We start from the raw sequence: 72089 nt of genomic DNA, 5'->3' as shown, positions 1-72089 counted from the left end.
GTAAAATAAAAAATACGTAATAAAAAGGCATTCACGGCATTCAAAATAACGATAAAAGAAAATGCATCAACTAAAACTAAATTTATTCATGACATAATTCCGTAATTATGTTAAATTTATCCAAACCACCTTTTAACGATTAAAATTTATGTGATAAAACCGCTTCTATCAATTTAATTTTAATCTATTACAATCCGTTACTTTAAATACGCTTTAAAATAACTCAATGGTACGTGTGTGAACCGTTTCACAATCATAGCGAGTGTACAATATCCGTATAAAGTACATATTAAGGCCAAAAGAAAATTTAAAACAAAAGGAATAAATTTTCAAAGCTGCCAAAACAAAAATCCCTCGATCCAGGGACAAAAGTGCTCGATCGAGGAACAAAAGAACTCGATCGATGAATCGCTAGTCGATCGAGAGGTATGCTAATCGAGAAAGTACTCGATCGGCGATCTTGGAGGTCGATCGAGGTCTTTATCAAGCAAATCTGCTTTCGATCGAGTACGAGGACTTCTCGATCGAGCGTGGGGTTTTAAATGGTCGATCGAGTACAAAGCAAGGACTCGATCGAGCAAAATCAAGACAGAAAAAGCTCTCGATCGAGTAGAAATCCCCTCGATCGAGACCAAACAAGTTCTGAAAACTTAAAACCCTCGTGAAAACAGTTTGTCAACACAAAACCAATTTCAATTTGATCAAAAAACGCATAAAATCAAATTAATAATTGTCAAAATTTAACATATTGCTATAATTTCCGTATAAAATAACAATATGCAAAATAACAAAACGAAAACTAGATGAATCAACCGTGTAAAACATGTCACGGTTTCAAAAACGCAACAACCGTGTATACAAGGCACGGTTTTCGAGACAAAAACAATCGTTTCAAAATAGTTTTATGAAAAATCACAATGAAAATTTACGTGGCCTCGCTCTGATACCACTTGTAGGGTAATATCCGTATAAGACCCTTTAAATTTAGGACTATAACGTAAATTTAACATGCGATTATCGTCATAAAACATAAATACAATAAAGAAACGATAAGGAACAAGAATCAACCTCGGGTCCTTTGAAATGCGGCGTAAAGAACAGAAATCAAAGTAGATTTCCTCCTAATCGTTGCACCCAAGACCGTCTGAGACTATGCCCCTTGTGCTAGAAAGAATTCTCTAATTGCCTTGCAATATTGAGAGAATTGTGTGAGGGTTTTGATGTGAGATCTAGGTTTTAGAGGAATAATCTCCAAAACCCTAGTTTCTGTAAAAATGGGATGCGTCAGTCAAAAGGAGAGAGGCTCTCTCTTTTTGTCTTGTTCGGCCAAACCGAGAGCCCAAGGGGAGGGAGTGGGCTTTCACTTCCTCCTTATTCTAACTCGTAGTTCAGCTCGAAATTACTAAAATGTATATGACGGGTTTTCAATTATAAATCGTCATCGGTTATCGGTTATTAACGTATCAACTAGTGACATGACTCAGTCGATATATTAATACAGGTCCGACAAAGACAATATTGTATAATTAAATAAATTCAATATACATTAATTAAATATAAATCGTTTATATTTAATTTACGAATTAACTGCTTAATTCGCCTTAGCCATTATTATTTAATCCGTATTAAATAAAATATCTCAACATCACTGATGGGGCATATTCTGCACCGCTGACCAAGTCAACATATTGAGCAAGGTCAAGGATATCCACAGCAAAGTCAACGACTTAGACAGTCTAGCCGATGCAACCCATCGGCCTGTCACCTGGGGTCTCGGCACGGCAACCACCCGGTAGGGACACATATCCGCGTACTCATATCCAAGACCCTCGGCCGGCCTGCCATAGGTCCATCGGCCGAGGGTAGACGGTCTTTCCACCTGCTAGCCACTTGGCCACTTGGCCACTACGTGACAAAAGGTGAAAGCCTATAAATACTCCTCAACCTTCATTGAGGAAAGGATCCATAAATTAACCTAAGAATCACTATTCATCTGGTAATATCTTCTTTATCTCTCTACAATACATCCTTAGCCAAGTAGTAGCAACTTATCCCTCTAAGTTTACTGACTTGAGCGTCGGAGTGAGTACGCTTGGCACAAAGCCAAGCCCTCAGTTCGTTCATTGTTGCAGGAGAGGCCGAGAGGAACGACAGAGACGAGGGATCCAACTCAAGACATCATTCTACAAGCCACGGGTGGTAACAATACTTGTTCTGGAATTACACCCGGAACAATTGGCGCCGTCTGTGGGGAAAAGACACTAGAAGCTAGTCACATTAATTCCCAAACAAAAAATATACACACAAAAAACCCACCCCAAAAGCCAAGAAGATGTCGAAACAACAAGAGGCATTCGTGACTGACGAAACCGAAATCTACCAAGATCATACCGTCCACAAATCTGGAGTTGTGCAACCCTCCGCCGGTCAAGTGATTCAACCGGAGTACGGGATGCCAATAATACCGAGATACTCACGTCGTCCGACCAGGTCACCATCATAGGACATGTGGTTGACGTAGCAAAACTGAAGATGCTCCTGGACCTAATTGGGAGTATCGGCTCACACCGTCACCCCGACAAGAGCGGCGGAAACCGTCCCAGGGAGACGGGGGCCCAAAATGTGACCCCAAGAAACTTGAACGGAGCATTAGGAGAAAGCGACCCTGTCAAGACAGGAGGAGCCCAAAGTGGTCGTGGTAGACCTAAGTCCTTCTCGCATTCGTGAGAAGCGCATCGCCGCGGCACGAACGAGGCACACCCGGAGGAGCGAAAGAAGCCCAACTCGTCGAGTTGGAGAAGAAGCCCGACTCACCGAGTCGGAGGAGAAGTCCTTCTCGCTACGAGGAGAGAAGCTGGACTAGGAATGCGAGGAGCCGATCGCCGCGTGTCATTCGACATGTGGTCGACACCCCTCGGCGCCTACGTCCTAGATACCCGGTCGACTAAGGTGAAGTTACCACCTATAGCATACAAAGGAGAAGGTGACCCAACCGACCACGTCGAGGCTTACGAGTCTCACATGTCGGTATGGGAGCAACCCGATGAGGTTTGGTGCCGAATCTTCCCAACGACACTGCATGGGATGACACAGAGTTGGTACAAGGGGCTACCCGACGGGTCGGTATCTTTATTACGCCGACCTAAAGGACACGTTCCTAGCCCAGTATTCTACTGACAAGAGGAGGGCCGTGGAGACATCGGACCTCCCGACTATTAGACGGGGAGGGAGGCGAGTCCCTCAGAAGTTATGTGAAGAGGTTCGACGCCAAGGTTCAAGCAAATTCGTGAGTGAGCAGTGAATGGCGACCTTCGCGGCTGATGAAAGGCCTCCCAAGGGGAGACCTAAAAACGAGCTCATCAAATGCGGCGGCGACCTTGGACGCCGCGGATAATTGGTGATCAAGCCATTAAAGTGGAGGACTATCACAAAACCTGGGTAGGCCCTAGCGAGGCCAAACCCTCGAAAAGAAGAGCGCGGGAGGACAACCCGGATGAAGGACGCCGTGACAATAATCGGTCACGATCTGGTGAAAGACGTCGTGACAATAATAGGTCACGGTCTGATAAATCTGCCAGGAAACAGGACTCGACGGGCGCCGGGTGGAGTTCGGGGACGTACCACCAGAGGCGGTATAATGATAAAACCCTCATTGTCGTATCGGCCGCCGAGGTCTTCGCCCTGAGCAAAAACGAGGGCCAGAAGTGGGAAAGGCCCCCCAAACCGAAGGGAGACGGTGACACGAGCCGATCTTGTGAGTACCACGGCCACCGGTCACCTTATCGACAACCGCTAGGCATCCGAAGAATGCCATTGAAGAGCGATCCGGAAGGGGAGCCTCGGCAAGTACGTTGCCAAAAGCCAAAAGACTGACGCCGGCAGTTCAGATAAGAAATCCGTCTTCGAACGGATAGGAGTGATCCATGTTGTCATCGGGGGCAACGAGAACGGAGGGTCCGCTCATGGGCACAAACGGCACCTGAACGAGCTATATCAGGCCATCAACTTTGTGCCCAACACAGCGATCCCCGCTTCCAACGTCCCCGATATGACTATCGGAAGGAAAGACTACGCAGGAGTCATCGCTCCTCACAACGACCCACTTGTAGTCAATTTGGACATATCCAACCACCTGGTCAAGAGGTGCCTGATTGACACAGGCGCCTACACGAACATCATGTTCAGGGAGTGCTTCCTCGGCCTCGGCCTCAAAGTCAAGGACTTAAGCCCCCGCACCAATCCACTATACAGACTTCTCACGGGGCCGCTACTGGTACCACTGGGGTCGATCAGACTGCCTATGATGTTCGGCGAAGGGAATGCGGCTAAGAATGTCCTAGCCGAGTTCGTGGTCATTGACGGCTCGTCCGCCTACAACGTTCTCATAGGCCGAGTCACTCTGAGCGAGGCCGGCGCAGTGATGTCCATCCGGGCCCTAACACTGATGTATGTCTCGGACCGGGGGGAAGCGCATAAGCTCGTCTCCAAGGACGAGAAGGACGAGGTGGTCAACGTCCAGATAGCTGCCAGAGGATGCAACATGCAATCCGTCAAAGTGGCAAAAAAGTCAGAGAAAGGAAAAAGTCCATCCTTACAACAGGAGGGCGACCTCATGGATGCAACTAGCGGCTGACTGGGAAGGTGTGCCTTTGATGAGCCATTAGGACGCTGGTAATCTCGGGAAAACTTTGTATAGCGGCGGAGGTGTCCAAGATAGCTGTGGGCACCCCAACGCATGTTTATACCTAATGAAAAATCGTCCGAGTCTTCCATCAAAGTGTCCATTTTTCCCCACCAGTCATTAATAGGAAGAAGACGCCGGCTCACACTGTCACACCGACAAGAGCGGTAGTCTCCATAAAGAAGCAGGCGCCGTCGCAGTCACCCCAAGTAGTAGACGCCACGGCAGTCACCCCAAGAGGTTTGACGCCGTCGCAGTCACTCCAAGTGGTAGACGCCACGGCCGTCATCAAGAAATAGACGCCGGCTCACACTGTCACACCGACAAGAGCGGTAGTCTCCATAAAGAAGCAGGCGCCGTCGCAGTCACCCCAAGTAGTAGACGCCACGGCAGTCACCCCAAGAGGTTTGACGCCGTCGCAGTCACTCCAAGTGGTAGACGCCACGGCCGTCATCAAGAAATAGACGCCGGCTCACACTGTCACACCGACAAGAGCGGTAGTCTCCATAAAGAAGCGAGTGCATGTCGCAGTCACCCCAAGTAGTAGACGCCACGGCTAGATCACCCCAAGAGGTTTGACGCCGTCATGATCACTCCAAGTGGTAGACGCCACGGCCGTCATCAAGAAATAGACGCCACTCACACTTGTCACATCGACAAGAGCGGCCGTCATTACCAATAAGCGGTGACGCTCGGCTCACACTTTGTCACACCGACAAGAGCGCAATCACCCTCGAAGCGACGCCGCATGGCGATTCACGGCCAGCGATTGATACTCGCAGAACGATCAAAACGCCTTAAAAGCGTTTAAACACGATTGGGATGCGACTCTAGATCGCCTCGGCCAGGCCGAGGCGGAAACAAAAAGGCAACTCGGCGAAGACGAAAAAAGACCTCGGCCAAGCCGAGAGGCAAAGTGAAGACGCTAGGAAAGTACGGTTGATACGCTCAACTATTAGCGCAAGGAAACTCAAAGTGAGGTAAAGACCTCGGCCAAGCCGAAGACAAAAGAAACGAACTCTTATTAAAAATGATAAGTTACAAGTGAGGAGAATACAGACGACGGCCGTCCCCATAAGGATAAGCCAAAACACAACCTACCAAAGTTGTACAAAATACAAGGAAAAGAAAAACAAAAGATTACAGGTATCATTTGAAGCGCAAAAAATGGCGGGGAGGAAGGCTTAATAATTGGCTCCCGAACAGTGGCTATCCGAGACACCGGGTGAGCCCGGTGACGACCGCCCGTCTCCCTATGCCATTGTTGCTTGCCATCAGCAGCGGTAGCAGCATCTTCTTCGATGGGAAACCCAGCGGCGTTCTTAGCAGCCTCAGCTTCAGCAGCCCCAGCTTTAGCCTCGGCAGCCTCAGCTGCCCTTGCCCTCTCGGCTTCCTCCTTGGCCGCCTTAGCCTTCTCGGCAAGAAGGGTCGCACTCTCCGCGGCCGCCTCTTTCTCTATCTTCACCCTCACCGCCTCCTTGGCCTTCTCCTCCACGGCTTTCTCCTTAGCTTCGAGCTTATCGTCAAACAGCTCGTCAAATTTGCCCCACGGAAAGGAACCAAAGAAGAGGAAGAGCTCCTCAATCACTTCCCTGGCAGCTTCTTCGGCCAGATCCCGGAATTCGGTGCACATGTTAGGGAGCATGACGGTTTGGAGCATCTCAATGTCCTCCTCCTTTTGTCTAATAATGGCCTCCTTGCTCCGAATCACCTTCCCCTGGATCTGAAATTTGCCCCTAAACTCATTCCTCTCTTTGGAAATAAAGGTCGGCGTGCCTCCGAACAAGGTCACACTTCTCCAGCGACTTTGCAACTTCGGCCGCAGCGGCCTCGGCCTTGGCTCTCTCAAAGAAGGACCTCCTTTTGGCGTCCTCCCGAGTTTTCTCTCACCAAGAGCGCTTTCTCAAAGCATCTCCCTAAGCCTCGCTCATTGAGGAGATCCGGCCTCGCCTTCGCGGCCACCTTCTTAGTGGCATTAAGCTCAAGAGAGGATTGAGCCACGGCCTTCTCCTGCTCTATAATACGAGCACCGGTCAGCTCGTTCCATCTCGCCGACTCCTCGATCAACCTCGCGCTTCCGCTACAAGGCGGGAGGGGAAGCCTTCTCGGGATGAAGGGTCGGTGGTGACGTTTCGATCACCGGCTGAAGCCGGGAGGGGAAGCCTTCGGGATGAAGAGTCGGTGGTGACGTTTCGATCACCACCGCAATCGGGATCGGGGGAAGCCTTCTGGGATGAAGAGTCAATGGTGACGTTATGATCACCAGCCTGCGCGGGTTTCTCCTCCACTTGCTGCTCATTAAGAGCGACGGCCGACAGCGGCTGATCTGCAAAATTTAACGAAAGCATCAGTATCAACATGCATAGACATGCCAGAGAGCCCGTCATCAGCAGCGCCTAATGAACCGGCTAAATCCGAGCCACGAGAATAGAGCGTACCATGCTTGGCCTTCTTGGCCGGAGGACGCGTTTCCTCGCCAGCAGCAGAAGCAACGACAGCGGTAGAGGCTGTCCCCTTTCTCTTACGGACAAGGGGAGACCCCTCCTCATCAGAGTCCTCCCCATTGGTGATATCAACGATCTCCACCGTTGCCTTCTGAACAGGGGGAATGGGAGGTGGAACTGATGTCGACGCCATCGCCGCCGAAGACTTTGTTTTTCGCGTGTGGCGCGGCATGTTACTAACAACCTTCGCCTGGGCCTCCACCACATTCAAGCTCTTCAGCTGCTGATCCATGAGATCATTCGGCGACGTCCTGCGGTCATGGGTTAGAGCCTTGGGATGCAAGTTAGCAACGGTTTTATCTTTGTGCAGCCCCATTCTCCGGAGGATATCCTCAGACAGGTCCGGTCCAAAGTGGTCTGCGAAGGAAACAAAGCAAGAGTTAAGTAGAAGAAATAAATCGAAGTTCGAGAAACAGGAACATTGAGAGCGGTGATGGGCCTCACACCGACCCCACTCACCCTGTGCTAGGGCCGGTATGAGGCCGACATGGCAGAGCGGCTCATCCTGGAGGATGATCTGCGTTGGGGGAATCCATCTTTTCGGCACCCCACTCTTGTCCGCCTCAAAGAGCCTCATCGCCAGCTTCTCATCCTCCTTAAGAGGGACCTTTGGCATCCATCTTGAGTTTTTCGGGTGACCCATCCGTCGTGCTCCGCCTTAGTCTCACACAGCAAATTAACTTGGTCTTTGAAAGGAGCGGGGCGGCGGATAGTCATCCAAGCACCTTAACGTACACCCACCGATCTTTCCAGTCCTTGCAAGAAGTAAGTTTGTCAACGAGAGACATAACCCCGCTCCGTTTGCACATCGTACCATCCGACGCGGCCGAGAGATTGATGGCCGGAGATGATGAAGCCGGCGGAATAAATTCACCGTTGGGGCCTCTCCCTTGAAGAGACAAAGCCAGACAAAGCCGACTATGGTCCTCATAGCCAACGGGTGCAGTTGGGCAACATCAACGTTCATGGCCCTAATGATGGCCATGACGTACTCATTCAGCGGGAACCGGAGCCCGTACTCCAAGTGCCGCATGTATACGCCGGTGTAGCCCGGTGGAGGGCAACAGACGGCCTGACCCTCCTCAGGGATAACAATTTTGTATCCCCTACCAAAGGAAAAATGGCCCTCGAAAAATTTCTCGCCGGAACAGCTGGCGAACTTATGGGTCCAAACACGGTCAAGGCGGACCTTACAGGCGTCGCCGTGATCCATAACGTACTGCCTCCCCTCATTAGGACGAGCCCTTTCAACATCATCACCAAAATCGTCTGCGTCATCATCGACATCATCGTCGTCCTCCCATTCCTCCAAAATTTGAGGATCAACTTCAGGAGAAGGAGACCTACGGCCCCCAGACCTTATCGGGATGGCGTCTGGCTTCTCCTCCTCATCAAGACGCGACGGGGAACCCCCCGGCGCAGAAGCGCTAGTCCCGGCGTCAGCAGAAGACATGATAGCAATGATTATTTAACAAAATAAGAAAGGAAATTTGTTTGTTTACCTTGAAGAAAAACACTCGCCGGAGTAACAACTCTGAAAATTAGAAGACAAAGAAGCCCTTGAAAGTTTAGAGAGAAGAAAATTTTGGAGAGTGAAATTGGTGGCCAATTTCACGGAATAACTGCCCTATTTATAGGGAAAAGCCCATGAAGAAGGACCAATCAGAGAACAGCCCATGAAGCGCCAGCCAATCAGCAAACAGACACGTGTCAGACATGCAACCATGGAAAGTCAATCGTCGCAACAGTCAAACGTCAATCAATGTAACAGTGATCAAGCGTCTTCAACACGCCCCTTCATATCTCTGCCTATTCATCTTCCTCAACAAATTCCTAGGTATCTGTTCTCCGCCGGCCACGTGATCAACCATGCTAGGGAGCACCGGCCTGGGGGCAATAAAAAAACAACCTAAGACTCTCAACCCTGGTCTCGGCCAGCGTCACTTTCTCTTCCACATCGGATGCCCTTTACACATCCATGCAGAGGGGGGATATATATGGTACGACCTAATAAGAACCAGGCCGAGATAGAAGAAGCCGATACAGAAAAATTTCAGAAATTACTTCCGCAGAATATACGCTCAGCATACATCGGAGCCCATACCACGGCATAGACTACGCTGGGGGCAAATTGATGGGGCATATTCTACACCGCTGACCAAGTCAACATATTGAGCAAGGTCAAGGATATCCACAGCAAAGTCAACGACTTAGACAGTCTAGCCGATGCAACCCATCGGCCTGTCACCTGGGGTCTCGGCCGGCAACCACCCCGGGACACATATCCGCGTACTCATATCCAAGACCCTCGGCCTACCGCCATAGGTCCATCGGCCGAGGGTAGGCTGTCTTTCCACCGCTAGCCACTTGGCCACTTGGCCACTACGTGACAAAAGGTGAAAGCCTATAAATACTCCTCAACCTTCATTGAGGAAAGGATCCATAAATTAACCTAAGAATCACTATTCATCTGGTAATATCTTCTTTATCTCTCTACAATACATCCTTAGCCAAGTAGTAGCAACTTATCCCTCTAAGTTTACTGACTTGAGCGTCGGAGTGAGTACGCTTGGCACAAAGCCAAGCCCTCAGTTCGTTTATTGTTGCAGGAGAGGCCGAGAGGAACGACAGAGACGAGGGATCCAACTCAAGACATCATTCTACAAGCCACGGGTGGTAACAATACTTGCTCTGGAATTACACCCGGAACAATCACATTTGACTAATTATTAGTCAAATAACTCGGACTAACTGCTTAGTCAATTATTGGCATCAACATGACTGTATTTTCATACCGTCACATCTCTCAAACGTATCCTATAGGTGTGACTTTTAGGGACCAGTTGATCACCGCCATCTGTATGACAATAACGTCAAACTTATCTAGCAAGCCAACCGTTATTGATAAACGTGGATCAACTGATAATAATACCAAAAGTATGCCCTTTGATCCTTTTAGAGATTTATAAGTCCTTGCACTAACTGTTAAGGACACCAGCCCCAACACACATGCTCGCTCAATTCATGCATACTCCACGCATGGACCATTGGCATGCAGCACTCCAAGTCGTACGGTACCTCAAGAGTAATCCCGGGCAAGGTATCCTTCTTCGCTCCGATAACGATCTAAGACTACACGCGTACTGTGATGCCGACTATGGCACTTGCCCAAACAGTAGACGGTCACTTTCGGCATACATTGTGTTCCTTGGAAGCTCCCCTATTTCTTGGAAAACGAAAAAGCAAAATACAGTCTCACGCTCTTCATCCGAAGCCGAATACCGCGCCATGGCCTATACCGTCTGTGAAATAAAATGGCTGAAAGGGTTGCTCAAATTCATGGGCATCACTCAAAATGGCCCCACCGAACTTTTATGTGACAACCAATCAGCACTTTATATCGCTCTCAACCCGGTTTTCCATGAGCGAACTAAGCATATTGAGATCGATTGCCACTTCATAAGGGACGAAATCATCAAACGCACAATCCAACCAAGTTACGTCCACACTAAAGCTCAATTAGCTGACATTCTAACCAAAGCTCTCGGACGCACCTCTTTCGCTGATTTACTATCCAAGTTGGGCGTTTCAAACTTACACGCACCAACTTGAGGGGGGTAATACGAGTCCAAAGCCCATCTGCTCTCCAACGGCTACATACCACAATCCGGGCAACAATCTTCTATATTATTATGTAATGATTCACTAGCCGTTAGCACATATTTACCTTCCGTAAATATCGTAGTCAAAGGATGTATATATAGTAGCATCTACATACATGTACAGGCAATTCATTCTATCATATCAATAAGAATACCAATATTTCCATATCTCTATTTATAATAGTCTCTATGGACAATTTATATTATTACGATATTGAACACTTAACATCTGTTGTTACGGCCCGTGCATTTTTTTGCACGGGTATAAAACTAGTTTAATTTTATTCCACATGTCATTTTTATAATGGCTAAAATATTATGTACTAAAATATTTTTTTTAGGAAGAAAAACATTTACTTAATTATTAATTATTACTTAATGAATTACTCAAAAACCAATCACGTCCTAAAAAAAAGCTAATCAATTATGGTATATGAAACGAAAAGGCTGGTAGCAAATTTTAATGTGAATATTTCTTTTTATATAGCCAAAACGCTTTGTACCGTTATTATAGTTGCCACACATTTCATATATGATAAATATATATATACCAAAGTTTAATACCAAGTGTTACTTAATCCTCAAGGGAGAGTAGAGGGGATCAAAACGGTCATCAAGGATTCAAGGGTTGTGAAAATAAAGTAAGCATCATGATTTTGAGTACAATTAGATCGAGTTGCCTTACTGTTCTACAAAATGTTACTCCTTCTGTCCCGATCATTTGTTGTTCTTTTCCATTTTGGGGTGTCTCAGTCATTTGTTGTCCTTTCTATTTTAAGAATGAAGTTGATGAGTAATTTGATCATTCTCATTCAATTTGTTCCACATGTCATTTAGTTAATGGCCTTTTCCTCTTTCCTTGGTCTTTGTGCCAAAATAAAAGGACAACAATTGACCGGAACGGAGGGAGTACATATTATACATTCATGTTTATTGTTACTCTGGAACCTCATGTGGCGGAAGTGGTAGTGTTTCTTGACGAGTTGGAGGAAGCGATACAAGCGGGACATGAAGTTGTTGTCGTGGAATCCGATTGTTCACGGGTTAATGAACCTCTCAAGATGCAGATGGTGGGACGTATCATATTTTCTCTCATCTTAGATGATATTTTTCGCATATGTAATTCGTTTCAGCCGGTTATTTGGTCTTTTGCAAATCGAGATAAGGGCATTAGCAATAGATGAACCTCTAAGAGGTTTATTCTCATGCCACATAAACTAATATACAAACTCATTTATCTACAAACAATATAATTCTAAAAAATGTGATATCGAACATTTATTCTGATCCATGCATGCTCTTTTATATTGGTAGTTATTAACCTTATTTATTTATGGCCATATTACTATATGGGTAATGATAAATACAACCCACTGGGTTGTATTTAAGAAACCAAAAGAGAAAATAAATTCTTGATATATGCATTAAATGTATTGGTTAATGTGTAATTTAATTCTTAATTCCTAAGTTAATACCTAAATTAGAAGGTATTTAATGCTTAAATACAACCCAGTGGGTTGTATTTAGCATTACCCTTACTATATACCACGTTACTATCATACGTATAGATTTACCGACACATGCCTTTTACATTTATTATTTTTATACTCGTGATCTTCCGGTACGATGAATAATAACTACTACAGTTGCGATATGTGTATAACACCATAAATTAGTTCACAAAAATCATATTCTTGTAATTCAATCATTTTGTACAAGAAAAATTCAAAGCTAAAAATAAGAGTAATTTACGTGAGATAATCTGACCAAAGAAAATGTTGACGAACATTGTGAACAAAGTTGTCTACTGGTTGCCATCAACAACATCCAACAAATTCCAGACCATCAAGAAAAAAGATGGTCATCTTTTGAAATTTGAATATTTAGTTCCAAAAACAGCCAAGGTTAGCTATTTAATTGTTTCCTTCTTTCTTTTCAGAAAGTCTGATTGTCTGACTTTGATCATTTGTAGAATTATATTGTAATAATAAAATGATTACTTTTATCATAACTAGTTTTGAACTCGTATAATAATTGCACGGTCATTTGAAAATTTGATACAATTAAATATTAATCTAACATATGGTATTGTATATTTTAAAATATACAATCACCCAAAAAGGCTAGTGGTATATACATTTATTATACGATGAAGTAAATTAGTTACTATGTTGAGCTCGATAAAGGAGGTATCTGATAGGTCTAGCTGTTAATTTCTAAAGTTTTATGTAATTTTTAATTCAAATAGATTTGACAACTAAACTATGTATTTTATTGATTGTACCAAAATCAATAATATACATAGTGAATTATGTAGTACTCCGTATATCATCAATATATATATTTAGTTATTTACAATAAATGGTTTAGCATAGTTGATGTACAGTGACAAATTAAGGGTAATATTATTTCCATCACAAATTCTTGTTTCAGACGGACACTTTTGGTCTTATTTGTCAGACGGATAAAATGTTGCCATTTTTTAAGAAAATGTAACCAATTAATTCTCAAAATGTTATGACTAGAGGTGTCATTTTTTACCCTGAAAATGATGTGAACAATAATGGTAACATGTTATCAAAAAATAACAACATTTTATTGTAAAATGATGACATATTACCCGTTTTATTTCAGACCAAAATCAATAGTCTTAAGAAAAACGGACCGTATTTCCACGGCCTGGAGAAAATGGCCCCCACATTTTAATGTAAGAGCAAATGTCCGTGTATCACCATTCACCACTCAAAATTAAATACCTGAAATTTGGGGGTCCAGCAAGGCTTTTTGCTCTCTGAAAATACAGAGAAAAAAAATTGAAAAAAAAAAATTCAGTTGTCCATCACTTATTATGTGAGAGATCTCTTAATAATGCTATTAAAAGACCGTTTTTTGGAATTTTGTAATAAAAATAAAGGCCAATAATAAACAGATGGTCACTTTTTTTCTTCATCTCACTGCTAGTGTAGATCCCACGCAATGCGTGATAAATATAGATCTTTTAATTTTTACTGTATTAATTATAGATTTTAGATTTATATCTCACGAATTTTTATAAAAAATAATTAATATTAAAATTAATCAAAAGAATTGAATAATTCTACGAATTGAGTTTTTTTATGAAAATATTTTAACTACCTCAAATTATTTTAATAAATTCTTTTTTCGTCACGAAATTAATGTTAGGAGATACAATTTCTATGTATAGATTATTTTAAATGGAAAATTAGTTTAATAAATGAAAATCTAATTTATTTTCATATATAAGGTTGAGCACTTTGAAGGGAAAACTTTAGAGAAGTTTTCTCTTAGTATATAAGAGGATTTATACTTTTTAAATTTGCACCTCGTTAATATTTATCAGTTCAGTCCATTGTATTTTTATATGACACAAAAAAGTTGAAAACGGAAAACTAATAAAAAAAATTATTTAAGTTGTGATTTTTTTAATGGATTTATTTTTTGTCACGAAGCTAATAGTAAGAATGTGTCAAGTTATATATTCTCTACAGTAATAATTATTGTATTACAGAAAAATTTAGCAATTTATAATTTATAATTTAATATCAATTTTATTTTGTTTTAATGAAAAAAAATCATAATTATGAATTTATTTCAAAAATTAGAGTTTATTTATAAGAATATATTCATTGAAAAGATAATAATGTAATGAAGAAAATTTTTACTTATTACCTTATTTAACTAGATGCTTTTTGGAGGGAAAATTAAGAGAATTTTTATTCTCGGGAGGATGGCTCGTTTATTTTCAAACATTAACCAATATTAATCATCACTCACAAAGTATATCTACCCATTACTAACTCGAATTATGTGCATATCTTGTATACAGAGAATAGTACTAAAGATTAAAGAGCCTTCGGACATGGATCTTGTTTTTGAAGATGCCTCTACTATTCCCGGTACGTTTTTTAAATGGAGCGTATGAATTCCACAATCTTGTAATAAAATTATTCTAAAATCAAATCATATCAAATCATATCATATACGGAGTATTATATTAAACCAACAACCAGTTATCTCTTTAATCGCCATGTGTCATTCCCTCTCCAATTGCCATGTGTCATTCCCACAAAATATATTATATATATATATATGGTATATTTTTTTAAAGAATTGTTAAATATTTTGGAAATATATTTAGTTCATTTATAAAATTTAAATATTTTTTTCACAAAATAATTTAAAATCTTCTCTAATTGATGTTAATTCATTTTAGATTATGATTTCATTTGTTAATTTTTTTTAATTTTAATTGTATATTTTATATCAAGTATAATCAATTTCACTTTTTATATATGATATATTGAATTTCCCATGAGATTTTAGGTAAGGGGTTTAATTTCACCTTTTATATAACTTATGGGGCCTGATCACTACAATCTAAACTTAATGGGTTTAATTTCACAATTAGGCAAAGTAATGGGGCTAAATATACAACTAACACGATTATGCTTGAATCATAATACATGTACGAAGATAATATTATGCATGTATCGATTATATCAAATTAAGGAGTTATAATAATTAATTTAGGGTTGTGCAAGGTTATGGGAAAGAGTGGCTAGGATGGAAAAAGGAAAGAGGACCTAGATTCATGTGGTGGCTGACATGCATGTAATCGAGGGAGCAATGGTTGTTGGGTACGTAGGGAGGCGAAAAAGGGACGGGAGGATGGCTAGAGACGGGCCTAGATGGGTGCATAAGCGGGTCTAAGAGGATATATGTGGCAGTTATGGGAGGTTGAAGTCTGTCTGGGTGGGTGGGGATAATGTGGTTCGGCTTCATCTAGTAGCCGATGAGCATGGGAGGGGCGGTGATGGTTGGTGCGTATTTTTGTAGGTAGCATAATAATTAGAGATGACAATGGATCGGGTTGGATCAGGTTTTGCGATATCCAAACCAGATCCACTTATTGGATCACTGATCCATTTCCAAATATTTCAAAATCCATACCCGATTCATTATACTTTTTTCAAATCCATATTCATTCCAAATCTATACTCGATCCACCTATAAAAAAATCTGATCCGAAACTCGATTAGACTATATAAAAAAATCATCATATGTGACAAAATCGAAATTTCAAGTTCAGTAAAGCCTAAATTTTCAAAATTATTTGATTGGATTGGGTTTGGTTACGAAAAGGGTTAAGGTTCACGCATGGGTTGGGCATGGGATAATGGAGGCAAAAGGAGGAAGGTTGTTGGAGGACGTGGGATATAGATTCCAAGGTGGTGATTAGTTGTTGGTGGCTGCTGAGATAGGGTTGAAAGGGATGTCGTGGTCTGAGATGTTGGCCACGGTCACCACTGCGGTGGAGGGTGTGCTGATGGGTCTCGAGGTGGTCGGTCAATGATAGTGAACGCTACTTCCAAACGTCCAGACGATGGTGGGGGGGGGGAGAAAAAAATGAGAGAGAAGGTAGAGATTTGAGAAAAAGCGTATAACAATGAGTAAAATTAAATGTATATTGTGTAGATAAACAGGTTATGAAATCCACAATAATTTTATATCCACTTCTCAAATTTCACCTCTCATAAGTTAAAAAGTCGAGGAAAAAAAAACATAATATTTCAAATAAAATTAAGCAAAATAAACTTTTCAAAAGTGTATTAATAGACAAAATGAAATTTTCTAAAATTTAGCAATTTACTAAATCCAATAAAATACGTAAGGTTTTACTTTTAGTAACACTTTTCGTTACCATCCGTGCAGTGCACGGGTTCAAAAACTAGTAATGTTTATTTTTCTTCCAAATTTTTGTCCCAAATTATGGTGACTTTCTAAATTTAATAATTAAAAAGTTTAATTGTACAATATTATCCCTACAGGAGTAATTAATTATTATGACCATCTCCATTATAATAACATTGATCTTAACTCTTTTTATTTTTTATTACTTTTTCACAAATCTTAAAAAAAAAAAAATAACAGAAATGGGATAAAAGGAGCATTTATTAATTTTGGACCTGAGCTAACTTTGTTTTATGATTCTAACTACATAGAAATTAACGGTGACAATTTTAGGATTTATGTATAAGGAGCAGCGTTTGTCATACAAAATTCACATTAAAAAAAATGTTGATATTGAAAATTTACTTTGAAATTGCTTAATACAATTATACAAACATTTATGATTTATGAAACGGTTTTCATCTCTTTTTTAGAGGTGGATTTTTCGTGTGACTGAATATTGTGGCAAACACTTTTAATTAGATTAAAAGCTTTAAATATAAAAACAAAAATAAAACAATAAAAATTGGATCTCTTTAGTCTAACAAGCCACCCTTATCAACTGATTTTATATGATACTGTATATTTTATTGGATTAACTTACTCTGATCTTTTTATCACGAATTAATTTCAGGATGAAACATTTTTCGACGTAAAGTAGAAATTATTTTTATAGGCATAACCAAAACAATTTTCAGAAATTTAACCAACCTTGAGTAAGTATACAGTAAAACTCTTTATAATAAAACATGGTAAAATCATATATCAAAGACTGATGTTCTTACGGTGAAAAAGTGGTGGTTAGTAGAATAAACTTTAGTATGATTATTTCGATGAAATACCACTTGATTTTATAATAACATTTGAGTACACGATTTCATACAGAAATTATTGTAATTTCACACACCCTTACAAAAGCCCGGGATAACAAGAGATGTTGTTTTGGCAGGACTATTTTGCATGCTAGCGAGGGGTGATGAACTCGAAATTATAGGAGACGTCGATTTTAATTCTCTTTGTTTCGGTGACAAAACGACGATCAAGTATTTGAAGGCACTCGATGATGAGTGAAAGAAGTAGAAAGTCCGAAAAATGCAATCGGACTATACAATGTAGTAAAGAATAATCCTATAGTCCTATCTTATTAACCTCTTCATTTTAATCAATTATTAAGTTTTAATAAATATATTCTTTATAAATAACAAAATATAAATAAATAAAACTTAGGAGGAACTATTGTAGTAAATGTACCATTTCGTACTTACGGGGTATTAGAGAGTGCTTTCAATTAATTTATGTGTTTAGATCGGCAATAATAAAAACACTTGTATCATAGATGACTATGCTAGTACAAATGTTATCAGAGTAATTTTTAATTTTGTTTCTGGTAATTGTTTGGCTCCTTTAATTATACTAGTTGTTGCTCCGCGCTCTATCGGGCGCGGTGCCCCAATTTGGTTAATCGGGTATACAACTCTATAGTCGGTACATTAGGGAAATTTGGTAGTGTGGGTAATATATGGTACGATTTTTGTAGTAAACAGAAAGCAATGTTCAATACGTCATGAAAACCCCGAAAGCATTGTAGAAGGTACACGATACTGTTGGAAATAGGGGCTTGTTATGCCTTTGTAGTTTTTCCAATTTGTCCCACATTGGTAGAATGAAGTTGTTGTCATGTGTTTATATATGACCACACTCCTTACCATATCACTAGTGGGTCATGGGAGGCTTTTCTGGAAGCTTTGCGGATGCTTAATTCAGCTCGCATGCGCGTGCCCGAGCCCGGCCCGGATTCGGGATTTGTCAACGCCTGCGGCGGGCTGTGCCAATCTTTTTGGGCCAGTGTCCAGGTGCATCTGTTAAATCGTCTGCAATTAAGAGCCATATCTTCTGCGTTAATGGCTCCTTAATCACGTTTGACTGATGTTAATGCGGAATCAATTTTTTGGCTCCTCACCTGCTGTTTTCTCCTATATAAAGGAACCTTCTTCATTCCAGAAATCACAATAACACACTCTCTTCCTCTCTTCTCATTATATATAATTTCTGGGTAAAGATAAATTCTGTCGTTCCAATGCTCTTAGTCTCGAGTGGGCGCGCCTAAGTGCAGTAGTGTAAATCCTTGGGGAACTTCCGGTCATTTGCTGATCGCCACCACGGTCGTACCGGAAATATAGTTTTCAAGGCAGTGGCTCTATTACCACGTCACTACGAATCGGTTATCTCTTTTCCTTTTACATTGTTACTGCAATTTTATTCCAACAGATACAACACAGAGTAGTAAAACACTTCATGAGTATCGTAGTACAAATAGGCACGGCTTAAAATACTTTTGTTGTCAGTAAATATTGACATACAAACGGCCTACCTTATACCAGGCAACTAACCTGTAGCCGAAGGAGACACAAGGAGCTACAAGGAGAATGAAACGATGCTAGAAAAGAAGAAGATACAATAATGCTAATGTGTGTACACCGAGAAACCGCTAACTTAAAAAAATTATGAACCTCTCTTCCTAGGACCCGGATTCGGGATTTGGGATTTGTCAATCGCCTGCGGCGGGCTGTGCCAATCTTTTTGGGCCAGAGCTGTGTTTTTGTTTTGGGAAGAAGTGACCAAGTTCGTTTATAGGAAAGTGTCCAGGTGCATCTGTTAAATCGTCTGCAATTAAGAGCCATATCTTCTGCGTTAATGGCTCCTTAATCACGTTTGACTGATGTTAATGCGGAATCAATTTTTTGGCTCCTCACCTGCTGTTTTCTTCTATATAAAGGAACCTTCTTCATTCCAGAAATCACAATAACACACTCTCTTCCTCTCTTCTCATTCTATATAATTTCTGGGTAAAGATAAATTCTGTCGTTCCAATGCTCTTAGTCTCGAGTGGGCGCGCCTAAGTGCAGTAGTGTAAATCCTTGGGGAACTTCCGGTCATTTGCTGATCGCCACCACGGTCGTACCGGAAATATAGTTTTCAAGGCAGTGGCTCTATTACCACGTCACTACGAATCGGTTACCTCTTTTCCTTTTACATTGTTACTGCAATTTTATTCCAACAGATACAACACAGAGTAGTAAAACACTTCATGAGTATCGTAGTACAAATAGGCACGGCTTAAAATACTTTTGCTGTCAGTAAATATTGACATACAAACGGCCTACCTTATACCAGGCAACTAACCTGTAGCCGAAGGAGACACAAGGAGCTACAAGGAGAATGAAACGATGCTAGAAAAGAAGAAGATACAATAATGCTAATGTGTGTACACCGAGAAACCGCTAACTTAAAAAAATTATGAACCTCTCTTCCTAGGACATTCCTAATAAATGAGAACCTGGTTAAAATCCAAAGCATCCAATAGGTCGTTAAACTTGCAATTCTGCTCGAACTCTGGTGTAATGTTGCAAACCAATAAAATACATATGAGATGATCAACAAAATAAATATGATTTTTTTAAAACAAAAAACAATAGTAAGTTTCTTCTTATTTATACTTGTCAAGAAGCGTCAACTTTGCTATTTGTTTGCTAAATGTTGATTTAACAACTAAAAATTTAGCTCCATTACGCTGAGGCACAAATGAAACTATGAAATAAGTTATAACGTAATAGCAGTCCACAAAAACAACAATCAGGTAAGACGTGATTCGTGCATATACAACTGAAACACAAGCTCTTTCTTTTTTAGTCAATATTTATAGCTCATATAAGCACAATGCTAAGTAGAATTCAAAGTGTTAGTTGAGTGTCATTGGTAATTTGGTTGAAACAGATGACCTTCCTGCCACAAAACATTGTTTAGTGTCTGATACTCCAGATCAAACAATCGAATTTACCACACATATAATAATAATAATAATAATAATAATAATAATAATAATAATAATAATAATATCTGCTGTGTCTTGTGCTGGTATTGTTGGCATCAAACATCGACATAACCTGGTTCGTGACACCCTTTTTGATATCTGCTTCCGCTCTGGTATCTCTACTGGTATGGAGGTCGATATTGGTCTGATTGATGCGCATGACCGGTCCTTGCGTCCTGCAGATTTGTTGCTTTACTCTTGGGACAGGGGCTGGGATGTGTGTGTGGACCTGACCGGGTCTTCCCCTTTGACTCAGTTTGGGATGTCTGATTTGGTACCCGGACGTGTGGTGGTTGATGCTGCTCGGCGCAAATGCGCCAAATACCAGGGCTTATGTTCGGCGATCGGTTATGGTTTCTTACCTTTTTCTTTCTCTTCTTTGGGGGAGTTGGAGGCGGATGCCATTGCACTGCTCAAGCGGATTCAGAAATATTCTCTGTCTCAGGATGCCGGAGCGCGCGCTGCTGCTTTTATTTTCACTAAACTTAGCTTTGCTATTGCTAGGGGAGTGGGCGCCCAGATTGTATCTCGGCTACCCACCAATTTCCTGTAAACTTTTGATTGATTAATAAAAGTTTGCGTTTATAATAAAAAAAATAAAATAATAATAATAATAATAACAACAACGATACAAATAATAATGATATTAACAACAATAATTATAACTATAACTTTAATTATCCTAAAATAATAGAAACAAAAACACAATAGTAGTACCAGCACTATTCGCACCAATAATAATAATGACAATAATAACAAAAGTACGCTGCCGGCGTCGACCACAGTACGGCAACGAAACTTCCATTCCAAAATCGTAAATAACAGTTCTTAATCTCCAGTAAAAATTACGGATCTAGAGCTCAAAGTGCAGTATCAGCGACATGTTAACCACTAAACAATAAGTTATTAAAGCGGGAGAGAAACCAGATTAGTCTTAAAAAATCAATAAATAAAAAGATTTAAGATTAGAAGTGAATACCTAGGTGTTGATTAGAGAACTGGATCGCAGCCGAGAAGCAAGCAAGAGACGGATGAAAATGAGGAGAATGGAACAAAAGAAAACAGAGGTAAACTATTGAAACAGGTGTTGAGGATCGAAAAAGATGAAGCTTTCGATTGACGCTTGACGGACTGAGATCGAGAAGAGGGTTGTTGATGGTGAAGCTGTGAAGTAGGTTGAGAGCAGCAAGATGAAAAGATGAAAAGGCGGAATAACAATGAATGAAAAAATAATAGGTTAAGTTAGAAGGGAAGGATGAGATTGAAAGTGAGAGATCGACGGTTGACAATGGGCAAGCAATATTCATCGCTACAGTATCAAATGTTCTCTCTTTTTAAAGAGTAAGGATTTAAACGTGGATATGTGTAGGCAGTAGTGGAGGGGCGTTGACAGTGTTGTTGTTGGTGGTGGTAGCAGGGCGCTCGTCTTATTGATATTTGAAAATTTTGAAATTTTTAGTTTTTGAATTTTTGACGTGGTCTCCTTATGCTATTACTCTTTCACCTCCGGTAATTTTAAATGCTGACTCTGTCATTATGTGATCATTGAAATACCTTGGTTATAGCCAGTTCTTGTGAAAATAAAGTCATTAATAACTAAATATACTTTCTAAAATTTACCAACATGCATGAATATAAGCAGGGGTATTAACGAGTCGAGCCAAGTCCGAGCTTGCTTGGTCTTGTTCCGCTTGTGCTTATGAACCAAAACTCGAGCTCGAGCCGATCTTAAGCTTTACGAGCTTGAAAAAAATGTGGTCATTATCAAACATGCGAGCTTTAACGAAAGCTCGAGGCAAACTCGAGCTTAAATCGAGCCTATGTATAATTATTAGTTTTTAAAATTTTTCAATTCCGATATTTTCATTAACAAGAATTAAAGATTATATGTAAAAACACAAATTCTTAAAAGAAACGGTCTCTCATTAATATTTGTGAGAGACATCTCTCAATCACAGGTAATTATTATTTTTATTTTCTTATAGTTAGTTTTTGGTGTATTTATTATTTGTCTCTCATTAATGTAGTGAGAAACGAACTCTCATGAGACTTTGATAAGTAGTAATTTAGCGTTATTTTACCCATGCTTTTATCTTATTTCCAAAATTCCAATCATCCTAGGGCGCCCATGCCTTGCTACCGGGGGTGCAATGATTGATGTTAAGAATGGGAAGTTTTCCCTTCAAGTTGGTGATGACAAGATGGAATTCTCGTTGGAAAAATCCATGAAATCTTCTTCTATAAGTGACTCTTGTTGTAGAGTGGATTTGTTGGAGGATTGCTTGAATGAGCATAATCTTGAGCCTTCATATTTGGACCCATTTGAAGTTTGTAAAACCAAGGAGGGGGATGGAGTTGATGATGTGTTGGGAGTTGATGTGAAGGAAGACTTGGGTAAAGATGACTCAAAAGAAGATGTATTTGAAGACCAAATTAATGATGAGATTGAATCATTCTTGAACTCCCCGGATTCATTTAATCTAAGCCCTTTAGAAGATGCACCTTGGTTGGATAACTCTTCAAGTGATTGGGAAGCTCAAATTGATGCCTTGGAGGCGGCCCTCAATGAAAATAGTTCGGTTCAAAAGGAGAGTCAAGAAAATGGGGATAAGAATGACATCATCATGAACCTCAATGTTGAGAAGTTGACTCCTCCACCTACTATTCCCAACCAATTTCCTTACCTTGGTGACCAAGAAGAGGGTTGTCCAACAAGTGAAACTTATGAGATTCCGTTCCTCCTACCACCTAACTACCATTCCAAGTTTAAGGGGTCTAACTATCAAAGAGACCCAAGAAAGGGAGCCAAGGAGGGTAAGAGGAACTATGAAAAGAAGTGTTGGAAAAGAAGTTGGTTGTGGTTTGCTATAGCTTGGCACTACTTGTGTCTAGTTGAGGGTTTTGCTAAAGCTTTTGATCGGTTACTCCGTGCCTTGAGTGACATGGATCATGCTATTTAAAGATTCAAGCAAGACAATTTTGCATGAGAGGTTTGGTGGAGTCCCTTAAGAACCACCACATTGTTAGTATTCTCTTCCCTTACTTTATTTATCTTTTGCTTGCATTTGCATTTAGTTTACTTAACCGAATAAGAGTTAATCTAAATTAGCTCTCTTTGCACTCATGTAGTGTAGTTTGCATTGTCCTTTTAATTTAGCATATAGAATAATTCATGCATTACATTCATTAACCAAAAACCACTAAAAATTTGAAAACAAAAAAAAAAACTTCAAAAAAACATGTATTTTATTTCGAAATTTCCTCCACACATTTATTTCCATTTGAAATATGTAAATAAATAAGTGTGGGGAGGAAATTTCATCATTCAAAATACCAAAAACATGTTATTTATCTTCAAATATTCAAAAAAATCAAAAACACGTTCTTTAATTTTGGAAAATTCAAAAACCAACAAAAATATGTTATTTATTCTTCCTATTCTCTCCCTATGCTTTGTTCCATTGAGGACAATGTAAATCTCAAGTGTGGGGAGGGAAATATCCACTTTGTGCATATTGTTTATATTTGTATATATTTGCTTGTTAATTTGAGAAAAATACAAAAATGCCTAAAAATTGAAAAATTTCAAAAATTTCAAAAATATTGCATTGTTTATATCATATTATATATATTGCATTTATCCTAACCTTTTTGATAGGCAACACATGAATCATCGGAGAAGACGCTTGGTAAAATTCTTCCAATTCTTTCTCCTTTATCCTTCCTTTTCTTTTTGTATATATAAGCATGGAGGAGGACGGGATATGTGATGTGGGTGTTCCCTTTGGGAACCGTTTTGGATATGTGTGTTGTTGGTGTGTTGTTAGGACTAGATATTGTTTGCATCTAGACTAGAAATGTGTATATGTGTTCACTCTTGCATTCACGTAGATTGTTCATATGTGTAGTTTGCATCCATACACTTTGCATCGTGTTTGTAAATATTTGCTTAGGGAGTCTAAATGTGGAGGGCATATGTTGCCAATGATGATAATTTGTTTTGCCCGTGTCATTTCCCTCTTGATAGCTCGTGCCTTTTGATGACACATGTTAGGGTTTTTGCTTGCAAAAACCCGGAAGTCTAGCTTAACAACCAAGTAACGACCACCTTGTGAGACCGTATTAGGCCCGAGACTTGACCTAAGTCCGACATAGCTACTAAAATGTGAGGATAGAGCCTCCATATGGCCGGTCCATCAAACCGGTCCCGTTTAGGTTATGAGAGTAGTTCTCCTTACGTGGTATGTCATGTCAAAACGCATAAGTATGGAGCTCATTCCTTGATTCCGTAGAAGTGTAGATGTGCATATTGAGACAACTTTGTTCAAATAAAGTAACCTCACAATAGCCAAATAAGCTTTTGTTATGCCCTTGAGTCAATTGTTTCCTTTTGTTAACCCATTTTGAGCCTAAGCCTTATCGTTTTTATTGCCAACAAAATAACTACATCCCATAAACAACTCACCTTGGTTGAGTAGTTCGTCATTGTGGTTCTTTTGTGGAGTATATTTGGGTTGAAATTTTGACTCTCCTTGAGGTGTATGATCTTAATGCCACATGAGTGAAATGCAACTTTGGCTACTTTTGTCTAATAAGAGGTGAACAAGTCGTGAAAAATGCAAGAAATAAAATCAAAGAAGAAAAGAAAAAGAAGAAGAAAAAAATGAAGGAGAAAAACAAATAGAAAAAGAGAAAAATGAAATGAAAAAGCAAAAAGAAAAGAATGTATATTTTTGAGTCAAATAAAGGGTTAGTAATATGCAAATTGAATTTATTTTGAAGATGATTGGACAATTTTTGAAATGACAATCTTGTCATATTTTGTGAAGAAATTCATTTGCATTGGTAGAGTTTAGTGAATTGGTTAGATGTGGCGACTACTCGATCTTTAGCCCCACATTTCCTAAAAAATGGTGCTTGCACCAATCCCTTTTTACTTAACCCAAGCCCCATTACAACCCGATTGTCTCTTGTATGTGCATCATTTGACATTTCTCTTGCGGATATTGGATGGAGTACCATATTAGATTGCGGGCATGCTTCGCAAGTCGAGTTAGGAGAGTGACTTTGGTTACTTTTTGTCACAAAAATCACCCCGTTCTTTCATTTGAGTGACTAGTGAAACCCGTGAGAGTCGGTCTTTGGTCTCCTTTTGGGCAACGGTTTGATATGGAGTCGAATCTTGCGTGTGTCGTGTCATTCTTGGAAGTATAGCGAAGTACTTCCCCTTTCCCGCCTAGAATTTGTTTCTTTGGCATCCCGTGTTGTCAATTTTGGTTACTTGAGCTAGAATTAGGGAGTCGGCACCTTGGTAAGACCCAGAGACGACATCCTCCACTAATGACTCTCTTTGTTCGGTTTTTGAAAACCAAAACGGCCGCTTAGATGAGGAAAGCGGTTTGATTTTTGTGATGCATCATATATGTTGACTTGTGCTTAATTGAATGATTGCATCAAAATTTTCCGCAAGCCCCCACTTGCCTTGCATCGGGATGCATACCTCATTGTGTTTCGTTGTGAGTTGAAAGGACGGAGAAGGCCCGTTAATTGCCTTTCATCGGATATTAGTAGTTTAGATAATACTTTTATATTAAGGGTCTTAGTTTAGTTTAATGAGCTTACTCGAGGACGAGTAAGGTTTAAGTGTGGGGAGATTTGATAAGTAGTAATTTAGCGTTATTTTACCCATGCTTTTATCTTATTTTCGACTCGATTTTTGTGTGCTTATATGTTCAATTAGCTCATTTAATTAACTAATTCATAATAATTAGTCGTCGTAGTCATATTTATTAATTAGTCGGATATTTATTTAATATTATTATTAATATTACTTTATTATAATAACTTGTAGGTAAGGCGAAATAATAAAGAGGAGATTCGATTTAGAATAAATCAAGACGGAAATTGAAGAGCAAAGCGGGTCAAGACGAGTCTTATTACAATAAGAGAATGACAAGTCAACAATTGACTTTGACAAAGACTGTGTCATCATCACCAACACACCATTTTTCTCATTTAACTCCACCATTTCCATGTTACCAACAAACACCAACATCACGACATTTCATCATCTTTACTAATCCATTTCCACATTAGACCACCATTTCATCACCTTCAACCTTCCTGCAATTCACCATTACCTTCATCATTCATCATCATCATTCTCCTCAGCCACCATTTTCGATCCCATCCCCTGCCATCTTCAATTAAGACAACAACAATCCTCCGTCTTCAATTCCGAGCTCGCAATTGAAACCCGAGTTCGCATCTCCATCCCCGTCAATGTCCATCTTTATAACAACCACCACTCTTCGCCATTAATCAACCCATCTCGCATACACCAGAATTCGATCACCATTGTTGAACCATCCGCCTTTCACAAACCCGTCTGCAAACACCTACTCCCTCACACTCATCGTCATCACCATTCATTTAAATCAAACCACCGTGACCCACGACAACCATCAGCAAAGCCCGACATCATCACCATTAATCAACAACAGCAACCCCACCGTCTCCAATGCATAATCAGATTCGAGCTCGGAATCGAAACGGAGCTTTTATGAAGCTTTGTGCTCCATGCCGGTGCCCCGGCAGCCGACTCCTCAACCGGCAAAACACACCAATTTGTTCTCCTTTTTGTGAAGGCCCTCAGCACGGTATAGGGGATTCCCGTGCCACCAAGCAAAACGCACCAAATCAACAATTTTGCATCGAGTCTTGTTGTTCTCTACCGGTGCCCCGGTCGTCGCCGACCGGCAAAACACACATCCCACTTGATTTCTGCTCTTTTCAATTGCCCTCGCTGCCGGCATCAAGCCCGGCCGCCGGTGGACCGGCAGAGCACCTCTGCTGCGTTTTAATCGTGTTTCCCCTTCCCCTTTTTCCTTTTTCTTTGTTTTTCAATTGTTTGGTTTGTGTAAAACTTTGTGTCGATGGTTTTTTGAGGGAATTAGAGAATTATTAGGATTATTATTATTATTATTATAATTATTATTAGTAATTAGTAGTATTATTAATTAATAAACTAGTATAAAGGACCACACATTAGAATTAGAAAAGGAGGACTCCTTACATTACTTTACCTTGGAAATTAGATGAGAAAATTAGACTAGTTTATCTTTCTCTCAAATATTTTAGAACCCTAGATTAATTTCCCTCTTACCCAAGTTGTAATCTTTACTCAAAAATTAATACAATTGTTCTCTTGTTTATCCAAGTTCTTCCCTTTTCATTAGTTTACAATTAGTAATTTTGGGTGTATTTGGGGAATTGAAGAATCCTTTCATTCTTTCAATCCAAAGTTTCCACCTTTTGCAATTAAGTGGTATAATTTCTCTTCCTTATTTCATTTGTTTACATTTTGCTTTTCTCTTAATTCTTGTTTAATTGTTCATGTTAGACTTCTTGTTGTTTAATTGATGTTATTCTCTTCCTTGTTCATCTTTTCTTTGTTTTCCATTGTTGTTGCTCTCAAAGATTGAGTCTTTAACTTTCTTGTGTCAAAGATTGAATCTTTGAGTTGTTTGTGTTAAAGGTTGTGTCTTTTAGTTTAATTCTCACCCATCTTTAGTTTAATTTGTCTTTCTTCATAATTTGTGTTGGATATTTGCATGATTAGTAATATAATTTGTTCTTCCACCATGTTTATGCTTGAAGATTCCATCTTTATTGTTTCTCTTGCCTTTAGAAACATGATTAGTGAGTAGTCTTCTACTAGGACTCGGTTTGACCCGACATGAGTAGTTTCACTAATTAAATCTCATAAAGGCTAATTATTTGGGGAAATTGGTGAGGGTAGTTTAGAGGAATGATATGGTTTATGGATTGATTTTGGGTAGTGTCGACTTGTGACCCTTGTCCACCAACGAGAGTTGGTTAGGTTGTGAGTTGGGTACCCGGAATTCGACCCTATTGCTAACCTTTGTTGAGACCGAAAGGGAGAACCGAGGGAGGGTGCCTCTAGACTAGCGTTTGAAATCGACCCTTGAGAGAGGGAGTGGGATGACCCGGATTACGATGAGTACTTAATGACCTTGACCAAGTTCTTGACCTCCTCGGAAATATGCATGTTTTTGGGGTTGTTGAGTGTTGAGTTAGGGATTCCGACCTTCGAACCCGAGAGGGGGGTTGGTGGGTAGTGCTAGTGTCCTATTTCGAACCCGAGAGGGGGGTCTTAGGCGAATTAGAGCCATCTCCTCCTTGCCCGTTTACCTAAACGGTTAGCCTAGGGAATTAGTATGTGGAATTACGAATTGTTGTGGGAGAACCGAGTCTTAGGCCTTTTAATTATTTGAATTACAACTTTAATCCTCTCTTACTCATTTATCATCTTTTGTTAATTTGCATTTTATTTTATTTAGTTTAGTTGTTTAGTTTTAAACCTCATCCAAATATTGCCGACTTAGCTAAACAAAGATTTAAAACGATTAATACTCTCCCTAGCTCCTCGTGGGATCGACCCTCAATTTTGCACAACGATAAATCGTGCACTTGCGAGGTATTATTTGATAACCATCAGACTTAAAGATGTAAAAATATTTAGTTAATCAGTGAGACATTTGATATGTTGATACAAAGATATATCATGATCAATTATTATTTTTATAAAATATGTGCAATATCTTATCTTATCGCATAAGTTCAAGTTGTTCGCGAGCTTTTTGAGCCGAGTCAGCGTTTGATCGGCTTGAATCGTTAAGCTCTCAAGCCCGAGCCGAGCTCCCAGGAGCCGAGTTTTGACCGAGACGATCTCAAGTTGTTCGCAAGCTGTCTCATCTCGTTACCACCCATATATATAAGGATATGCCTCTCTTATTTATTCCAGTAGTATTTCTCCAATCCATCAAGAATTTCAACAATAATATATAGGACCCGCTTTTTACTCGCATAAAACACTATTCATGGCAATTATGGGTCTTAAAGTGGTTCTCGAAAATCCAAAATTTATTCTGAGATTTTTTTTTCCATAATAACCTCGTTTTATTCATAGTACTAGGTATAAAATAGTAGAGGTTGAATGAATGTTGTGAGTGAATTACATTGAATGATTTTACAGCTTATATAGGAGAAGAGAAGAGGTTAATTATGGCTAAGAATAGGAGCCTAACAGTAGAGAATATACATAAAGAAATCTTCCTATAATTACAGTGTGTATGTATCTTCTAATTGCTTGATTGTAGGGCTAATTGATTGCCTTGTATATTTGTCAATATTTGTTGAGATATTGTATTGTTAACACGCCCCTCAAGTTGGACGTTCTTGTGATAAGTCCAAGCTTGTCTCGTTGTTCATGAAATTGTTGCTTGTACAGTGGCTTGATGAGAATATCGACGAGTTGATCTTTGCTTGCGATGTGGGAGAGCCGAGCTGCAGCTGTTGTTTGACATAGTGAAAGGAGATGGCCATGTGCTTCATTCTTGAGTGAAAGACCGGGTTCTCGGCATAGAGTGTAGCGGAGATGTTGTCACAGAAGATGGCGGGTGGTTTGGTAACAGTGACATGGAGTTCGGAGAGGAGGTTACGAAGCCAAAAGACTTCGGTTACAACGGAGGCAACGACGCGAAACTCAGCTTCTGTAGTGGAGAGAGCAATGCCTTTTTGTTTCTTTGATGACCAGGCAATGGGATTGCGGCCAAGATAAGCAATGTAGCCGGTTGTTGAGAGGTATGTGTCCTTGTCACCACCGAAGTCGGCATCACAATAGGCGTGGAGGCATAAGGGTGTATCTTTGTGTAGTTGTATTCCATGACATTGAGAGCCTTGTAGGTAACGAAGTAGGCGTTTGAGAGCTGTCCAATGTGCCACGGTGGGGTGGTGGAGGAATTGGGCAAGGCGGTTGACGGAGAATGCAATGTCTGGTCGAGTGAGCGATAAATATTTGAGGCTCCCAATGATTGCTCGATAGGTGGATTGGTCGTGTATAGAGTGGTTGTCTTCACGAGTTAGAGGTGGCGATGTAGCCATTGGTGTTGTATTTGGTTTGACGTCTGCCATGTTATATTTTGTTAGGCGATCGGATATATATTTGGATTGGCTAAGGTGAATTCCAAGTGTGTTAGGAGTGACCTCTATACCTAGGAAGTAGGATAAGGGTCCAAGGTCTTTTAGCGAGAAACGAGTAGATAGATTGGTGATGAAGGTTTATAATTGAGACGGGTTTGGTCCTGTAATTATTACGTCGTCGACATAAATAAGCATGTAAATTGTTAATTGAGAGGTTTGTAAAATAAATAACGAGGAGTCAGAGATTGATTGAGTGAAGCCAACGTTGGCGAGGTAGGTTTTTAACTCGGTGTACCAAGCTCGAGGAGCTTGTTTTAGTCCATATATTGCTTTGTTTAACTTGACAACATAATCAGGTTTTTCTTGATTGACGAAGCCGGGAGGTTGAGTCATGAAGACATTGTCGGTGAGAGTGTCTTGTAAAAAGGCATTGTTTACGTCAAGTTGGCGTAGGGGCCAATTTTTGGTCACAGCGATTGATAAAATTAAACGAACAGTTGTGGGTTTTATGACGGGACTGAAGGTTTCCGTATAGTCAATTCCAGGTCTTTGATGGAAACCTTTTGCAACTAGGCGAGCTGATAAGTAGCATTTTAGTCTTATTTTACCCCGCATTTATACCTTATTCCGACTCGATTTTGCGTGCTTAATGATTAAATAGCTCATTTTATTTACTAATTTATAATAATTAGTCGTCCTAGCTCGAATTAATAATTAGTCGGATTTTTGTTTAATATTAGATTACTCATTACTTTATTATAATAATGTGTAGGCAAGGAGGAATGATGAAGTGGAGGACGAGTAAAATGAGATGGAAATAAGATGGATTAAAAGCGAGTCGAGTAAATAAAGACGGAGTCATAAGGATAAAATTAAAGTGGATTGAATTACACCAAGTCAACTTTCAATTCCAGTTGACCAACATTTCCACTTACTCTTCGTCACTTTCAATTCCCTATACTTGTTTAATCTCCATCATCAATTCAATTAACCAAAATCATTTATCACCACCATGTCTTCTTCGTTGTCCTTTTCTTCTACTACCATCATCACCATTTCATCACCTTCATTAACCACCTCCATTTCGTTTCACCAATGCCACGCACGCCAGCAGCAACAGCCATCATCATCAACACGCCATTCACATCATCAACACGCCATGCACCATCCCTGCAAATCAGCCGCCCTTCACCTCCATTTTATCACCTTCAATCACTCACCATTACCACCATTAACAACTCCCTCCACCTTCCACCTGCAACCCGCCAAATTCGTCCAATCACCATTAACAGCAACAATCCGAGCTCCACCACCATTCCACCATTTTCATCACTTCACCTTTCACTCCACCATTAAAACAACGTCGTCACATTCAATCACCAAGGTTCCCCAATCATCTCATCTCCTTCATCTCCAACAACTCCTCGTGTCTCCGTTCTGCTCCGCCGTCAACAACCAGCGGGGAACTCGACAACCACCTGCTCGTGTTCACGCACCTGCATCAACGACCAGCATCAATTCGCACCATCTTAATCGCGCTTTTTTTTTCCGATTGGAAATCGAATTGAGGCAATTGAACCTTTGTGATCCATGCCGGTGCCCCGGCAGCCGACTCCCTCAACCGGCAAAACACACCAATTTTATTCTCTTTTAGTGAAGGCCTCGCTACCGGTCATGGCCCCGGCAGCCGGCCAGCCGGCACAACGCACCTCTTCAACATCTCGCATGAACTGCTGCTGCTCTATACCGGTCAACCGGCAGCCGTCGTACCGGCATAACGCACATCTCATTTATTTCTTCCCTTTGCTCCATGGCCTCGCTGCCGGTGAGCACCCCGGCCGCCGGTGGACCGGCAAGACACCCCCTCTGCTGCGTTTTGTCGTTTTAATCCCCTTCCCCTTTTTGGTTTTGGAGAGTCGTATATTTTGGTGTACTGTTAGTATCATTATTATTATTAATATTATTATTAATTATTATTATTAGATTTATTATTAGACCCCACTAGTATAAAAGACACCATACTACACATTAGTTAGGGGATTACACACTACCTTAGAATTAAATTAGACTAGTTCATCTTATTCTCTCTCAATATTGTAAAACCCTCATATTTCCTCTCTTATTTTCATTCAATAAAAAGTTGTTATCTTTCTTTAATTATTAGTTTAATTCTTCTTTTGTTCATTCAAGTTCTTCCCTTTTCATTAGTTTACAATTAGTAATTTTGGGTTGTATTTGGAGAATTGAAGAATCCTTCCATATTTCAATCCAAGTTCCTTTCTTTGCTATTGAGTGGGTATAATTTCTCTTCCTAATTTCATTTGTTTACATTTGTTTTTCTTTCAAGTTTAATCTTAATTGTTTATGTTAGATTGTTGTTATTCTCTCTCTTGTTCATCTTTTCTTTGTTTTCCATTGTTGTTGCTCTCAAAGATTGAATCTTTGAATTTCTCATGTTAAAGATTGAGTCTTTTGAGTTTATTGAGTTAAAGTTTGTGCCTTTAGTTAAATCTTCATTGTTTCTTGAATTAAATTGTCTTTCCTTATAATTTAAGTTGGATTGTTGCATGATTAGTAATAGAATTTGTACTTCCATCATGATTATGCATAAAGTTTCCATCTTTGTTGTTTCTCTTGCAATTAGGAACATGATTAGTGAGTAGTCTTCCACTAGGACTCGGTTTGACCCAATATGAGTAATTTCACTAATTGAATCTCATAAAGGCTAATTATTTGGGGAAATTGGTGAGGGTAGTTTAGAGGATTGATTTGGGTTTATGGATTGATTTTTGGGTAGTGTCGATTTATGACCCTTGTCCACCAACGAGAGTTGGTTAGGTTGTGATTTGGATACCCTAATTCGACCCTATTGCTAACCTTGGTTGAGACCAGAAAGGAGAACCAGGGTAGGGCACCTCTAAATTAGCGTTTGAAATCGACCCTTGAGAGAGGGAGTGGGATGACCCGGATTACGATGAGTACTTAATGACCTTGACCGATTTCTTGACCTCCTTGGAAAAGTGCACATTTTTGGGGTTGTTGGGTGTTGAGTTAAGGATTCCGACCTTCGAACCCGAGAGGGGGGTTGGTGGGTAGTGCTAGTGTCCTACTTCGAACCCGAGAGGGGGGGTCTTAGGCGAATTAGAGCCATCTCCTCCTTACTTGTCTACCCGAGTGATTAGCCTAGGGAATTAGTATGTGGAATTACGAATTGTTGTGGGAGAACCGAGTTCTAGGCCTTTTATCCATTTGATTCACAACTTTATTCCTCTCTTAGTCATTTATCATCTTTAGTTAATTTGCATTTTATTTCATTTATGTTAGATGTTTAGTTTAACAATCTCATCTTTTATTGGCGACTTAGCTAAACATAAGAATTTAAACAATTAGTAATCACCCATGCTCCCTGTGGATTCGACCTCGACTACCCTACTACATTAGTTGAGTTATTTGTTTGATCGGGGGAGTGCGACAAACCCCGCTATCACGAGCCTTGTGTTGTTTAAGGGTTCCATCGGGATTGAATTTATTTCGGTAGACCCATTTGCATCCAACAATATTTTGTGCGGTTGAGCGTGGGACTAAGGTCCATGTATGGTTGCGAGATAGAGCATCATACTCATCTTGCATTGCTTGTCGCCAGTGAGGGATAACTAGGGCCTGTTTGACGGTGTTAGGGAGAGTTGTGGTTAGTGTGGAGGAAAGAGCGAGGTTGGCATATTTTGGGTTTGGCCTGCGAATGTTATTATCGAGTCTTGTTGTGACGGTTTTGGGTGGCGGTGGTGGTTTTGTCTTTGGTTGAGGGGTGGCTGTAATGGGTGGATTTGAAGTGGTCTCGTGGGCTGAGGTAGTGGGGTCGATGGAGGTAGTAGGGGACGAGGTGTTGGTGGGTTCGATGGGGGTTGTAGTTGCGGCTGTCGAGGTGTTGGAGTGATAGACAGAGGGCATTGAGGAGGGGGGGGGGGAGGCGACGGGTATAGACAATATTTATGGGGTGTTTTGATCAATGAGGTGGTTGTGACTGTGATGAGTGTGGAGGTGGAGATGTAGGAAGGTGAGGTAGGATGGGGACAGAGAAAGTGGTCCATTCGTCCGAGGAGGAGGATGGTGGCGTGGTAGTGGAAGATGAGGCAAAGGGGTATATGTCGTCAAAGAATTTTACGTGACGAGAGGTATAAATGCGATGGGTTTTCGGGTCAAGACAATGAAAGGCGCTTTGTGTCGTGGAGTAACCCACAAAGACACATGGGATGGAGCGGTTTTCTAGTTTGTGTTTAGTATAGGGTCTTAGCCATGGGAAGCATAGACAACCAAAATTGTGTAGGTTGTTGTAATCCGGTTGTTTATTGTGAATTATAAAATATGGTGAATTATTTTGTAGAGAACGAGTAGGAAGGCGATTTATTAGATATGTTGCGGTGCTAAAGGCAAATGGCCAATATTTAGTGGGTAGGTTGGCGTGGTTTAGGAGAGCGAGACCCGTTTCTACTATATGACGGTGTCGTCTTTCCGCATATCCATTGTGTTCGGAAGTATGCGGAGGAGACGTTGAATGTGAAATGCCATTATTTAGTAGAGTGGTATTTAATTTAGTGTATTCGCCTCCATTGTCGGAAAAAAAATGCTTAATAGGTTTGTTAAAGTATTTTTCTACTAGGGCCTTAAATTGCATAAATAATGTTGTGTCGGATTTTCTTTTGAGCGGATACAACCAAATGTATTTGCTATAATGATCGACAAATACAATGTAGTATTTGTAGTGATCGAATGAGGTTACCGGGCTTGTCCAAAGGTCGGAAAATATAAGGTCTAATGGTTCGTTGGTTTTGAACGATGAAATAGAGAACGGTAATTTCTTGCTTTTAGCGACATTGCACGATTCACAATGATGGTAATCAGTAATTAAAACGGATAAATTTTTATTAATTGTCTTTATTACATCGTAATTAGGGTGACCTAGTCGATGATGCCAAGACAAAGAAGCGGGTCCTTTGATAGCGTTGTAAAGTCTCGGTTTTGAAGGACACCACTCGTATATCCCGTCTTTAACTCGGCCCAGGAGAAGAATGGTTCCCGTTGCCATCGCCTTAACATAAAAACAATCATGTGAGAAAATAACGTACGCATGATTATCTCGACATAGCTTAGAAATAGAAATAATATTTCGAGATATTTTAGGAACATGTAATACATTATTTAGTTTAAGGGACTGTAAATCGAGGCTACCTGTGTTGGAAATTTGGAGGCCGGAACCATCTCTAATAAGGAGGTCATCGAGGCCGGAATAAGGGGAATGAAGGGCGAGTGAGTCTAGGTCATGAGTCACGTGGTGACTCGCACCACTATCAAGGAGGTAGTTCGGGTTAGGGGTCATAGGGCTGGTGGTCACGGTGTTGGCCTAGGAGTATGATTGGTGGTGGCGGGTGGATGGGGCAGGGAAGGTAATGTTTGGAAATAGTTTGCGGAAAAACGGGCAGTTGGCAATGACATGGCCGGTTTCACGTCACCATTGGCACCTGCCTTTGAACGGTCGAGGGGTGGATTGGGTTTGTGGTTGAGCAGCGGGTGAGGAGTGGTTGTTATAGGTGGTAGAGGAGCGGTTGTTATAGCGATAGTTGTTATTGTTTTTGAACGCAGCATTGGCAGAGGGTTGGTAATTATTGGTGGGTGGGTTATGTTGAATTAATAGTTCTTGTTGCAGTAACTTTTCGTGGAGTACCTCGAATGGAATTGGTGTATCGCGGGCTCGCACGGTGTCGATAACGGGTTTGTAAAATTCATAATCGAGGCCATTAAGGACTCTCGAAATGACGTCTTCGGGATCAAGAACTTTGCCTATAAGAGCAAGCTGATCCACGCATGCCTTGATCGAGTGAATATACTTGGTTATGGTTTGATCCGTGGTTTTGGATATCGAATCGAATTTTGTTTTGATTTGTTGTATGTGGATACGTGACGGGTTGGCATAAGTATGGGCAAGAATGTCCCATGCTTCCTTAGCGGTTGTGGCCCGAACAATCAAGGATTGAAGGGCAGCGGTTATGATGCCCATAAGAGCACCGAGGATGAGCCCGTCTTGTTTTAACCAAGACAGGTGGTCGGGATTTGGTGATTCCTGCTTGTTTGCATCCACGACGGTGGCGGCAGGAATGGGGTTAGTACCATCGACAAAGCCGAGAAGGCTGAGGCCGAAGAGTATGTTGGTGAGTTGGAATCTCCAGGTTGTGTAGTTTAGCGGGTTTAGTTTTACAACATGGTTAAGGTTTGGAGAGGTGAGTGGTTTGTCGGCAGCATGAGGGTTGGGAATAAGGGAGTCAGATTGGGTGTTTGTCATGGTGAGAAGCGGGTGGGAGGGGTAGCTTTTCTGGCGTTTGAAAGAGTGTCGGGTGGGACGTAGTGGGTTGGATCGATTTAGACTCGTTGATACCATATAAAACAGTAGAGGTTGAATAAATGTTGTGAGTGAATTACATTGAATGATTTTACAACTTATATAGGAGAAGAGGAGAGGTTAATTATGGCTAAGAATAGGAGCCTATACAGTAGAGAATATACACAAAGAAATCTTCCTATAATTACAGTGTGTATGTATCTTCTAATTGCTTGATTGTAGGGCTAATTGATTGCCTTGTATATTTGTCAATATTTGTTGAGATATTGTATTGTTAACACTAGGTAGTATCCCGCGCTTCGCGGAGCTTGTTTTAATATTTTTTTATTATAATTGAAGAAAAATTTTATAATTCATATATGACCTTCAATATTTTCTCTTATAAATATTTTTTTTCTCAAATCTAATATTTTTAGGTTTAACTTCCATGTTTTAAAATAAAATACATAAGAGTTTTAATTAAAACTAATAACTGATAATTAATTATCCATGATCATCGTTTTATAAATAAATTTGTGACTGGTGAAATATCATATTACTCGAAATAAAATTTATTCGAATAATACAACAATCAACAATAAGTTCTCAAATTATATCATTTCACGATACTTTATGTCTCAAATCAATTAATATTTACTAGAATAGATCCCGCGCGAATACGCGATATTTTAAATAGAAACATTAAAGAAAATAATAATAAAACTGATATTTAACTCAATTTAAAATTTAATTGTAAATTTATTATTATTAGTATTTTGTATTAACGGTGGAAAAGGGAAGGTTCAGTATTATCCTGATGTAAATATAATATAATGAAAGCCCAGTAACATATGATATAATAAAAGCCCAGTTATAGCCAAATTCATTTTGGCGGGAAATTTTTGAAGAAGTCTTATTCTTTTAGTTTAAGGGGGATTCAAAATGGTGTGAATATAATTTTATGTAATTTAATTTTTTATGTATAACATGTGACATTTATCTATCAAACATATAGAGTTCAGATTCTATAAGTTGTTAAAAGTCCAGCTCATAGGCCCTGTTCTTTTTTGACGTAATTTTTTGAACTGAATTTATATTAGCTGAACTTTGCTAAACCAAATTTATAGGCCAGGAGTTGGCAATGCTGGTCGTGAACCTCTAAATTCACTATTTGTAATCGACTATTAACTCTACAAATAACAGGGTAAGTAGGAGTCGATAAGGATAAGGCAGGTCTATATTTGGCGTCTGTTTGCGAATAGTTCTGTTGTAACTAACTTGGGGATCTTTGTTGTTTGAGTCCCAATTGATAAAGTAAAAGAGAGAAAAAAATTGGAGTGAAATCAAATTAGAACTAGCAAATCTGATTGAAGATGCGGATATCCGTTACAAGCTGAAGACGAATAAGTAATACAGTTAAGTTGGTATATAAGACAAAAGCTAAACATTCTACTTTTGTCTTATCTATCCACTTAGGTATTACTTGACCCGTCTTCAACTTGTTGACGGATATATTCGTATTTAATGAGAATTTGTGAATTAGAAAAAGGTCTCAAATCTAGTCTTACAATTTCCTGAAATTTATTGTGTTTCCTGAAATTTATTGTGTTTTTACTTCTCCCTACTTTTAGTTGTTCAGTGTTAAAGCGTGCATTAACAACAATTTGGGAAAGTATTATTAAAATCTCAAACTAAGGGTCTTTGGATAGGAAAAGTGGACAGAAAATTAGGGGAGGGGGAAGGAGGGAAGGGACAGGGGGAGGAGATAAGGGGAGTAGGAATGGAGTGTGGTTGCAGGGCTGTCTCCGAGATTTCGGGGATCCCGTGCGAAGTTTTGAAAATGGGCCCCAATACCGCTATATTTACGTTACTAGTTGTTTATAAACAAACCGAAATGCTACTTTTACATATTTTTTTTTGAAAACGTGTCAAGTTTCTTTTATACGGAGTATTGCTTTAAAAATATAATGTAGATGTGTATTATTGATATGTATTTTTAGACAAACTTCGCATATCAAAATAATAAAATGAAGAAAATAAGCAAATAATTTAAAATCAAAATTACAAAAATAGGGAATCGGGAGGAAATAATCTAAAATAAATTATTACTTTAATCAAATAAGTTACTCGAAATATATACATCTTCAAACAAAGTGTAATTACGTGAGAGAATAATGCATGAATCAAAACAACTACTTTATCTTACCAAATAAGAAGAATCATGCACATGCAATCACAATGCTAAAAGTTGCTAATTGTTTCAATTTGTTTTGCTAAACACATACGCAATTTACAAATCCGGTTAACATAATAAACCTATATTTGTTAATAAGATAAGAATTAAAAAGCGTGTATGTTTTTTTCGTTTCACATTATTTAATTTTATGTATATTTTAATGAATAAATTATCAGTCGGTCCCCTCGACTCGTTGGCTGAGTACTTGAGTGTAAGTTTCCCTACGAGATTACGCGTTTAACTCTTCGACGAGCTTTCTTCTATTACTCTACTTACTATGTCAAGTGTTTTGTATGTGTGAATGCACAAAGAGGAATCTTCCTTAGCCAATTAGCCCCTCTCCCTAAATTACATTATATAAACTCTTCTAAAGTAGCTTGGGTTATACATTTATTAGTCTCATATATTCACACAATTATTACATTTTATTTATAATTTATAAATTAATTAATCTCCGTCTTCAAAAGGCTCGATCAACATGAATACTCTTCCATCATCGTCCTCTTTCAAGAATACGAAGGTACATGTATTCTAAACTCGATTAGTTAGTCTCGAATTCTCGATTAATTAGTAGTGGTTGCTATTATTATGTTTAGTCAACGAATTAATCTTGTATTAGACCGCGATATAAAAAAAAGCATACAAGTACTTTCTTTTGATTGTTATCATCAAATGAGTTTATAGGTTGTACAACCATTTTATTTAACTCGTTTTTGTGTAGTGATTAATAACATAATTTTATGGCAAGACATTATCACACAAGACACAATGTTAATAGTCTAGCATTTCCATGATAAAAATTATCACTCCTTGTTGTATACTTACATACTCACACTATTCATCTCACAAGTTTCATTAAAAACAAGTTTCATTAAAAACTTCGCCTTACTTTGGTGTTGATGTGTTGTATGCTTATTTAAAACACGAGTTTATTTCAATATTGGACCTTGGATATATAATAGTTCCGAATTTAATCTTTTTAGTACGTAAAGAAGATCTTTTGTCTCATAGTAGCCTGCTCCAGTCAGCTTACGAAACTTTCGTTATTGGGTTAACCATACACTTACCATGGTCTTTTTTCTGTGTAAGGTTAAAATGGTTTTTAAATTGGGTTTTAAGGACAAAAAAGAACTGCGAAAGGCACTCAATATAGTCTCTGACTATTATGGTATCATCTCATCTCATACTCTTAAATCTAAATTAGTTATTTTCAATTTTTTGTTTTTTTTTGGAATGTTACTATGAAATGATTAAATTCGCTATTGATCGAATGTAGGAAAAATAGACGGGTTTTTCTTGGATATGGCAGAGAAGAAACTAACTATCGTAGGCGGACCGGACTTGGATGGCCACGAAATGGAGAAGTGCCTCAGGAAGATATGTTCTGTAATTTTGCTAAACAAAGTTACGCATGATGACCCGAATAGTTGCACTATTTCATAATTTGGAGTAATTTTTAAGTAGGATTTTTCTAACTTGAGCCTAAATAGACACATGTTAAAAAAATCGTTTTTAAGTATTATAGAATGGATTAATACACATATATTACTTCATAACACTATTACAGATTAGTTTAAAAATTCTCCATCAATTTTCAAATGTATAGGATGGATTATTTGCCTATTGTTTCGGAATTAAAGTATAAGTTTCGTAAATTTCCATCAATTTTCAAATGTATAAGATGGATTTAATGTAGATTTTCGGGATTTAAGGCGTAGATTTGGAATATTCCATCGATTTTCACATGTATAGGATGGATATATATATATATTAGAAGCATGGTTGATTATAAATACGAGTATTCGTATTGATTGTACATATAATTAATTATTCTATAAGACTACTCATGATAAGACGGGCTCAATTAAGAGTTAGCCCAACTTTTACTTTTATCTACAAAATAGATCAACAATGCAATATTGAAGCTCCAAAGTTGATGCCCGTGACTAATTTCTGGAAACCATTGCTTTCACTTTATGTTTCCCATGGTTATGTATATGTTTTATGTCAATGTAGAAATATCACCAATCTCACTAAGCCAGAGGTGTGTATTTTCGTCATTATTCACAGTTTTGGGTTTATTTTTTTTTATTTTTTTAGTGAATAAATGGCTTTTTCTTCATTTTGTGTTCTAATTGACTATCATCGGAGGATACAAAATTTGATCAAAAGCATAAATGGTCACATCGGCATAAAAATTCGCCCTTTCAAGGTTTAATTGTGCATTTTGTTGTATAAATTGTTTGTGTAAAGTTTAGGGTTTTGATTGAATTTTATGGGCTTGTTTGATTTTGCTTCCCCAAATTTTGTTAGGAATTGTAATCTTTGGTTGATAAGATATCTAGGTGTCTAAGCTGAACATATCAAATAAACTAGGTATTTAGGATGTTCCATTGTTACTTTGTTAGCTATTTAGGATGTTTTATAGCAAGGTAATTATATTTCTCAATCGACAACGTTTGAGGCACTACTGTAAAATTGTTTTATATCATGGTCTGTGACAGCTTTTGGACTGTCTGCTCGGAAAAAGGCATTCTACTGTATTAAGGCGCTCAGAGCTGAAAGCGTTTATTTGTAGACCTACATGCCAATGAGGTGAGTGATGTTTGTAGGGGCGAGGCTAGGATTTATGTCTTTTGGTAGCACAAGTTTCCGATGATCATTTTTGTCTAACTAATTTAGTGATCTATTTAACTATAGTATAACGATGTGGGAGGGCGGTTTGAACTCGAGGCTTAGGGTCACTAAAGTACCTCAATAATCAGGATGAAAATCAATGTGATGTCTGATATAAGATTATCTCCAAGATCTTCAGACACGACACCAACACGAGTTTGTTATCAAAGTTTGAGGACCCCTGTTGCGTCACCTCTTTGCTCGTACCATAATTCCGCCTTAACTACCCCTTGACTCGTGGCTTATTAATTTTCTTCTAATGGCCTTCCTTGACTTCGTTCTTGAGTCGTGTTTGACTAGGGTTGACATGACTTTGACTTTTTTTTTACCACTTGATGTTGACTTTCGTTGACTTGGTAATTAGGCTTGACTTTCTCCAAAGTGGTTTTGATTTCTCAATTCTTCAAGCGAAGCATCCCTTGATCATCACCATTCATCAAGCTATTACAACAATTAAGTTGCCAAAATTAAAACCAAACGACATAATCCGACAGTAACACAATTAGGCACTAAATCACCGGAATTTAACTATTTTAATAAACACGAGACGGGTCTGGCCTTACCCGCGGTGGAGGAGAGAAGTCTAACTCACAAGCCCAAGAATGCTCTTATCTCCCAAAACCAATTGGCAATGGGAGAAACACCCCTAGGCCTTATAAGATAGACAATCTCTCTCTTTTTCACCGATGTGGGACTCACAAGTGGATTTATACTCCAACATATTTTTAGTTAATTAGACTTGATGGGCCCTCGACATAATTTGATGTTGTCAATTTCCTTTGAATAAAATACCCGTCATAATATATATAAAAGACTAACAAGTAATTGAGAGGGAAGAGTAATTTAATAGCCCAATTAACTACTCCGTATGTGTTTATTCGTGCTACTCAAATATTGGTAAATAGCCTCATTTCTTTATATGGGCATACGTATTAGTGTATTACAAACACATGCATGCCTCAATATGCATTTACTTTTCTACAGATTATCCATGCAACAAAACATACGCGTAATGAATAAGAGTAATTACTAGCATTGCACACTAAAAATTCATATCCATATATATCACTCATTTTAAAGAAGAACAATTCGAAGCTAAAATTAATTTAGGTGTGATAATTATCGCAACAAAATTATGAAAAACGTAGTCGATAATGTTAGACCATTTTTAGGGTCGTCAATATAATCCAATGACGAAATAGAGAAAAGGGTAAATAATTAAGTGAGACATAATAAGTAATTAAGTATGGATGATTAAATCATACATCGAAAAACAATTCTAATATAGAAAAAGCAAACAATTATTAAATGAGACATCCGAATTAGAAAAGATAAAAAATGACAGACTATTGGAGTCTTAGACGAAGAATGTAAATAAATGGTTATCATCTCTTGTATATAATACCATTAATATCATCATAACCTATTCGATGTATATCAATATCAATGTTCACACGTAACTGCATCACATGCAATGATATTGTGATAGAGTACGTAACTACTTATTTAGGAATAATCTTCTTGCCCAAGTAAGGTATCTCAAAAGAATCCAACCACTCCAAAGTCTTTGGGAATCTTGACTTGGAGAATGAATGATTGAATAAGTTGTGGTATTAATAAAAATGTTTTTATTAGTATATATTTTAGATAAATATTAACCTTTAGTTATAAATTATTAATCATCAATAATTTATAAATAAGTATTAATAAATATGTATTTTAATCTTTATTTTTATGTTTTTATATAAAAAAAACTATATTTAGTGAGATTCTTTCTTAATCATATACATTGGGGGCCCCTGAACTATTATCATGATAATAAATTTGTTAAGGAGGCCTTCCATATATACATTTGTTAAGAAGAGTTGGTCTGGTGATCATTTATTCACTAAAATGTACGGAGTATATAATTTTAAATGAAAGGAGAGTCTGGTTATCTTCTGACAAAATTAAAGTTCTCCATTACAATTTACAAGTGCATGATCATGTGAAGTTTTAACTTTTAAAATCGTGGATAGTTTAAACTAGCATGAGTTATTTGACAATTTGAGAGTTGTTTGCTAGCTTGCAATGTCCCAAAACTTGTTAATTCCTACTAAATAATGAAATGATCGACTTACCTAGTATAGTTTAGATAAATATTAGTTAATGGAAAATAAATTACCACATCGGTAAGTAAGGTGACTTTTTGCCAATGTCGATCAATTTATGTAAAATAATTTTTTAATTGATTTGTATGTATGATAACTTTTTGCTAATTCATACGAATTTTGTGAATTTAAGTACTTTTTTTGAGTATTTATTTACTGATATAATATTTGATTTTTTTTAATAAAAAAAATCTAAATACAATTATATAACTAATTTATTGAGAAATTTTATGATCCATTAAAAATGGAAGATCACAACAATGAGAAAACCCAACTAGCTATCATACCTTTGTTAAATCAAGCGTAAATTCGATTTACAACAACTCAACCTTCTATATATTGCTTTATTTGCTTGTGAGTGCTGTGACATGAAAGTCTAACATTATCAGATTATCTCATACATGTGATATAATACAATGATTCTACGCATAGATTGATATATATAGAAAAAGCTTCCCTTGTTCTCCAAGGTCTTCGTAAAAGAATCTTTCTCTTAATACTTGTTGGAGTATAAATCCACTTGTGAGTCCCACATCAGTGAAAAAGAGAGAGATTGTCTATCTTATAAGGCCTAGGGGTGTTTCTCCCATTGCCAATTGGTTTTGGGAGATAAGAGCATTCTTGGGCTTGTGAGTTAGACTTCTCTCCTCCACCGCGGGTAAGGCAGACCCATCTCGTGTTTATTATGGTATCAGAGCCCAAGGCAAAAAGGAAGTCCAGTCCAGTCCCTCGGGTCGAGTGAGCACTGTGACGGCTGTGAGGATGTACAATCCCTCCAGACCGATCTTTAAGTGGGCTCACAAGTGAGGGGGTGTGTTGGAATATAAAATCCACTTGAGTAAATTATAGAGAATAGAGACGATTAACTGAGTTATTGTTCGTGTACTATGAATTTTCGATTAAATCGTTTACAATCACCTTATAAGATCGATATGTTGTACTTATAATATACTCCCTCTGTTTCGGTCATTTGTTGTCATTCTTCATATTGGGATGTCTCAGTTAATTGTTGTCCTTTTTTTTATTTTAAGAATAAACTTGATGAACAATTTGATCATTCACACTCTATCATTTTGTAATTGGCCCCTTTTTTTTTTTGGTCTTTCTGTTAAAATCAAAAAAACAATAATTAACCGGAATGCAGGGAGTAATAATAAGGATTGTAACTTTGTCTACAACCCAATTTCAATCAATCAATAGGACGAATTTTTGTTATTCTCTAGGTTATAGCATGCATGTGTCATCAACTCCTCATTTCTTAAAGTAGTAATAACAATATTATATTCAATAAGGCGTAATTATAATAAAATGAATACTTTGTTTTAGACGATTTTTGTGAACCTTTTGTAATACCTTATACTCTCGGTCATTTGTTATCCTATTTTATTTTTGAGTGTCTCGATAAATTGTTGTTCTTTCTATTTTAAAAATGAACTTGATGAATAATTTGATCATTCATACTCAATTTGTTCAATTTGTTATTTAATAATCGACTCATTCCCTTTTCCTTGATCTTTGTGTCAAAACTAAAAGATAACAATTGATCGGAACGGAGAGTAACTACTTAATCACTTGGCTTATAGATAAAAGGGTCTTACGCAATTTCCTTCTATCTACTTATTTACTAAATGAAGAATGTTTATGTGTGAATGCACAAAAACTACGCGCTTTTCCTCTACTAATTTTCACTATATAAACAGATGTTAAATAGGTTTCATCTACAGAGAGAAAAATTGGTTTCATCTACAATAATTATAATTATTTCTTCTCCTTTCGATCTCGAAGATTCTCATTTCTCAACATGAGTAGTATCACTCATCATGCTTCTTCTTCCAATCCACCGAGTGAAAAAGAGGTAAGTCGCTTTTCTAATTAATAATATTTCGAAAGTCATATACTTTATTAATCGTTGTCATTTATTTAACTAATTAGTTTTTATCAAAATAATTTAACCTTAACGGTACACAAATAATTGTGACAGATTAGGGAGATCTCGGAGAATATGTTTTATTCAATTAATTGTTTCGTCTTTAATATTTTGTTTAAGGTTACCGTCATATTCCAGCTTGGGTTCAACAATGAAAAGGAATTTCACAATGCGATGAAGTTAATCTCTGAGCTCTACGGTATATATACACTTTTTTTTAAAAAAAAACTTCTAAATACATTTTGCAACCAAACTTTGGTTGCTAATTAGCATCTGTTCTTGTTAGTCGCTAATTAGAAACCAATTTAGATGGTTGCAGATTAGCGACTAATTTTGCGACTAATTGGAATCTTCGACTGGGTCTACAGCGACTACTGAAATTTGGTTGCTAATTGGCTTTAGCGACTAATTTATAAACATCAGTTGGTCGCTAACTAGCCTTTTCTTTGTAGTAATAACTTGTTTATTTCGGACTCCGTATATAACCTGATTAATTGATTTAGGAAAACTTCATTCGATGCATCTTGACATGCATGAGAAGAAGCTTATTCTAGTCGGTGACAACCTGAATGCCGCAGAAATCCAAATTAAGCTTAGACCATGCCCAAGCAAGGTCAATTGGTAGGTCATGACCTTGCTTGGTCATGCTAATGACATAATTAAGGAAGTATAATTGGTGGCCTTTGATGGTTAATTTGTGACCTTTTGCATCAAAAGGTCAATTTGTGACCATTGTTGAGCAAATTGACCACCTTGGTGACCTTCTAGGTGGACACTTTTTATTGGTTGGACAATAAAAAAATAATAAATAAAAGTATATAATATGATAGTGGGGTATGATTGAGAATGTTGTGAAGTGGAAAATGATTGGGTTAATGCCAGGTCGTCGCGACCTTCCTCGCTTGAGAGGGTGAAAATAGGTCAAGGTTAATAAGGTAGGATTAAGAGTAAAATCGGGTCGTGACCTAATTAGCGTGACCACTGCTTGGGGATGGTCTTAGGAAGGTCTGCCCGGCTGTGGTGGATAGTTTTACATATGGTAATGCGTGCCGTCACGTCCTGACAATGTCTGCGGCGTACTTTCGACGCAGATTTGCAGTGTTGAAGTTAAAGTACCGTTTAAGAATATGATTATACGTATAGTATTATTATTATTATTTTTATTATTCACAAATTCTCATTATAGACGGACACTATCCGTCTATACGTATAGACGGATTTCATTTTCCCTCACAAAATACCCATTTGCCATAAAGTGGGAAGCACATGGGGGTGCCCCACCTTGTCCCCCCTACCCATTTTATTAGAAGTCTTTACCCGTTTGTTCGCCCCACCCGTCTATACCAAGACCTATTGTTTATTATTCTACATATGATTATACGTATAGTTTTATACAATTAATAGCGGTTTAAGAATATTCCATCACTTTTCCAATTGTATAGGATGGTTTATTAGTATTAATAATAACTATACAAGCATGATTTATACGGAGTAATTCATATTTTGTACGTATGATTAATACAGAGTAATTATTTGTATTTAGTAAATGGATAAAAGTTTTTAATTATATTTATATAAATTCTTCTTCTCTATTCGATTCGATAAATTTAGTAAATTGTGGTAAAAGTTATCTTCTGCGAGGTACAATGTATAAGGAACAAAATTGTTGCAATGTTGTGGGGTGTAACAAACACGTTAGAAGGCCAAAATAAGCCTTGTAATAAGGTAATATAAAATGGTCACTTTTCATGATAATATTATCACTTTTAACGTGATCAGATCATATCACAGTATTACCGTGGTATAAATTGCGATATAGCAACTATAACTTGTTACACATTGTCTATCAATTAACTAATGAAGATCGATCAAGGTACTAAATGTTAAGAACAAAAAGATTGATGTTATATGACAAATCATGACGTATAGTAAGTTTAAATTGTTCTATGAAATCACTAGAATCTTCATCAAGGGTGTTATTGCTTAAATTCTCATTTTATGATATTTTATATGTTCGGAAAGTAATGAATTGTGTGAGTGTTGTTGATTAAAACTCGAGACATATTGAAACAAGGGATTTAAAGCCTAAAATCGTCATCTTTAATTACAAATCCGTCTTTTGTCTTTAGAAGACCAACGTCAACAAAGTACACAAGTTAAGAAACCTTTATTATCTGTGCATAATTCTGTCCATAATTAAATGTCAACAAATGATTAACAAATATAGTAGGTAGTTGTAATTATATACAATAGAAGATGACCAACTTTATTATAAAGCGATATCATGTTGAGCGTTAATGTCATTAAGATTACAATCGATTTATTATCGTGTTGAATATACTCGCATCCGTAAATAAATCAAAAGGCAATTGAATGTGTGCTTTCTCATTCAAACTTTTTTCATATACTAGACCTTGTTGATAACCTCGACACAAAAATCTGTGACTACGCGATTGACTTGTGCTTTCTCATCCAAATTTTATTCTTAAGGAGCTTTGTTGATAATGCGACTTTGTCGTTGTTTTGAGGGAAGATATAAAGAGGGCGATTGAGAGTTGATGTATATTGCTCGTGATAGGATTACCTCCATGCTTTTCATATAAGACCTTATTATATGTGGGTATTGTCTAAATTTCCAAGTTTTTCTCGAAGACGCAAAGGCTTAAGCGTGGGGAAGTTTGATAAGACGTGTTCAGTATAGTGTAGCGGTATTGGTTTTGGTGATTACATGAGAGTTGTTGATTGGATTTAGAGACATGTTGATATAAGTCTAATATTATGGGCTGCACTAAAGAATAGCCCAAGAAGTGGACGTCCTACAGAATAAGGATTGGAGCTAATGAGACTATAAAAAGCCCACTAAAGAGCATGGCCAGTTCTAGCCTTCTAGGCCTGGCAAACAGGTCAACCGGGCAGGATTCGGGTCATTTCAATTTTGAGTTATAAGAGAACGTGTCATTTCGGTTCAACTATTATGCTCAAAGTTTTCCCAAATTCATTTATTTTGAATAGGTTATGGTCCAATCTTTCGCTACCAAGGAAAGTTTATATAGAGACTGAATATTTCGTAGCAAGCCTTCAATATTCGGTAGCTAATTTGTTTAGAGACGGAATTGGAGACGGAATTTGGTTGGTAACTAAACAGCTTGTCGCTAATAACTTCAGCGACCGTCGTATGGTAGTACTGTAGTATTTAGTAGTATGACCATAAATAAATAAGGTTAATAAAACTAAGCTAAAAGAACTCAATTAATGGGCCGAAATGTAATTCATGGTTATTTACTCAAAATCATATTAACATTGCAGAAGGGTTACACTCAAAATACTTAAACTTTATACAAACCTCACAGATAAACCTGTACTCGGGCTGGGGTGGCCAGGGCTCTTCTGGTTAGATCCGGATCAGGTCGGGAGGAGGGGGGGGGGGGGGGGTGGGAAATCTTGGACCGGTGTTATGAAAACGGTAGAAAAAAAAAAGAATAATAACCCGGCTAGGTGAAAACCCGCAAGGGCGGGCGCCTAAGCAAGATTGGCTAAATGACCGAGGACGGAGTGAAAACCCGAAAGGGCGCTCCGGGTAAAATGAAGAATTGAGATGTGTGCCATGCGATAGTGAACCGTATGTTAGTGATGTGGGTTAATATCCGTATACTACCCTTTAATTGCAGGACTATAACGTAAATTTAAACATGCAATTTATAGTCATAAAACGAAAAACATAATGAAATGATTAATGTATAGAAATCAACCTCGGGTCCTTTGATGCACGGCGTAAAGAACAGAAATCAAACGAGATTCCCTCCTCATTGTTGCACCCAAGACTTGTCCGAGATATGCCCTCGTGCTAGATGGTGTTCTCCGGTGCCTTGCAATATTGGGAGAAGCGATGTGAGTTTTTCGAGATGAGAGATCTCGGTTTTTCAGAGGAGAATGCTCTTCAAAACCCTAGTTCTGTTTCAAATGAATCAGTTAGCTTAGACAAGAGGAGAAACTCTCCTTTTGTCTATGAGAGGCTCGGCCAAACCGAGTCCATGGGGAGGAAATGGGCTTTTCCATTTCCTCTTCATTTTAACTCGTAGTCCGTGCCCAAATGACTAAATGTATATGATGCGGTCGATTATAAATCTGTTATCGGTTATCGGAAATTAAGGCATCGGCTAATAATACGGGTTAGTTTGAATTATTAATACGTGTCCGACAAAACAAGTATTGTATAATTATATTCAATATACATTTAATTAAATATAAATCGCTTATATTTAATTTTACGAATTAACTGGTTAATTCGCCTTAGCCCATGATATTTAATGCGTATTAAATATAATATCTCAACATCACATATTTGACTAATTACTAGTCAAATAACTCGGACTAACTGGTTAGTCAATTTTGGCATCTACATGACAATATTTTCATACCGTCACATCTCTCGAACGTATCCTATAGGTGTGACTTTTAGGGACCAGTTGATCACCGCCATCTGTATGACAATAACGTCAAACTTATCTAGCAAGCCAACCGTTATTGATAAACGTGGATCAACCGATAATAATACCAAAAGTATGCCCTTTGATCCTTTTAGAGGTTTATAAGTCCTTGCACTAATTGTTAAGGACACCAACCCCAACAAGCTCCCACTTGTCCGTACAAGTGTATGTGCAATGACGTTATCCGCACTAACCGGAGGACACAAGCTCCAACAAACTCCCACTTGTCCGAACAAGTGTATGTGCGATAACCGATTCTCATATTCATTTAAAATTTCTCCCACTCAATGTAAAACAATTTGCAGATCTGGATCCACAAAGGTCGTATTTTACAATCGATCAGTATCATGAGTGGTTTCCCGACTAGAGAGTAACTTAAGCGATAAAACGAACCGTATCCGAGCATGGCCATGCATTTCGATTCTGACTCCTCGAGTGGCCCCGAGAAATATCAAGTACCGATAAAGGCTGAATATTTCCTTCAACTCGACTCCTTCCGATCTAAGCACAACATGAAATGACCAAGAAAAAATCTACTTGGCCCCTGTTACGGATGACCGTGAGAAAGAAACCAAAGTCACCCAAAATCTGCCGTAGTCTCAAGAGACAGTCGATAGTCAAAGAATCGACTCTTAGGATCACCATGGAAGTCCTATCCACGACCGGGCAACGAATGTTATAAAACATTTAGGACTCCACGTCGATGTCACAATGGTGTCCTACGAGATATCCGTATAACTCGCCTCTGTGATTGGTCAGTCAACCGGTTGACTTATGGCTCGTTGAACCCACCATCAACCAACGTCACAAAGTAATTGCCAGAGTTATCAGCTCATGTGGGCAATTAAGGACTAAAAAATATAATGTTTGTTCAGTTCACTTTGTGGTGTTCAAAATTGTCGTACAATTCCACATGAAAAACAAAATATATATATAAAATATCAAAACGATGATGTCGTATAGAGTACAAAGGAGAATGAATCTGATCCATAAAAGAGTACTATAACTCAGGAACACGTTTGATTCCCATGGAATTTACGTGCCCTTCATGCTTATCTTGTCGTAATGCTTTAGTGAGAGGATCTGCTATGTTATTATCCGTAGCAATCTTTTCTATCACTACTTCCTTTTGCTCCACGTAATCCCGGATTAGATGAGCTTTCCGTTGTACATGTCTAGACTTGTTGCTAGACTTTGGCTCCTTAGCTTGGAAGATGGCACCACTATTGTCGCAATAGATGGTGATCGGGTCATTCGAACTAGGCACTACAGAGAGCCCATGTAAGAATTGACGCATCCATATCGCTTCCTTTGTTGCTTCGGACGCGGCATAGTACTCGGACTCGTCGTAGAATCTTTGTAACAGATTTGTTTCGAACTCTTCCGGTGATGCAGCGCCATTAAGAGTAAAACGAATCCGGATCGAGATTTCGAGTCATCTCGATCCGTTTGGAAGCTAGCATCTCACAGAACCGGTTTGCGCATAGCTTTTGAGAGCCTCCATAAGTCAATGCCCAATCTTTAGTCCTCCGGGGGTACTTAAGAATGTTCTTGATGACCAACCAATGTGGTTCACCCGGATCTTTGTTGGAATCGACTTGTCATACTCAATGCATATGCCACGTCCGGACGTGTGCATATCATGGCATACATGATTGATCCTATAGCCGAAGCATAAGGAATCCTTGTCATGCGCTCTTTTTCTTCCGGTGTCCCTGGTGCCTGAGACTTGCTCAAATGCACCCCTGGAGCAATAGGAAGGAACCCCTTCTTGGAGTTAGTCATGCTGAATCTCTCTAGGACTTTGTCTATGTAAGACTCCTGACTGAGAGATAACATCCGTCGTGATCTATCTCGATAGATACGGATGCCTAGAATTCTTTGTGCCTCTCCCAGATCTTTCATCTGGAAATGGTTTTTCAACCATACTTTTACCGAAGTTAAGAGAGGTATGTCATTCCCAATCAGGAGTATGTCGTCAACATACAATATTAGGAAGACAATCTTGCTCCCACTCGACTTGATATATAGACATGGTTCCTCGACCGATCGAGTAAATCCATTTTCTTTTATCACTTGGTCGAAGCGATGATTCCAACTCCTTGATGCTTGCTTAAGTCCATAAATGGAACGCTTAAGCTTGCACACTTTCTTAGGATGTACTGGATCGATGAAACCTTCGGGTTGTACCATGTACAACTCTTCTTCCAAAAAGCCGTTTAGGAAGGCGGTTTTCACGTCCATTTGCCAAATTTCATAGTCATGAAAAGCGGCGATCGCTAAGATAATCCGAATGGAACGCAGCATAACTACGGGTGCAAAAATCTCATCGTAGTGCAAACCTGGCACTTGGGTGAAACCTTTAGCAACTAGTCGTGCTTTGTAGATATCTTGTTGACCTTCCACAGAATGCTTTATCTTGTAAAGCCATTTGCATTGAAGGGGACGAACCTTAGCAGGTAAGTCAACAAGATCCCACACGTTGTTCTCATACATGGAGTCCATCTCGGATTGCATGGCCTCAAGCCATAGCTTTGAGTCAGAACTAGTCATGGCACCTTTATAGGTTGCGGGTTCACTACTCGTTAAGAGTAGAATGTCATCTATGTCATGTTCCTCGACCATACCGATGTATCTGTCCGGAGGAATAGAGACTCTTCCCGACCTCCTAGGTTCCTCAGGAATGTTAACCGCAGCCGGGATTGAAGGAATAGGTTCCTCCAATAGTTGCTCGGTACTTGGTTCTGGAATCTCCGACAGGTCGAAGGTTCTATCACTCTTTGCATTCTCGAGAAATTCCTTCTCTAAGAATGTCGCACTAGCCGCAACAAAAACACGTTGTTCGGTTGGCGAATAGAAGTAATGACCAAGCGTTCCTTTAGGATAACCTATAAAGTATGTCTTGACCGATCGCGGGCCGAGATTATCCTCGTGTCTCCACTTGACATAAGCCTCGCAGCCCCAAACCCGTATAAAGGACAAGTTAGGGACCGTTCCCTTCCATAGTTCATATGGAGTCTTGTCAACAGCTTTAGACGGACTTCGGTTAAGGATTAGAGCGGCTGACATAAGAGCATAACCCCATAATGAATCAGGTAAAACCGTGTGACTCATCATGGATCGAACCATATCAAGTAGTGTTCGATTTCTCCGTTCGGACACACCATTCAACTGAGGTGTTCCAGGTGGAGTTAACTGTAGGGCAATCCCACAGTCCTTTAGGTGTTGATCAAACTCGTGAGAAAGATACTCGCCACCACGATCCGAACGCAGTGTTTTTATCTTTCTACCCAATAGGTTCTGTACCCTATTTTGGTATTCCTTGAATTTCTCAAAGGATTCACTTTTGTGCTTCATTAAATAGACATAGCCATATCTACTTAAATCGTCCGTGAAAGTGATGAAATACCTATAGCCTTCTCGTGCGGTGATTGACATAGGACCACATACATCCGTGTGTATGAGCCCTAATAGGTCAGCAGCGCGCATTCCAACACCTTTGAAGGAAATACGAGTCATCTTACCGATGAGACATGATTCACACGTGCCAAATGATTGAAAATCAAAGGCCGAGATAGCTCCATGTTTGATGAGCTGTTTTACGCGTTTCTCATTAATGTGTCCCATACGGTAGTGCCATAGATACGTTTGATCTTTGTCACCAACCTTTAACTTTTTATTCATTACGTGTAATATTTCCGTGGTCTGATCTAAAACATAAATTCCGTTCATGGAGACTGCCTTGCCGTAAATCATATCGTGTAATGAGAAAATGCAAGTATTATTTTCTATTACAAATGAAAATCCAAGTTTGTCAAGTGTAAACCGAAATAATGTTTTTCGAAAGACTAGGAACATAATAGCAATCATATAATGATAACTCAAATCCGCTAGGAAGCTGGATCACATATGTCCCCTTTGAGATGGCAGCTACTCTTGCTCCATTCCCAACACGCAGGTCCACCTCACCCTTTACGAGGGGTTCGATGTTTCGGAGCCCCTGCACATGATTACACAGATGAGAACCACAACCAGTATCAAGTACCCAAGTTCCGTAACTTGCGTGGTTAATCTCAATCATATGAATAAAAGTAGAAGAAGAAGACATACCAACAGGTTTAACACGACCTGCTTTTAAGTCCTCATGATAAACAGGACATGTGCGTCTCCAAAGTGCCCGGTCATGTGGCGGTGATGGCATTCCATGTTATCTTTCTTGCTCTTTGTCGCGTCTGATGAGTTACTCGACTCACCAGGACCACTCTTACCTGAGCCCGACTTCTTGAACTTCGCCTTACCATCGCTAGGTTTGCTCGAGCTTTGCCCTTACCCTTTCCTTTATTTGACACAACGAGAACATCTTGTTTCATGCTCCCACTGAACTTCATGTCCTTCTCGGTGCGTACGAGGGAGGAGTGGAGTTCATGGGGAGTCTTCTTCAAATCATTCATATAGTAATTCGCTCTAAATTGCGAATAACCATCGTGGAGTGAGTGAAGTATGCGGTCGATAACAATGTTCTCGCTGATGTTACGATTAAAGGTCTCGGTTTCTCGACATTCTCAATCATCCGAGAATGTGTGGGCTAACCGGTTGGCCCTTCTCGGAGTCTCGCATCAAAGAAGCGAGTGGTATGCTCATAAGTCACGATCCTCGGAGCTTTCGAGAATTCCTTGGTGAGCGTGGTGAAAATCTTGTTTGCACCATGGGCTATGAAGCGTTTTACGCAAATTGGGTTCCATTGCAAAAATGAGTACGTTTTTAATCGCACCGCTTCCATACGTAAATCGTTAAACTTGGCGATTTCAGCAGCTCTAGCCGTGGGACCTGGGTTTGCCGGGATGGGCTCCAAGAGATATTTGAGCTTCCGTCAGCGGCAGCATTCCGTAATGCCGCCTCCCGGTCCGCGAAGTTTGATCCATCATTCTTGATCGAGTAGACCGATTCATCGATTTATGAAGATCCTAAGCCAGGACTCACGGTCCAATGTGGCACTTGGCATTGGGTTATCACTTGAACCAGCCATTTGTTGTTTAGCAGTTTAAAAACGTGATCTACACTGAAAAAGAAAGAAAAACAAAACGAAATAAGCAACTCATCGAGGTGATTTAAGTCTATTTTAAAATTCATTTTAACATGTAGACTCTTGCACTTGCATAATTGATCTCCCTCAAGAATGATACAAGTGATCCCAAGACTCAATTTCGGTAAATTGATAAGCCAACTGTTGTTTAGCCAATTCTTAGGAAGAACTCTTGGTCGATAGATTTCCGTAAATCCTATCTATAGTCCACCATAGTCACAGGATCGTACGAGTGACCATAGTGTTGAGATAAAATAGGTCAATCGGTTCCAACTTACCCGACGTAGAAGGGGTCATAGTATGCCTACCGACGAAGAAGGGACTCATTGGAGTTTGACCTATAAAGACCGTTCTCAATTTTAGTTTATACGAGGAAGATCCCATCAACTAAATTATAATTCATTTTAAGTGAACGAATAACTAGCGTTTGTCGTGAATGAATTTATTTGGATGATGGCTTTAAAACGTGTGACATGAGAATGTCAATGAAAACTAACTCGTGACCTCTATATGTGTCGGTTTTTTCATGCAATTATTAGGTGGTTTGGTTTTAGGCGGAAAATGATGCATATTATCGTAACGATAAAAATAAAGGAATGCAATACGTAAATAAAAAATTCCTAGTGTGGCCTATCCTAGTATAAGAACATAATACAACTTTGGAATCCACCGTTGGACCCGAAAAGCTTGTCTTGATGTTCCATCTTGATCCAAGTAGCGGGAGAGAGCATCCGGTCTCCATCTTTGGTCTTCTCAAAAATTACAATTTAAAATTACAAAATATAAACCTATTTACATTCTAATTAAAACTGTAATTACAAGTGAAAAATCCAAAACGGAGATACGAGATCTCAAAATACAACCAAGACCGTGTTCCATCATTACGGTAACACGTTCTACTAAGGCCACACTAAGTTACAATTGATTGTAAAATTAAATACGTAATAAAAGGCATTCACGGCATTCAAGATAAACGATAAATAGAAATGCATCAACTAAAACAAATTCATTCGTGACATAATTCCGTAATTATGTTAAATTTATCCAAACCACCTTTTAATGATTAAAATGCATGTGATAAAACCGCTTCTATCATTTAATTTTAATCCAATACAATCCGTCACTTTAAATACGCTTTAAAATAACTTAATGGTACGTGTGTGAACTGTTTCACAATCATAGCGAGTGTACAATATCCGTATAAAGTACATATTAAAGCCAAAAGAAAATTTAAATCAAAAGAAACAAATTTTCAAAGCTGTCAAAAACGAAATCCCTCGATCCAGGGACATAAGTGCTCGATCGAGGGACAAAAAGGCTCGATCGACTGAATTGCAAGTCGATCGAGGGGTGTGCTAATCAGGAGGTGCTCGATCGATAGAGCTGGCAAAAGCTGACCCGACCCGAGGGACCCGACCCGATCCGCCTGAAACCCGACCCGGTATAACCCGAAAATAAGGTGACCCGAAACCGAACCGACCCGACCCAACCCGACCCGATAACCGATAACATCCTTATTTTTTTCAACCCGAACCCGACCCGACCCGACACGTGACCCGATATTGACTCAACCCGATAGATGACCCGATAATGAATTAGCTTAATAATGGTGTAAATAAGACCAAATTGACATTAATCTTAATTATTTTCACTTAAAATTACAATTAATATACCTACACATTGTTTAAACATAAATTTACCCATCTAAAACTAAATACATAAGAGAAAATATATGCTTATAGTCTGACCCGATACAGACCCGACCCGACTTGCCACCCGCTGATGACCCGACCCGAAGATGACCTGACATGAACCGTAACCGACCCGACCCGTCGCTAACCCGTCACAACCCGAACCCGATATAACCCGACCCACTTTGACCCGACCCGTAACCGACCCGAGTGACCCGATTGCCACCTTTATCGATCGACAACACTGGTGGTCGATCGAGGACTTATATCAGCAATACTGCTCGATCGAGTACGAGGACTTCTCGATCGAGCGTGGGTTTTAAAGCAGGTCGATCGAGTACAACAAGGACTCGATCGAGCAAAAACTTGTCAGAAAAACCACTCGATCGATTAAAAACTTGGTCGATCGAGTGCAAAAACCTCTGAAAACTTCAAACCCTCGTGAAACAGTTTTGGCGAGACAAAACAAACGCTATTTTGATCAAAACTGATTGAAAACAAATCTACAAAATTGCTAGACATTAACATATTGTTATAATGATCGTGTAAAATAACAATATGCATAACATCAAAACGAAAAAAACCCGTGTAAACAAGTCACGGTACGGATTTCGAGACAAAACAACAACAAGAGCAACCAAAAACGCAGCAATAACAAAAAAATTTCTGCCGTGAGAAATACTGCTGCCGCACGGATTTTTATACAAAACAAAAAATCGTTTCAAGATAGTTTTATGAAAAACACATGTAAAAATTCACGTGGCCTCGCTCTGATACCACTTGTGGGTTAATATCCGTATACTACCCTTTAATTGCAGGACTATAACGTAAATTTAAACATGCAATTTATAGTCATAAAACGAAAAACATAATGAAATGATTAATGTATAGAAATCAACCTCGGGTCCTTTGATGCACGGCGTAAAGAACAGAAATCAAACGAGATTCCCTCCTCATTGTTGCACCCAAGACTTGTCCGAGATATGCCCTCGTGCTAGATGGTGTTCTCCGATTGCCTTGCAATATTGGGAGAATTGATGTGAGTTTTTCGAGATGAGAGATCTCGGTTTTTCAGAGGAGAATGCTCTTCAAAACCCTAGTTCTGTTTCAAATGAATCAGTTAGCTTAGACAAGAGGAGAAACTCTCCTTTTGTCTATGAGAGGCTCGGCCAAACCGAGTCCATGGGGAGGAAATGGGCTTTTCCATTTCCTCTTCATTTTAACTCGTAGTCCGTGCCCAAATGACTAAATGTATATGATGCGGTCTGATTATAAACTGTTATCGGTTATCGGAAATTAAGGCATCAGCTAATAATACGGGTTAGCTGAATTATTAATACGTGTCCGACAAAACAGTATTGTATAATTATATTCAATATACATTTAATTAAATATAAATCGCTTATATTTAATTTTACGAATTAACTGGTTAATTCGCCTTAGCCCATGATATTTAATGCGTATTAAATATAATATCTCAACATCACATATTTGACTAATTACTAGTCAAATAACTCGGACTAACTGGTTAGTCAATTTTGGCATCTACATGACAGTATTTTCATACCGTCACATCTCTCGAACGTATCCTATAGGTGTGACTTTTAGGGACCAGTTGATCACCGCCATCTGTATGACAATAACGTCAAACTTATCTAGCAAGCCAACCGTTATTGATAAACGTGGATCAACTGATAATATTACCAAAAGTATGCCCTTTGATCCTTTTAGAGGTTTATAAGTCCTTGCACTAACTGTTAAGGACACCAACCCCAACAAGCTCCCACTTGTCCGTACAAGTGTATGTGCAATGACGTTATCCGCACTAACTGGAGGACACAAGCTCCAACAAGTGAGATGGTGTTGGTGGCGTGATGAGAGTTTGCTGGTGTAGCTTTTTGATTGAGTAGTGTATGTGCGAACTTCGACAACGAAGTTCATTTTTTAAGAGGGAATACTGTAAAATTCCGTATTTTAGTTGTATTACTCGGTCGAATACTTGATTGGTACTCGGTCGAGTGTGTGTCACTCGGTCGAGTGTACTTGGTCGAGTAACTGGTTTAGCGGGTTTGACGGTATCTATTTTGTTTTGACCAAGGGTTTTGTTAATAATGCTAAAGTCATTTCTAATTTCATTTAGCATTTATAAACTCATTTATAAACCTAGAGAGAGGGATATAACGAAGTGCTTGACGAACCTTTCAATTGATTAGAGATTTCTGACCTATTTTAACCTAATTCGATTCCCCTTATTGAAAGTCGATTTCATTCAATTGTTTATGCTATTTTAAAATTTTATTCTTCGAAAATTTTGAAAAGCGAGTCCCCTTTTTTGAGGCTAGTTTATGCATATCACATTCCGTAGCCAAATTCCTTATGGTTTGTCCTAGGAGATTTAGTTATAAATCTGTCGCCGAAAAGTCCGCGAATTTGATCTGGTTGTGGAAAATTGTTTGAAACCCTAACTTATATGTCGATTAAGTTCTGGGTCTTCTTCATACATCATCTTGTAGAATATAAATAACAATATGATTTGGAATTACCGAAAATAATGTTTAAACTCGTTTTATGAATCGATACTTTTTATACGACGGATTATGTCAGTATTTGGACATCGGTCTATAAACCCTTGACAAGTTTGAAATTTGGGGGAAATAATTTAGATAAGAGTTGGCGTTAAGAGTCATGGGGTTCCAACCAATTGGCGCTGTATTTATTGGATTTTTCTGGAATTAGTTATGCATATTATAGCGAGCCTGTCCGGTTCTGTAAAATATGTAAAAGTCGTGTTGTTCTTTAAGCAGAGATTCATATTAAGTCATGATGAGTTTAGGTTATGTTCATGGTCAATTGATTTATCATGTGGTATTATACATAATTATGTTATGTAGGTGATGGATTTGTGAAGGATCATGATTTATTCTTTGGTAATCAAAGTATTTTCCGTACTTAGTACGTTATATGGTTATTTGTAGGATCGATGGTGTTTGTATGATTATGTGATTGTTGTGGTTATTATGATTGTTATCGTGGTGTTGATGGTTACAGAGGTTATGGTTGAGATTGTGAAGCAATGTCGATAGATTGATTTCACCCCCGTGTATCGCCTCTTGTGACTTCCGTCACAAGGGGGATGCTTACATTGAGGATTTGGGTTCGCTCGTTGCGATGAACGGGAATTTTGATGTCCAGTGTTGCGGCTTGACATCGACAAGGGTTGGTTACCTGTTGCGATAGGAAACATGCTACTCGTTGCGATGAAAGCCGCTAGTGTCCGCGTTGCGGTTCGGACATTGGTTACTATGGAGTTTGGAGTTAATGGAGGATTGGAGTGGAATTGTTTGTGTGATTATTGTGTGTGGTCGTATTTTTGTATTTTTGGTTAATTGTATTGACTGTTACTGGCCTTGTGTGGTGTTTTGTGTATTTCTATTTTCTTTGTTGTCTACGGTGATCCATTTTATATTGCCGGCAAATGGTGAGCAGTGAGTCCTAACAGGTGATCATGTGGTTATTGTTGTGAATTGCAATTGGGGATGTTGTAGGACGCGTGTCACCGCCAATTTTATTTAGTTATCCACGACAGTTATATGGGATTATTCATTACTTCCGTTGTAGACTTTTGGATTTGGATTTTAAATTGTATTCGGTAATTTATGATTGAGTTAATAAAGTTGTTAAACTGTTCTTTTATTGTCTATTTGATATGAACTACCGCGGATAACCGAGATGGTAGCGCTCATATTTACTATGAAAGTTCTTGCTAAAGGCTCCTTGATAAGTAGGGGTGTTATACTTGTTCTTTTAGGCTTAAGTGAGGACAAAATAATGGATTAAATACTCATCTTATTGGACTCGTATTACAAGTTACAACGATAGTGGGTCTGGTTGTTATTCTTCTCATCCTACTCGCGTTTGTCAGCTTCAAAAGGGTATATATGGCCGTAAGTTAGCTTCTCGGGCATGATATACTAAACTCAAAACTTATCTTCTTTCTTATGGATTTCAACAATCATTATCTCACCCCCTCCCTTTTCTCTTTTATTATCGCTTCACTGACATCACCTATCTTTTAGTCCACGTTGATGATATCATCGTCTCTGGTTATCGGCCCACTTTCTTTCTCTCGACCTTTGCTGCTCGTTTAGGGGCGTGTTAAAGAATGTTGACACGTTACTAAATAACGTCGACAATTATGCATTACTTTTCAACATTGCCCTTCCTTAACTTCATACTTTCATTCTCTCTAACATCTCTCTAAAAAGATGGTTTTATTAAAAAAAAAAAAAAAAAAAAAACTAAACAAAAAAAGACGGACTTAAAAATAAATAAAAAATATGACGATAACGTAATCAAACAAAACGTAATTTATTTTTCGTATTTATTTCCGATTAAAACCATATGTCGACCGATCAAGCTATATAAGTAAACAACGATCAATCTAGTAACGATGTTCAAGAGACATGTTTACCTTTTAATTACGTTTCAAGTTTATGATTTGACAAACGGATTAGAATAGAACGAATTAGCGATCATCGATCCCCGCCCCTAAAACTAATTTAAGACGGAAATTAGTTTTTTTTTCTTAAAATGTCTAAAAATGGTCTGGATTTGTACGGCGAAAAAAAATTTGTTCAGATGAAAAATTTCTTCGTCCAGATAATTTTTAAATCGACCCTAATTTGGACAAAAAAAAATTTCATCCGGCTGCTATTTTCTTGACCTTTTTTCAAGGAAAAAAAAACAAGTTCCGACTTAGATTAGACTTGGGCGCGGGGATCAATAATCGCTAATCCGTTCCACTCTAATCCGCTCTAACAATAACGATTCTATTCAAAACCACCTAAATCTGCTAACTAATTACAAAATTTTAAAAAATTAAACTAGTTTAGATTACTTGTTTCGATTATTCTTTGAATTTGGTGGCGGAAATGTCGAAATCGGAGCGGTGGTGACAGAAATACAAAACTTTACAAAGCGGTTTTTGTTGTTGTTTTGTGGGCGGTTTTTTTAGTGATTTTAGAGTGAATATTCATATTTTTAGTAAAATCTCCCTTACAACTAAGAAATAAAAACTCTTAATAGTTTTCTCGCCCAAAACTATACATGAAAACAATTTTACATTTATATTTTACCTCTTTTGCAAAAAATAATAATTATCCCTAATTTATTATGCAATCATTTCCATAAATGTTATCTTTCATCAGTTACACTCTAAAATTACACAAACATGTTTCTTATTCAATCTTTACCATAATTATTGTTCATCACTTACACTCTAAAATTACGCAAATCTGGTTCTTATATTATCCTTCATCAGTTAGACTCTAAATATGGTTTTCTAAAGGACGACGTAACAAATTTTTATGCATTTTATTAATTAAAAATAAAAAACAAAAATATTAGTTTAATTATTTGTAAATTATCTTTTTAAATGCGTATTATACCGTTTTACCCGTTTTCGTTATAAGGTTAATAGGTGTTTTAATTAAATTTTACATCACTTAATTGTATTTAAATGTCATATCAAGTATTATATACTAAGTATAGTGTTATTTTTAACCGTAAAGTAAAAATAGTTTAAGACAAAAATAACTTCACTAATTAAAGTGTCTTTTAATGGTAGTAAATTTTTGTTTTTTACCTCTTACTAAATTTATATTTAATATGGAGTAAATCTATAAAATACTATTAAAAGCCTAAACTAAAATGGCTCATAAAGTCCACGTCGTCAAAGCCACGTGTGATTGAAAAATGCCACGTCTGATTAATGGATTGCCACATTTGTTTAATGAATGACACGGTTGCACTAAACGGCCAGCACATCACCAATTATCAATTTCATCACTCTTCTATAAAATCCTATAAAAAGGGTAAATTAAGCAACTATCATTACCACGTGTCCATAGAATAAACAATCACAAGAAGCTGATTTCTCACATAGAAGTTAAAACAAACTCAATTAAAGCGTTAAACATGAGTGGAAATTTGACTATTTTTTTCCATATTAGCAAGTCTACTAAATGCAATACCATAAATTTCTCATTAATTTTGGAAAATTGAAACGCCACCTATTCAACCTCTTCAATACCCATAAATGCCCAATTTAAAACGATTTATTAACAAATAATTAAGTGTCCTACTTAAATTTCCTTGATTAATTTCACACTCAATTACTTCACGAGTTCAATGCTCTTTTACCTTCTCCGATCTGAATCCCTCGACTAATCTTATATAAAAACTGAATTTTCATTTTCCAACAAATTTGCTAAAATTTTACAGAAAACTAACTAATTCATTGCTATTTTATCAGGTTATTCACGCTCATAATTGTAGATTGGAAACAAAGAAATGGCTTGCTTTTTCTTCATCATCTTCTGTGAGCATAATTTGATTTTCGTTTCCCTATATTTCCTCCTTTTGCTTTTTATTTGGTTAATTTACTCTTTTGAATTTTGATGTAAGCCTTGCTTTTTTTTCATATGTTTCTTTTTTATTTGATTTTGGATTCCCTTCTTTCAAAATTTTATTTTGTTATTTCGCCTTTTGTTTGTCTTATAGGTTTGGATAGATTGGTGCTCAGAGATTAGAGCTAAGAGCAAGAGCAAGGTTGTTATATATTGACAGAATTCGTTATTTCCATTTTCAACTTTTTATACACTTTCTCTTCCACCAGGCATAGGATAAAACACTAAAATAGGAAAGAATTAAATGCTATTTTTATGGGAAATTGTAATATCTCATCACTTTTACTTCTATTTACAAAAAAAACATATTTAATTCTTTCCTTTTTTTGATTTCTTATCCTATATCTAGTGGGCATAGGTTAGAAAAACCGATAAAAGAATTATATTCCTAATACACTTTTATATACTCCATTGACAACGGTTTATTTAGTTAATACTACAATTTATGTATTTTTGTTTATGTACAAGCTTAGACTGGCACGCACTACTTACAACATAAGTACATTTTTTATGCATGAAATATACTTCGTACTCCGTATATGTTTAGCACAATGCAATTGATAATTGTACCTTAACTTTGTTTTTAGTGACTATATGGTTGATGAAATTAAAAAAAAAATGAATTTGAAGATATTTTGTATCAATAGTTGAAAATATATAACCTCTCTGATTCACATATATGGTTACTCCCTCCATTCAGCTCTGATCATTTGTTTATCTTTGATTTTTCTACAAAAATGAAGGAATGGGGAGGGGACTATTTATGGTGTTTGATATAGATGACAAGTAGATCTTATTAGATGTTTTTTGCGAAAAAGTGGTGATTGACCCCATAACTTGTGCAATTGCGAAATTAATCCCTCGTAACTTTCAATTGGAGCAATTTGGCTCCATAAGTTTCACATAAGGTGTAACAAACCCAATACAAAATCTAACCAAAATCTCACCAAAATATATCATTATATACAAAAACAGGTATACCAATACGTATACGCATAACATATTAAAATCTACATATTATATACTAAAACCATTTTTTTACATACGTATGTAATTCGGTATGATTTTCAGGGAAAAAACTAACAAGTTTATGTGAATTTTTTGAAATGTTGAAAAATAGAAAAATTTGAATAGTTTTTTACCCTTTTATTATATGTTTTATATTTTTTTGTCAAGAAAATCTTTTATTCCGACTTCTGATTTTAACACAACAATGAACTACTTAATAAAATATTTTGCAATTGAATTTTTTTTACAAAAATTGTAAAAAAAAAAGTCTAAAAATTGTACTTTATATAAAAATAATAAATTGTTTGATTTTTGTAAAATACTTTTATTTTTTTTTATCTAGTTTATGCTATTTTTTTATTAATGTTTTGTAAACTTTTATTTTGTAAAAACATAACCATTTTTACTTTATGATAAATTGAATTTCTCGTGAGATTTCAATAAAGAGGTTTAATTTTTCTTATTATATAAGTTATAGAGCCTAATCACTCCAATTAAAAATTGTAAAAATTAATTTTACAATTGCACAAACTTATGGGGATATATATGGTTTTTCTATCCTGGGATAATACTCCATAGGATATAACAACTACTTTAGTTATACACTTATACTTATCCATAGTAATTATTTTTCGTAGTCAATCTAAATTAGCACTAATTAATAGATGGTGCCAAACGGGTCAATCGGATTAGTTTCGACTCGGGTTCTTTTGGATCGGGTTATTTTGGTTTATCTTTTTTCCGATTTCAGTTCGGTTCAACTCAGGTTGGATTCAGTTTTCACTTTTAATCGGTTGTAGATATTCCGGGTCAGTTCAGGTTCGAATTGGGTCAATATCGGTGTAAATAAGGTTCGAATCGGGTCAATATCAGAGTATATGAGTTTCGAGTCAGGTCATAAGCAGATCGGATGTCAAGGGCTTAGGTCTTTATTCAAAATATTGGATATGATACGAATAATTTGTTTTTAAAAAGTAATAAATAATGATTTTTTTGTATAACTACGTTATAATATTAATTCATTGATGCCAAAGGGGGAACACCCATGTACAAAAAGACACCCTAGATGTGACGCCTAGGTATATTCGGGTTATTTCAGGTTTCAATGTTGAGTTTATGCATCAATATACGGGTTGAAATTGGTTCAGGTATATATCGGTTCAGATTAAAACAATTCAGCTTGAAACAGTTCAGGTTCATTCAATCTTGGGTCTATTTTGGATATTAGAAATTTGGTTCGATTTCGAATCAATTCAGGTCGATTTCGATTTCGGGGTAAAGTTCAGTTATACCTTTTGGGTATACGGTCTGGGGTCGATTCAGGTATTTAATCGGTTTTTCAGGTTCGGTATACTTTTACCCGATCTACTGAGTAATTAACCTGTTTTTACTCTCTCCTCCCTAAATTTTCTCTTTCCCACGTTTTTTATTGCTGTTAGTATGTGACTCGTATGTCACTTACGGAGTATGTCAGAGTTTGATTACGGTGAGAAAAATTAGACTAAGGAAAAAAAAAGGGCTGATATACGTGCGACACACTGCGGGTTGCGGCCAATTCTGGTGAAATCAGAATTTCGTATGTGTTATTGTGCTTTTGTCGTTGACTTTGTTATTGGAAAGTTGACGTCATCATGGTTTTGGTTTCCTAAGTTTAGTTGGACAATATTTTTGTATTAATTAATTATATATTTTTTAATTAGGATAATCTTTATTAGGGTAGTTTAATATATAAACACTACCTTAATCTAGTTATTCTTTTAAGGAGAGATTTGTGAGGCAAACACATTGAGAGTTTTAAGAAGCAGATCTAGAAAAACTCTGAACTCATCTTTAATTTTGTAATATGTACTTCTCCCGACATAGTGAAATGTGAAATATTTTCCCTTGCCCAGGTGGATATAGTTATCGCATTGATAGTGAACCACGCTAAATCTTTGTGTCTTTTATTTTTGCATCTACTCCGTATCGCTTCCGCACAACAATTGGCACTAGAGTTTTGAATTTTTGGATCCAGGGAGGAGAAGATGTCGAGTGAGAATATAAGGATTGAGAAGTTCGATGGGAGGAATAGTTTTGCACTATGACAGTTGAAGATGAGGGCTTTGCTAAAGGAGCGGTGCATCTGGAAATGTTGGCGAAGGGGATGCTCATCCGTCGTGGATAACTTAGGCGGACATTCTCCTTGCAGTTGTAGCTTCTTCCAACATGCATATCTATTTCCTTTCGTCATAATACCAAAACCCTCAGAAAAACGTTTAGCACTTGAATATTTGCTTGGTATGTTACATTTTATGTGGCATGTTTGGGACTGTAATAGCCATAGTAACCGTGTCATGGTAGCATGAGACAGAATTATTAAACATCGTTACCAGCGTCCGAGTTATCTTGTTCTTTATCAGGTCTATTTGCAAAACAAAAACTATTCTCTATGCCTTAGTGGGGTTATCATTTTGCCTTCTATTTTTCGACTATACTCTAATTATTAATTTATTATACATTAGATATTGTGTTTTCAAGCATTTATAACTACTATGCTCGGTGACTATATGAAGGATGACTTACATCCGCTAAGCATTTTGCCAAATTGCACAAGGGAGCATAATAGACATTGTACATGTTAGGTTCTTTGGTCACTGTTAGGGTGGCCGTCTGCTTGTCGATAGTTTCTAAAGCCGATGGTTGTAAATGTTGTAATTATTCAATATAAGAAACAGAACCAACTACTACGACCGCTTTGAATTACCAACTTTCAGGCAATGGTTAATGTTACAATTATTCATTATCAGAAACAGAATCAACTACTGCAACTGCTTTGCATTACCAACTTTCTCTCACTCCGAAAGTACGTAAGCTAACTTGTATAGTGTTAATTGTGTCGGGTTGATGGGTTGCATCCGTTCATCTTGTATAGTATTAATTGTGTCGGGTTGATGAGTCGTGTCCGTTCATATGAGCATGCCCTGATTTGTTTTTGCTGAACTATGTTGTGTTGTGGGTATGTCACGATGCTATTTATTCCTTTGTTTGCACGTATGTAGTTTAGTGTTTGTCGTATTCTATATAGATTTGGGGAACGGGAACCGCAATATCCATTTCCATTGTGATGCTTACTAATGAAGTCACCTACACAATTAACTAAATTGAGACACCGCGCAACGACTAGTATAATAAAAGGAGCCAAACAATTGCCACAAACAAAATTAAAAATATACTCCGATAACATTTGTACTAGCATAGTCATCTATGATACAAGTGTTTTTATTGACGATCTAAACACACTAATTAATTGAAAGCGCTCTCTAATACCCCGTACATACTAATAAGTACGAAGTGGTACATTTACTACATAGTTCCTTCTCCTTAGTTTTATTTATTTATATTTGGTTGCTAATAAGATAGGACTATAGGATTATTCTTTACTACATGTATAGTCTGATTGCATTTTTCTGACTTTCTACTTCTTTCACTCATCATCAAGTGACTTGAAATACTCGAGCGTCGTTGTGTCACAGAAAAAATCACAAATATAATTAGAATCCACGTCTCCTATAATTTCGAGTTCATCACCCCTCGCTAGCATGCAAAATAGTCCTGCCAAAACAACATCTCTTGTTATCCCGGCCTTTTGTAAGGGTGTGTGAAATTACAATAATTTTTGTATGAAATCGTGTACACAAATGTTATTATAAAATCCATTGGTATTTTATCTAAATAATCATACTAAATTTTATTCTACTAATAACCAATTTTCGGTCTTTGATATATGATTCTACCACGTTTTATTATAAAGAATTTTACCGTATACTTACTCATGTGACTACAGGGTTAGTTAAATTTCTGAAAATTGTTTGGGTTATGCCTATAAAAAAATAATTTCTACTATAAGTCGAAAAATGTTTCACCCTGAAATCAATTTGTGATAAAAAGATCGGAGTAAGTCAATCCAATAAAATATATCATATAAAATCAGTTAGTCCCTGTTCTTTTGGATTGAAATTGTCTGAACTGAACTGAACTTGATGGAGCTGAACTGAACTAAACTAAACTGAACTGATCTAAACTAAGCTGAGCTGAACTGAACTGAAATAATAATAATAAAAAGATTATAATAATAAGAGTTATAATATATAATAATTAAATAATTAAAATAATAATATATAATAATTCGTTACACCAAAAAAAATATAAGGAATATTCAACATGGTACCCTCATGTTTTTTTGGTTTTCTAAGGGGTACCACTCTTTTGCACTAAAAAACTTTGACAACCCGTAATTCGTGGTCATGAGTTCGAAAAGCGACGATTTTTTTTTCCAAATTTATCGCCTTAGCTTTACTAGATATTCGATTTGGGAAAAAAATATTGCTACTTTCGAAACTTATTGCAAGAATTCCAGTCGGTCAAACGTTTTTAACCAAAATTTTGACCGACTATATTTAATGGCTACGAGTTCATAAAGTAACGATTTTTTTCACATTGATCGCCTTTACGAGATCTTTATTTTGAAATAAAAAATTGTTGTTATCGAGTTCGTGACCAGAATTATAGATAGTCAAGACTTTTTAGCTCAAAAAGAGGGGTACCCTATACAATATGAAAAACATAGGGGTATATGGTAGAATATCCCAAAATATAATAATAAATTAATAATAATAATAATAATAATAATAATAATAATAATAATAATAATAAGAAGAAGAAGAAGAAGAAGAAGAAGAAGAATAAGAATAAGAATAAGAATAAGAATAATAAAATAAATAATAAGAATAATAATAATGTTGAATATCATTAACCTAAACTGATCTGAACTGAACTGAACTGAACTTAATAGAGTTGAACTAAATTGAACTTAATAGAGCTGAACTGAACTGAACTGAACATATAAGAACTAAAATTAAGTCCAAAAGAACAAGGCCTTAGGTGTTTGTGGCTTGTTGATAAGGGTGGCTTGTTAAATCCTTGAATTAATAAATGTGACCCAAAAGAACTGAAATTAAGTCCAAAAAAACTAAAATTAAGTCTAATATTTTTTTAATGTGAATTTTTGTATGACAAACTGTGGTCCTTATACACAAATCATAAAATTGTCACGGTTAATTTCTATGTAGCTAGAATCATAAAATAAAGTTTGCTAAGATCCAAAATTAATAAATGCTCTTTTTATCCCATTTTTGTTATCTTTTTTTAAGATTTGAGAAAAAGTAATAAAAAATAAAAAGAGTTAAGATCATGTTATTAAATTTAGAAAGCCACAAAAATTCGGGACAAAAATTTAGAAGAAAAATAAACAATACGGAGTATTTGATTTTAGAATAATTTTATTACGAGACTGTGGCATTCATATGCTCCATTTAAAAAAGTACCGGGAATAGTAGAGGCCTCTTCAAAAACAGTATCCATCTCCGAAGGATCTTTAATCTTTAGTATTACTCTCTGTATACAAGATATGCACATAATTCGAGTTAGTAATGGGTAGATATACTTAATGATTAACAGTGGTTAATGTTTGAAAATAAACGAGCTATAGTGATTAAAGAGACGAAGAAAAAGCTTTATTTTCAGAAAACAAAAAACCGTGCTAGACACCCTATATTACTTAATCGTATAATAAATGTATATATAATTAGCCTTTTTGGGTGATTGTATATTTCAAAGTATACAATACCATGTGTTAGATTAATATTTAATTGTATCAAACTTTTAAATAACCCGTGTAAATTATTACACGGAATCAAAACTAGTTATGATAAAAGGAAAGAAGGAAACAATTAAATAGCTAACCTTGGCTGTTTTTGGAACTAAATATTCAAATTTCAAAAGATGACCATCTTTTTTCTTGATGGTCTGGAATTTGTTGGATGTTGTTGATGGCAACCAGTAGACAACTTTGCTCACAATGTTGGTCAACATTTTGTTTGGTCAGATTATCTCACGTAAATTACTTTTATTTTTAGCTTTGAATTGTTCTTGTACAAAATGATTGAATTACAAGAATATGATTTTTGTGTACTAATTTATATGGTGTTGCACATATCACAACTCTAGTAATTATTATTCATCGTACCTGAAGATCACGGGTATAAAAAGAATAAATGTAAAAGGCATGTGTTGGTAAATCTATACGTATGGTACGGTAGTAACCTAGTATGACCATAAATAAATAAGGTTAATAATTTACTATAAATATAAAAGAGCATGCATACATCTTTACACCTTAACATAAAAGTGAACAAGGGTGTATACTGTTCAAATGAACAGTAATTGTGCACATCGTTTCAGCTCAAAACGACTTCCTTGGCTGCGTTTGGTGTAGAGCTCTTGGGCCTTTTTTTGGACTTCTTTTAGGAGTTGGGCCTTCTCCTCACATTATTATGTTTGCTTCTCTCTGTAGTCTGTTGGTCTGTCCCCATCCCCTTCCTTTTCTCTTTCCTAAACCAAATCCACACCTCCGCCTTTCCTCTTTAATCAACAATGGCGATTCATCGCGATCAATCTCAGGTTTGTTTTGCGTTAAATAATCCTTTAGTGTAGACTCAATTGATTATGGGTATGTTATTTTGAGCATACAAACAAGTAAGTTCGCAAACCCTAATTTGCTCGATCTCACGTAAATCAATCGAACCCCCATTTAATTCGACAAATTTGTCTCTCAGTTCATTATTTTCTGTTTTTAGGGTTTTTTTGAGTCCTAATTTGATTAATTCGATGGATTTTGGGAGGTTTTGTTTGCAGTTGGGGGTCGTAAGTTGAGTACAAGCAAGGAGGAGTAAGTTAAAGCGGAGGTTGATGCTGAATATGCTTATGTTATCGAAGGTGAAGGCGTCGAAAACCGGGGCGTTCGGAAGTCCAGTGATAGTGAATTAGGTTCTCTCTTTGGGGTGGGCGTTACTGGTAAACTACCGTCATTGCTGACTCCTTTTCATTTGTCTATTTTTGACTACCAAATTTCTATATTGTACATGTCGTAACTGTAAACTGCCAAGTTTTGCTAACTAAATTACATTGAAAGTACTCTCCCTTTTGCCGTTCTCTTTGTTTCATGGATACTTTCATTTAGTACTCTCTTCATCCCGTTTATATTGTCGTCATTTAATTTGATTAGATGTTGTATTTAAGATAAAGGTTATTGCCTCATTGATTTTCATGGTGAAATCACGGTTGTATGATTTAAGAGTTTTTCCTCTAATCCTAATTTGACCATCAAATGGGTGAGGCAGGCCAAGTTTGGGTTAAGTCGATTTTGTTAGGTGTATCCCGTAAACTACAAGATTGGCCTCTACAGGTTTGGCTTGGTAAGACTTGTAATATGAATTGTTGTTAATCATAGAACTTAACATGTTGTGTCAACTCATAATCTCCTCAACGGTTAACAGTAATGATAATCCTTTCAACAATTAACAATCTCTTCTTTTTCCTATTAGCAAGTTTCTGATTTGAAAATTGTTTAGTCAAGCTTTGCAGACCATCAAGATGGTGTCTTTGCCACATAAACAAGGGTGTACACTGTTCAAATTATTTCC

General features: G+C 37.7%; 4 long non-coding RNA genes across 7 annotated transcripts in view; 3 read left to right on the top strand and 1 right to left on the bottom strand.

Annotated features, from left to right (window-relative positions):
* Positions 1-39466: 39466 nt before the first annotated feature.
* On the top strand, positions 39467-40853 carry LOC141609397 (uncharacterized). Its single transcript, XR_012527401.1, has 3 exons — positions 39467-39600; positions 40170-40248; positions 40357-40853. It is a non-coding gene; the product is annotated as an uncharacterized LOC141609397 (long non-coding RNA).
* Positions 40854-45504: 4651 nt separating this feature from the next.
* LOC141609396 (uncharacterized) lies at positions 45505-46677 on the top strand. Its single transcript, XR_012527400.1, has 3 exons — positions 45505-45761; positions 45954-46032; positions 46337-46677. It is a non-coding gene; the product is annotated as an uncharacterized LOC141609396 (long non-coding RNA).
* A 21092-nt stretch (positions 46678-67769) lies between these two features.
* LOC141606482 (uncharacterized) lies at positions 67770-70587 on the bottom strand. Its single transcript, XR_012526748.1, has 3 exons — positions 70351-70587; positions 69933-70002; positions 67770-68160 (listed from the first exon to the last, which is right to left on the bottom strand). It is a non-coding gene; the product is annotated as an uncharacterized LOC141606482 (long non-coding RNA).
* A 375-nt stretch (positions 70588-70962) lies between these two features.
* LOC141606472 (uncharacterized) overlaps positions 70963-72089 on the top strand; it is a 6308-nt gene continuing 5181 nt past the window's right edge. For all 4 annotated transcript variants that reach the window (XR_012526746.1, XR_012526747.1, XR_012526744.1 and 1 more), the window contains exons 1-2: positions 70963-71067; positions 71302-71460. This is a non-coding gene — a long non-coding RNA (uncharacterized LOC141606472). The remainder of the gene's footprint in view (positions 71068-71301; positions 71461-72089) is intronic.

The sequence above is a fragment of the Silene latifolia genome, chromosome 10 (assembly GCF_048544455.1).
Source record: "Silene latifolia isolate original U9 population chromosome 10, ASM4854445v1, whole genome shotgun sequence".
NCBI lineage: Eukaryota > Viridiplantae > Streptophyta > Magnoliopsida > Caryophyllales > Caryophyllaceae > Silene > Silene latifolia.
The sequence above is the reverse complement of the archived record's forward strand: the minus strand, read 5'-3'. Positions and strand labels throughout refer to the sequence as shown.